At 32.6% G+C, this 64,037-nt stretch overlaps 2 protein-coding genes across 5 annotated transcripts; one reads left to right on the plus strand and one right to left on the minus strand.

The window, feature by feature from the left end:
- Positions 1–30,114: 30,114 nt before the first annotated feature.
- LOC117925474 (protein MAIN-LIKE 2-like) lies at positions 30,115–34,248 on the plus strand. Of its 4 annotated transcripts, XM_034844490.1 has the most exons (7): positions 30,115–30,264; positions 31,454–31,568; positions 31,682–32,326; positions 32,616–32,783; positions 32,872–33,261; positions 33,346–33,610; positions 33,710–34,248. In XM_034844490.1, exons 2-7 carry the CDS (start codon positions 31,476–31,478, stop codon positions 33,940–33,942), a joined length of 1,794 nt encoding a protein of 597 aa, XP_034700381.1. In that variant the 5' UTR covers positions 30,115–30,264; positions 31,454–31,475; the 3' UTR covers positions 33,943–34,248. The 4 variants fall into 4 exon arrangements, with proteins under 4 accessions (XP_034700381.1, XP_034700377.1, XP_034700379.1 ...); XM_034844486.1 differs by having other exon boundaries at positions 33,346–34,248; XM_034844488.1 differs by having other exon boundaries at positions 31,459–31,568; positions 33,346–34,248.
- Positions 34,249–34,849: 601 nt separating this feature from the next.
- On the minus strand, positions 34,850–59,205 carry LOC117925053 (RNA polymerase II C-terminal domain phosphatase-like 4). Its single transcript, XM_034843872.1, has 9 exons — positions 59,016–59,205; positions 58,324–58,487; positions 58,140–58,225; positions 51,351–51,466; positions 50,747–50,927; positions 39,209–39,498; positions 36,040–36,228; positions 35,915–35,953; positions 34,850–35,389 (listed from the first exon to the last, which is right to left on the minus strand). The coding sequence occupies exons 2-9, from the start codon at positions 58,485–58,487 to the stop codon at positions 35,078–35,080; spliced, it is 1,377 nt and encodes a 458-aa protein (XP_034699763.1). The 5' UTR covers positions 59,016–59,205; the 3' UTR covers positions 34,850–35,077.
- Positions 59,206–64,037: the final 4,832 nt, after the last annotated feature.

A 64,037-nucleotide genomic window follows, 5' to 3' on the forward strand; every position in this document is an offset into this window, starting at 1 on the left:
TCATTGCTTTATTTCCTAGCCACCCATACATACAATACATTATACATGCAGCACATTCATGGATCCTGCTCCTCTCCTTTTCCCTTTCATCTTCATCCCCTCCAAATTGCTTCTACCAAAAAAAAAAAAAGGGGGGGTTGGAGCCCACCTCCTCCATTCCATCAATTGCTTTTTATAGGGCACCGTATCTCCATATATTATATGCATATTATTGGAAGCTAAAGACCTAACTGTGGGCTCCCTAGATTCATTTATACATCATAAAAAACCTTAATTATTGGAAGCATAAGGCCAACCAGTGGGGTCCCCAGATATTGTTGATATAACTTCTGTAATTATTGGCCCAAAATATAATTGCCATTGTTGTGTTGCCTTTTTCTGTTTGACACTAAGAACACTTGAGTGATGTCATATTCCCATAAACAAAAGTTATCATTGTTATTATTATTTTTGAATCAGAGCACAAGGGGTTGGTGGATGGTCAGTGACTGTTGGGTTTTATCGACAGACAGGAGCATACCAAGTGGAAGAAGAAAATATAGGAAGCCAAATGCATGTGCCAAAATACCTAATTAATATACTAGAAGTACTCTTGCTTGTCAAATCTAATGGTATATTCAATTATGATATCCCTTTTGTTCATGTAATTAGTGAAAAGAAAAAAAAAAGAAAAAAAAAAGGGCGATAATGATGATGGCCAGTCTGTCAAATAGAATCCAAAATGGGAATGGCTTGTTTTTGCAAACAATCTCCAGTTTCAGCAGGGTCCCTTGGATCATGGGTGGAGGGGTTGCAAGGCTGAAAAGTGAGACTTGTTTTTGTAGTTTCCTCAAAGGCCAAAAAAGGATAACGGAAACAACACTCACTGTATCTTCCACAGCCTAGCTAGTTTTGAAAACTACTTAAAAAATATATATATTTTTAGAAAATATCAAAGATATCATTTGTGTATTGGGGATGGCATGATTAAAGATAGATATTGGAACATCACCCACAGACAAATGAAATAAGACATTAGCTACTTAATTGACAGGTGAATAAGTAACCATATTGCATATATACTCTTGCAAAAATGGCATTAGGGACTGAATCCATGAATGCAAATATTGGAGATAGCATGAGGATTCACCATGTGAAGAGATTCTTAAAGCTTTTGATGATACTCAGTGTGCCCCATGTTTCATGGCTACCAGCTTCACTGTACTCATCCAATATATATGTATATGTATGTATGTATACACACATCAGTTGCTATATGATCATATATGTTGGAGTTATTCTCTACTTTCGTCAGTCACTATGATCCACCCATGTGCCCATAGAAGAGTCTCTTTCCACAATAATGCTTTAAGAGTAGGTCTTCACTTGCATGCATGTGAACCCAAATGGGACCAGACTAACATGCATGCTCAGTTCTCTCCATGCAACATCTAGGTTATACGTCTAAACATGGTTTATTGGGGCACTAAAGTGTCACTCACTGCAAAAGTTTCCCTATAATAATTTTTATGATCTTGTTGTGTACTTCTATAAATAGAAAGAATAATCAGACCCTAGGTCAACAATGCTAGCTTATCTGGAGTACTGATGTGTGAGAAAGATCTTAATGAAATTAGTAGTATCTTCTTCCTACAATCTTTCTAATTTAGTACATTACGTATGACTTAATTTTATGAAAGAAAAATTAATAACTTAATGAAACATATGTACCTTGAAAAATTATCATTTTCCTATTTGTCTCTAGAATTAAGTTCTAACCTTGATAGTCATACCAACTCTTGCTTATGGCCTGAACAAAGTAGCAATTAGTTAAGAGTGGGGATATGGGTTGGTCATGCACAAGTCAGTTATAGGACACCAAGGGGTTCAAATAGATAAAAGAAGGAATCAGTAATAATGCAATTTCTTACTCTGACCTATATATATCCCTAGGTGGCACTTTTAATTTATTATCCGATGACTTCGTTTAATTACATGCAACGGTGAAAATATCGATAATCATGTATATATCAAATATATCGATAAATATTTTGACATAAAATATCGATAACATAAAAAATTTAAAAATATTAAGAAAAATTCTAAAAAATTATATAAGAAGTAAAAATAGACATTTTAAAGTTATTTTTTTAAAATATATATATAATTTGTTATATTTGATAATAATATCTTCTATGTCGATAATTATAAATATACGTTTATTATTAAGTTTTATTATATATTATTTTACAATAATATCACGATAACATGTTTAATTTTATAATATATTTAATATTAAAATTATGGTTAATTTTAATTTAAATATATTCAACGATATCAAATAAATAATAATATATGTATAATTTTTTTTAATAATATTTATATTTTTTATATTTAATAAATATATAGATTATATTAAAAAGACCTATTAATTTATATTTTTGGTAATAAATTAAATCAAATGTAAAAATAAAATAATTAGAATTAATTTATTTAATAATAAAAAAATCGATGAAATATCTCTGGAAATATAAATTGAAATGTGAAAAAATCGATAAAATATCATTAAAATATCTGAAAATATCAATTGATGGATATATCTTTCCGAATTTCATATCGGAATCCATGGATATTGAAAATATGAAAGATATATTGGCATTATATCTTGACATTTTAAACCTGGGTTACACTAGTTACTAAGTAGTCTATGCTATTTTGTAGCTAATTGATTGTCAAATCTCGTCCTTGATTATTGAGTCGTGGGATGATTATTCTATAACTAATGATCATGGTTGTTCAATGACCAAAATTCTATGATATATCAAGATACTAAGCCTTAAATATTATGCAACTCTGATTAAGAAAATAAATCAAAGAAATTAAGAATCATTACAACTTTTATAATACTTTAGATATTGTCCACAAGGAATGACTTATAAAAAGAGTCAAAATTAGGTGAAAATAATTTGCTTGTTATCTAATTGTCTAAGTTAAAATGTTTAAATTAAATTGATTTAAATGAATTAGGATTAACTTAAATAAACCAAATTAAATTGTAGAAGAATTATGGATTTTTAATTCAAATGACTCAGGATTAAAATCCAACATTGGGTAAAAGGCTTAGGACTAAACAAGGGTATCAATTTTAGTTGATCTTAGAATATTCAGAATGTAAGGTTAAATGAGATAAATCTAAGTTTCATAACTCAAAGTTCCATCTATACATATCCTTACTTTCAATATTTAATTGTATAATTGAAATACCATATGATGAATAGATTTAAAATTTAGCATTGAAAAGTGACACTAATTGTAACATATCATGTATACAATTTGGTTTCATTATCTTTTACTTTATTTATGTCTTATTTATTTATTTATACCTTGATCTTACTATTTGTATTTGATCATATTTATATCGTTGTACAATATCATCTAATAATTGGGATTATAAATTTGATAAGTATCGAATCTTATCCCAACATTTTTTGGTGATTATATTGTGGGCATGCAGTCTTGTTTGACCATTTAGAATTCATGGGTCTTGATGTCAAACTTCAATTAGGGACAAGTGCATGCACCGCCAACTTTGGATGGTCATGTGATCTTTTATCTTTTGTGGCAAACTTTTAATAATGATCTTCCATTACAATGATGTTTTTGGTTAATATATGACTATTCTAGATCTGGAGTTTGGACGATCTTTGGAAGTGTTGCAGTAAAGGCACATGAAAATTGGTCCATGTCTCATAATAATACATTTGAATGGAAAAAAAAAAAATGAATTTAGAGAATGTGATGACACATTTTATAATGAAAATTCTTTCATCAAATTATTTTTATACCTTTGGAATATGAAACAAGAATCATTTCTATATATTTATTTGTATTAAATATTTATAAAATATATATATATTTGACTCAGAATTCTTAAAGCTCTTCTTTCAAAGTTGTCATCAACAATATTTCACATGCAATTGAAAAAATGTCTTTATTTAAGAAAAATTTTAATCTCAAATTTTATTTATTTTAAAATGTTTTACTATATCATAAGTATAATATAAACAAAGTATATATTTAGTAAAACTTAATACTTATTTCTTAATTGCTTAAATTGATTTTAAGTTAAATTATTCTCAAATTATTAATTTAAAATTTATTATAGATGTGATTATAGTTGACTATACATTCCAACAAATGTACACACTTGCTTGGTTTTAGGCTCTTTAAAGAGTCGGTAAAACAGTGAAAAGCCAAACCACAAGTATTAAGGTTATTGATAAAATTAACTTAAGATTTATTTTAAGTTATCAAATTTATATATTTACGCTTATTATTTGTAATTAATGTTGATCATTATTAATTTTAATTCATCTTAAACAATAAATCTATTTTAATAAGCATCCTATTTAAAGTATTGTAGATATATAAGCTAACCTAAAAATGTTTATTATAAAAAATGAATCATATATGTGAAGTCATGATTCTTAAATATATTTTTGTGCATAAATAAGATAAAAAAAATTTAAATTAGGAATAAGTTAACTATTTTGACTTAATCTTAAAGTCATTTTTAACTTTAACTTATAATATTAAGTTATTTTATTAAAATAACTTAATTTACTTAATAATTTAAATTAAATTATCAAATTACTTTAAATCATTAAAGTCAAGCCAAGTTAAATTCCGAGCAATGCAAGGCATGAATCGTTTTCATTGTCCCATGAAGAAATGTTTATTACAATGTGGGACCCTTAAGAAAAGTTGAATTAAAAGATGCTAAAAATGAGAAAATAGTAGCCACATGGTTGTCATCAAGAAGATTAAATGCACCCACCAATACTTCTCAAATGTCACCCTCTTAGCCTCTTGTATAGTTGAGGCAAATATTTTTTCAATTATTTTAAACATTTTCTTTTTGTTTTCTTTTTGGGGTTTTTTTAGTTTAAAATGAAAGTTAAAATGGTTATCATTCCATGAAGAAATGTTTAGTATATCGTGGGACCGTTATGAATAGTTGAATCGAAGACAAGAATATGGTGGCCACATATATGGTTGTGATCAAGAGGATTAAATGCACCCACCAATATTTCTCAATCTCTCTTGGCCTTTTGTAGATGAGACAAACTTTTTAATTAGTTCAAACATTTTCTTTTTGTTTCTTTGGAGGGTTTTTTTTTTTTTTTTTTTTTTTTTTTTGTGAAATGAATCTCACCCTTTCCATCGATCTTGTATGATGTATTGCATGATCTAAATTCAATCTATTTAATGTGGTGGTGGATGACCACCACATTAAAGATATTTTAAGGATTTTCATTACTAATTTTGTTAAATACTAATATTAAATGGAAGCTTATTAATATTTTTTAATGGGCCTTCCCATCCTTCGTATGAAACACATCTTTCAAAACAATTTTTTTTTTTTTTTAACATTTCAAAACAATTTTCTAAACCTTAATTTAGGGTTATTAACCTAGATTAAATTTTACATATTTTTATTAATGTTTATTTTCTTCATCTAAATCATATATAAACAAAAGCTATAGACAAATATTTTTATTTTTATTTTTACCAAAATCAGATGTTATGTATGAGTATCATTTAATTTTGTAGTAAACAATTGTTATTTGTAAACTATTATATAATAAAAAAACTATGTGAGTAAATTATTTTTATAACTAGAAGTTATTTGCAAATTATTTATAGTGCTATTGTAACTAGAAGTATATGAAAATTATTTTAAATTTTCTTATGTAAAAAAGTTATATAAAAGTAATTTTATATTTGATTATATAAAAGTAACCTAGAAATGATGCAAAATTTAATGTATATTGAAAACTGAATTTTTATTCATTTTTGTTTGTTACATGTAACTAATCATGATTTTTTTTTCATTTTAAATTTGTCATTAATTCTAATAATATTATTTTGTCAAACATGAAAAATTATCTAACAATGTCGAATCTTACAAAACTTTAGTTTGTATCACTTAACACTATAAGAAATAATTGTTTATCTTGGATTCTTGATGTTAAAATACACATTGATACAATGAAGGAAATTAAGGGTTTATTTGGTTGTGTTTTTTAAAATTTGTTTTTAAGAGAACAAACAATAACTTTTTACTATTTTATGAAAACAAGATTGTTTGACCAATTGTTTTTTGAAAACAAAAATAACAAATAACTTGTTTGGATAAAAGAATTGAATGTATTTTTAAAAAACAATTTTATATAAAATCACATTCAATTTAAATCTCATTAAAAATGGATAAATGAATTTTGAATTATATATAAATTAAAGATAAATAATTGTTTGAATTATTAAATATTTTTTTATTCTAATGAAACAAAAATTACTATAAAATTGAAAGTTATTTTAATATCATTTTTTAATGATAGTTAAATAAGTAGTTGGATTGATTTTTTTAATAGGAAAAAAAATATTATAAATTAAAAGTGCCTAGAAAAAATAATTGCAAACCAAGTACATACAAAGTAGTTCTAGTCAACTATAATAGTTAAACAATTTTCATACTTCATATCTTTACTCCAATATTAATGCAACTATTTAACGTTTACAAACTATTAATATAAATATTCCACATCTGTTGTGAAATATGATCTCGATAAGCTATCATAGCTGTTATTACTTCATTTGATAAATTCATTACATGACTTGTTTCAGTTATAGTGTTGTCCTTATCTTCAAATTTAAGCTCTTCTTCTTCCCATTGTCTAAACATAACATTATTGCGAGTCCACTTACAATGAAATTATGAAGAGTAAACCAAGGTATGACTATTAATGGTTGTTTACTTGGTTTGTAAGATAGCATCATTTTTAAAATAGGAAAACATACTTTCAATGCACCAAAATAACGTTCAATTATATTTCTAAGTGGTGAATGTCTATAATTGAATAATTCTTTATAAGTCTTTGGTTGACAACCTGTACCATGATAATCTTGCAAATGATAACTTTCATCTCAATATAGAGAAACAAAACCCAATAGGATCAAGGTATCCAAAATCAGCAACATAGTATTCACTTGTTATAAAAATAATAATCATACGATTATGCAAGTAATAAAATAGTAATTTAAATGAATTTGTCATTTACCTTATTTTGACCATGGAAATTCATTTTCAAGCCTTGTAGTGTCTTCCCAACCCACATAAACAAATATAAACATCATATTAAAATTGCCTACACATAAACATTTCAAGTTACTATAACATTTTTTCCTTTGTAGGTAACTTGTTTTTCATTAGGAACCAATGCACTTCTATCTGTGCATCAATTGCACCAATGTATTTTTGTTAGCAATGGAACACAATGACTTTAGTTTTAAAAGTGTGATATAATGTAATTAAAATATTTAAAAATTATATTATTTACATTGTCTTACCTAGGACCATGGATAATACTTTGAGTTATTGACAACATGAGAAGGTAATGGAGAGTTAGTATGAAAAATTAAATTGTTTGCAATTTTACATATTGCCCTCAAAGTTAAAGTGAAATATTTATCCATAGTCTCAAGGAAATGCTAAAAACAGTCCACTATAACCCTCATTCTCACATTATGATCGACAATTATAATAAACATAGCAAGTGTTTTTTTAATCACGACTTCTCTAGTTTCGTTTAAATACACCTTTTTTTTTTCCAAAGAAGCACAAAGGAGAAGAAATGTTGTTTTATCCATTCGAAACAATTCATAACATGTCTTTTCATGACCATTCAATAACTCCATCACAAAATCTTCACCTCTCAAACTAAATGTCCATTGAGACATCTTGTCCAAAAATATCTCATCATATTCACATACATGAAGTAGCACTATAAAATCTTTAAAGTCATTACTACTTGAAGAAGATGAGGAAGACGAATTAATAACACAACGTGAGTTATCCTCCATCTATAAAATTATTATTTTTATCCTTCATATATTATATATTACCAAACATATTATCAATAACAACATAATAATAATCAATTATTAAGATTAAACCTAACAAGTTAAAATCCAAGTGCATCCAACTAATAAAAGTATCAAATGTGTTATATTAAGTAAATCTATTCAACCACTTAAAATCCCAATGCATCAAAACAAATAAAGAAACTAAAAAAAAAAAGTACTAAATATGACATTTTATAGCTAAATATGTGAAATACTATAGTCTAGCTAACCAAGCTTTATTTCTATCAATGGACATATTAATAAAATCTCCAATCTCAATCATTAATCTTTTCCATTGTTTTCATATAAGTATCATCATCAACTTGTTTAATATCTTCAAGGAGGCGCACACATTTAGCAAAGGAGAAATCTAAGTCAACAATAAAATTGTCTTCCTCCAAACTTTTAACTTTTTTTGTATCTTTTTGCTTTGGATAAAGAAGCTTTTGTTTTTATCTTTGTTGTTTCAACCCATGCTTGAAGTGCATCACTCATCTACTATGATCTATTATCTTTTCTAATTCTATACTTTGTACTTGTTGTAGTTTACTTTCTATTATCACTATAGGTAGTGCTATTAACATCCAAGTCCACAAGGGTGCTTGAATGTAGAAATTGATTTTCCAATTTTATCTTGTCATTTGTATCAGGTGGTCTTAAGTGGATGCATGGTGAAACACTCTAATCGTAGTTGGCTTATTAAATATAAGTCTTAGTAACTTATAATGCTCACATCCTCTCTTTTGAAATTGTGAAGCCTTTGGTGTACCTAACAATATAATCAATTAAGGTACATTATGGGTGTATATATATGCTTCAAAGTTTTAGAATATTTACCCTTAAATAGTTTTGCCATGTTTCCTCTATAGCATTCACAATATTTGTTTCAACATCCCAACCAAATCTTATTTGTTTTAATAGCTCACTAAACTCATGATGCTTGATGCGAAACCTATTGAATTTCTGCTTAACTTGTTTCATGAAGTAGTTTCTATTGCTTTTTCTTTTCAGATCTCCATGGATTTTAGTCCATATTTTTTGTGAAAATATTCCACCTCTCATGTTTTCATTATTTACTTCCTCTACCATGATATCTATAAAAAAAATTCTATGATAGGACTCCAAAAAGTTGTATCATCAATATCCATTAATTCACTAAATGTTGCTAGTATAAATTGAGTCATTAGATATTGTCGCATAAGAAAGAAAACCAATGATGCATATAAGTACAATTCATGTACAAACTATAAGGACTCTAATTGCATCTTTAAAGCATTTGAAAAATAAACATTACTATAACCATGTCATATGTAGTAATAAATAACCTTGATATGGCATAATAGCAAAAGTTCATAGTGATTTAGCTGTAACCATGTTCTATGTAGTGATGAATAGGCTTATACATGATCATAGACTATAGTTAAAGACAATTACTCAAATGTTGAAATTATATGTACATAGCTACTACGGATATACACAACAAAAACAGTTGCTTAGAGCACCAAACTTTTATCAATTTGTAAATAATGGGCTTGAATTATATCAAACCCTCCCAAAAGAAAAATTAAAGGCTATCTTTTCAGTTAATTTTCTCCATGTATATCCTAGAATAAAAAAGTTGTGCAATTGTGTGTTTGGTGCTTAAGCCAATATTATGGTTGTCATTGTATCCTTACACTGATGTATCCATGTAGGGACAGTGGCAGCAGTGCATGGATTATAAAAATCTGATAGAAATCCATCCCATTGGTACACATTTAAAGTAAACAAGAAAAATGCCAAGCCATGCCAGCTTTCTCTTAGGGTCTAGATTGGTTTCTCTGATTTTCTAGATGATAAGAATCTAAGGAAGAGAAGGTCAAGGAATATATATAATTAGGGCTGTAAATTGTAGCCTTTATCTATCTTTGAAAAAAAATTATTATTTTGCTTTTGGAAAAAGAATGTGAATTGGAGGATAAAAGAGATTATGGGTTTTAATTGGTAACTCAAAATACTTGGAATTTAATTAGATGGGAGAAAACCCAAACAGACCCTATACAGGAAGTTAAAAATCCCTTGTAGTAGTAGAGCAAATCAGATAGTGATTTTCTATTTCACCACATGAAGGAATAAATGTTGAGCAAATATTACACTTTTTTCTCAAAGTGAAAAAAAAGTTACCTTTCTTCTTTGCATGAAGTTGTGTGTGGCAAATTTAGAAGATGAATTCTTTGTCTTATAATTTGACAGACAGAAATAGAGTGTGCAAAAGGCTTAGAGCTTTCCTATTATGCTGACCTGTCAACTAGACTTTTTTTCCACTCGAAAGAAAAATTGAATTCCCTTGAATGCCTCTAATCCTCTCAATTACTTCTTTTTCCTTTTTTTCCCCTTTATTGAAATTCACTTTTAGGAACTCAATTCTTAGGTCTTGGTGGGTGTCAATGATCATTGCATTATTGAATTGTATGCAAAAAGGTCTTAGCAATCACATTCTATCCAGGTTCTTTTTTTTCTTTCACTCATTCACATGAACACAAGTCAACCAGGAGGAATGGAAAATTACCATTTTTTTAAAAAAAGTTTTATGAAGTGATGGATGATACAATAAGGTGAATCCAAAAAATATACATAATGATTAATTGTCTAAGCAAAAGTTTGAGCAGCTTTGACATGTTAATAAAGCAAGTAAGTTCCTCACAAGCATTTTTCATAATATATACTAAAACCAAACAAGAGAAAAGAGAAATAAAAATCATAGCTACTCCTCTATGAATCACATCCATTATTGATAAGGTAAACATGAAGTGGTCCCACCTTGAAAAGAGCAGAAGTTCCTTCTTCTCTTTATGATAGTCCTAACACTCTAAAAAATCCCTAAACCCTTGCAAGATTATTTCTTCATGTATTAAAAAGCATAAAAGAAGTATAAAAATTAAGAGAGAGAGAGAGAGAAATATTTTTAATTATTGTTTATAACATTTTTTTAAAATAAAACTAAAAATATCTCAAATTTATTCTAAAATATAACTATTTTTCAAAATAAATTGTCCAAAAACTACTTTTTATAAATAAAAAAATTTACTTGAAGAGTTTTAAATCAAAAAACTATTTTCTATCCCTCAAAACACTTTGTTAATAAGAATTTCCAATTGATTGTACAGTATCTTGATGAATTTAATCAATATTGGAATTGGGTGAGTACTCAACTTAGGTTAACCCAACTCAATCCAACCAAATAGAATATAAGGGAAAGCAGTTTCTGGAAGTTGTAACCATATAAACTGTACAGGAACCACCCTAATAAATAAATTAAAAAAAAAAAAGAGATCTCTCTCATTTTTACTTTTCCGTGGAAAAAGAAAGATCCAGAGAATTTGGAAAAAAAAAATCTTAAAAAAGGGTAAAAGACTTTTATTCTATGAAATGAAGTGGTTCTTATGGTTTCATTCATTCATGACTTTCGACCAAAAATTGAATAATGAAATAATTATTGTTTTAGATTTTGTACATTTCAAAAAGATAATATGAAGTTTTCTTACTGTTAAAATTAAACCACCCCTCCTTTAATATTTTTATCTTTGGGTACCATTATAATTCCCTTGTGTAAATAATGAGGGCATGGAATAAAGAATAGAAAAGGTGATAACGTAAAATCAAATTTATACAATTTAATATCTACTCAAATATCAGAAAATGGGAAGAAAGCCAAGTTGGAGATTGAGATATAAACAATCCAATGGTCCCACTGGTGAGACCAAGTTGGCTATGGCAGGATGACTTTTATCCTTTGAGGCCCCACATGAAAGAAAGGAGTGCATGGAATTCTAGATATGGATTATTTTGATTCTGCTGCTGCCAAGGAACGAGGTTGCACTATTTCCATTTAACATCAACTAAGATTTGGAAGCCTTTCTAGATTTATCGATATATTCATTTCCAGTGAGACTCACAAATAGAAACAACATAACCAATCGGCTTGGGGGATGTTGGTGAACCAGGGAAATAACTGAATTAATTTGCTACCACATCATTATATCTTTTCCAAGCTTGATTTGGTATTAGTTTGCTTGATGAGAAAAAAATTAATGTAAATATCCTATATCCTATATCAATTTGTTTGGCCAGAAAAATAACTCATTAAGGAACATTAATGCTCCATCTTTGCTCCCTTTCTTCCTAAATGCTAGACTAGAACTGCTCTCCATATTGCTTTCAGCTGGCTCTCAACCACCATTGCATCCTTCCAAGCCAACCTGATGATAACTCCATGGTCTAGGATAGCATTTCCAATAAGGACTATTAAGTCAACTAGAGTATAATATTTGTTTATGAAATTTTTTAAACATGAATTAAGTATACAAAGTGTATTATTTGATTTTATTGGCCTTAATTTTTCAAAGAAAGCAAATTTAATTAAATTAAACGAGCTCATTACTGAATGAATTTTATAAGGATGTGTTATCTTTTAGAATTTAATTATGTATTATACTTAATCCTCCTTATTAAATTATTTTTTTTCCTTATTAAGTTGTCGAACTCTTCCTTCTCTATTATTCCACTTTTTCAAGTTCAAGTGTTATCTTAGAAGGATCAAGATAAGAAAAAATGTTTATATTATAAGCAACTTTAGAATTGATTTTCTTTTTTGGATTGTTTACTTAACACCAAATTCGGTTATAATTTCTAGAATTTTTATTTTAAGTGTTTAAGAGAATCATTAAATTTATTATTGAAATATTTTAAATAGTTTTGGATTTATAGATTTATGACCTTCTAATTTTGCTCCAATTATTGTTTTGAATCAATTTGAGGTAGTTGACCGTTAAACCATATGATGAATTTGTTAGTCAAGGTCATTCATGTGTTAGAATTCTCGAATTTGAGGTATATATATTGTAAGAGGAAGAAGAATAACTTTGTTAATGTGGATGCAAAATTTGTGATTCTAAGTACAATTATCTGAAACCAGTTCAACTCACAAAGGACATGAAAAGAAAGAAATGTAATCAAAGAAGCCATTTCTATCTAATGTGACACATAATATGATCTTTTTCATAGGAAAAGGATGAGACCCACAAGAATAAATAAGGAAAAAGTTGTAGTCTCACATTACCTGCGATTCAGGGTAGTGTCTTTATGGCGATAGTGAAGTCTAATTTTCAAAGGATGCATTAGGGTTTTATGCTTTAAATATGAAACCCAACTGCAGCTAGGCAGGTGTGGAAGAAAAGAAAAAACAAAGAAAAAGGTATCTTTGCATACATTCATTTGAAAAAACAATGCATTGGGTTGTACGTGGGAATGGCCTCTCCTACATCTCTCTATTAATTCTATGACTACGACTACACTTTTCTCAAGCCAATTATTGCATTTTAGGTACCAACTTGTCGTCCCACGAGCTGGCTCCTTTCTGCACAGCACTGGAACATCCATATCAGTCTCTATTAATTCATGGAAATTAAGCGCACTAGCTGCTGAACAAGTAACAGTTTGTTCAGTTACCTTGTCTCACTTTTCCTTCACTTTTTCCTGAGTTGGACAACACGGGTTTGGTTCACAGAAGTTGGGTTCTACAACTGAGAGAAGTATTCTAAACAAAGGTTGAAGCCAAGGAAATATTCTCTTTCAAAAGCACAATTCATTTGGTCCATGTTCATGCCACAACATTAATTCAAGAAAACAAATCATAGCTATTTGCAACAAGTATTATCATCATCATGTTGGTTGTTTTGTTCGTAATCACAGGCACGCCTGCACTTCTCTACATTTATGCCTCCTTTACCCTCTTGAAATATAGGGTCTTTAAGCTCTTTCTCTAGCTCTTTTTCTCCTTGGTTTGAGGCTAAAATGTATTGGTCCTCACTCCTCAAGAGTCTCAGACACAGCCTCAGGTCACCAGAAGTTGGATGGTCCCAAAAGTAGGAGAAGTTTTCGTTACTGATGATCATGAAGTGACACCAGAGAAATTTGCTTCAAGAAAATTTCCCAGCTGACAGGTGGTTCTGAGAGAGAAAAGTGAAGTAACCTCCTCCATATACCTTATCTTATTCTTTAAGATAAGCTATCAATTGACCACTCAAATCAACCCCCGGCCCCATTCAACAATGTATGCTCAATAATTCAACTTAAGAAGGTTATTGAATTGATTGGCATACGTCACCTCAATTAACCACATAACCAACTATGATTACCTAGACTGATTATCACTAAAGCATCCACGTAGCCGAAACGGATTTTGACATGTAGCGGCTAAACAGATGTGTGTGTACACATGTATGAACAAGGTGGTCGACACTAGACAGATGGGCCTTCAATGTTAAGTTTGAATTAGTCTAAAAACTTGTCTGAACTTAAAAATGATCAAATGACAAGAGGATAGTTCTTATATTTCTTTCCAAGCTACTGATGCAAAGGTGGGCACTCGGGCTCCGGACAAAATAAGACGGATGCGTGTCAAGTTTTCATGGCCGGGTTTCAACTTTGAACTATGTGATTCACCATTTTTTATGGATCTTCTTCATGATATAAAATAATTTTGTCCAAATTAATCATACCAATATTGGAGCGATATGGTGATCTTTTTTAATATCATGTTCCGGAGAATTCTAAAGCATTTTTAAAGCCATGCCAAGTCTCCTTCCCAACAATTTATAAGCTATGAGACTGTTAGTTGAAAGTAGCAATCAAGGCATGCTGGGTAAGACTACCGAGCAGTACTCATCTTGGCCACTTAAGAAGGCGCACGTTTCCCTTTTTAACTCAATCATGTTTTGTCTTCTAACTAAACTGCATTATAAATTAGGCCCCACAATATATATATATATATATATTAGGATTGTTTGGAGTTCATTCATGCGCGTGCTGAATGATGTATCCATTTGATTGTAAGGGGCAGGTGTTTGAATCTAAATTAACTTAGGGGAAGAGGCGACAATCTACAAACCCTGAAAGCATTTACCTAGTAAAATCATTGTCAAACAATAGGCATAGTCTACAAAACTTCTCACACGACTCAATGTGAATGTCGATCATATTTTTCATTTGCGTTTTCAGTCGATGGAAACTCACGTTCATTTGAAGAATTTCTTTTAGTTTTTTTTTTTTTTTTTTTATGAAGATTTTAAAGTTGTCACTTAATTTACTTTAGCTTTTTTAGATGGAAAAATAAAATAAAAAAATTATAATTTTGTAAACTCCAATAAAAATAAAATAGAATAAGATAACAACTATAAATTTAATCAAATTTGAGGATCAGATGACTTATTGGGAATATTTAAAGACACCTTAATTCAACTCGATCTCTATTGGGAAAACAAACTAATGTTCAATGACAAACTAATGGATCCACCGTAAATAAATGATAAAATATGGTATATACATCATAGGTCATGATAGATAGCATTTGAATGATGATAAAGATACCAAAAGTATGTACACATCAATTAGCATGGATGAGTGGCCAACAAATGGCAAAAACTTCTTCATTTCAAATATTAAATCGAGCATTTTTTGAATTGGGTTATATGATACATTCAAATCAAGTCACAAAGTCATGATGATCCTTTCTCAATATTGAAGAGGATTTTTCCAAGTTGCCATTAAAAATAAAAGATTTGAAGCAACCCATACTTGATTACAATCAATTCAAACTTTTAGCAAAATTCATTGTAAGAGGACTACAAATTCAATCACTAGACAAACATGAGTAGCATCAAGCATGTTTTGAACAACAATTCATACTCAACAAGTCCTAAAAATCAGTCCACATTCTCATTCAAATCAGTTTGTATTTTAATTTAAAGTCAATCTAAATTTAAAGCCTAAAACAAAAGTTGGATTTTAAAGTTCAAAACCGTCCAGATTATCAAAGCCAAAACAGCCCCGTTGTTCACCCAAAATTAGCCCGAGTTTTAGGGACTGTACAGGCCATATTTTTAATAAAAAATTAGCCCAAATTTCCAAGCCCAAAACAGTCAGGATTTTTACTCGAAAGTGGCCCAAAATTTTAGAACCAAAACAGCCCACATATTCCTTCCAATTCAGTCCACGTTTTAATCTAAAATCAGTCCATATTTAAGGCCAAAATCGAAGTCAGCCCAGATTTTGAGGCCAAAACAGTCCGGGCTTTCACCAAAAATCAGTCCACATTTCAGATTTTCACTCAAAAATTAGTAAAAGTTTTCAAGCCCAAAACAGCCCGAATTTTCAGTCAAAAAGGGCCCAAATTTCAGGGTAAATGCAATCCAGATTCAGTTTAAATTTCGGAACTAAAAGCAGTCTAAATTTACATCCAAATTTTAGGACTAGATTTGCAGTCCAAATTTTAGCTGAATTAAATCAGATTTCTCAACCATACACGACTTGAATCTCATCGATGAAAATCAAAGTATTCAAGTCCAATGCATCTCATCGTTCATCCAAATACAAACTGAATTTAATATGAAAACAGAGAATAAAACAAAAACAAAAACAAATAAAAGTAAAACAAGTGAAGGAAGATTATAAAAAAATATCTATCTTTTCTTTTAAATTTTGGTTTTCTCTTTTTTTTTTTTTTTTTTAGTCCCAATTAAAAGCACACATTCCTTCTCTTCCTCTCTTTTTTCACACGTGATTCCTTATTCCAAATTCATATCTTTTCTTCACTTCAAAACCAACCATCCAAAATTTGAAAATTAAAACCAAAAGTAAAATAAAAGAAGTAAAAACAAACATAGAAATCAAATTAAAATTAATAAAAATGAACGAGTGAGTGAGTTTATCTTACTTATTCAAAGTGAATAGGCTTACCTTGGGCCAAGAGTGAATGGGTTGTCTACAATGAACAAAGAATAGGCAGTTTAAAAATGAATTATATTTTTCTCCACATATAATTTCTTTGTTGTAAACTTCATTATGGGAAAAGTATTGTGAAAATGATCAAATAAATGGGTTGGTGGTGATAATTAGCGACCAAACTTTTGAGAAAACTATCTTACCCTTTTTTATTACCTTTTTTCTATTCCTCTACCTATATATTAATAAAGAAAGAAAAATATATGAGATAGGTTTTTATTAGGAGAGAAAGAGAGAGTTGTAGGAGGAAAGAGGAAAGACAGTCCAAGACGTGGAGTGTTAGGCATAGAGGTCAAGCTTAAGATGAGAATGAAGGATTGTGGAATGAGCAAAATTACAATTGACTTCTACAAAGAAGTTCAATCTATACTGTGAGAGTGTCCTCTTTTTATTTTTTTCATCAACTTCTTAATATACCATCAAGAATGAACCCCCTTTGCTATTTTTCTTTTTCTTTGAGAACCTTATATGAATTTGTACAAGGGTAAAGTCTGATGAGACCTCAAACTTAGCAATTTAATAGGGTCAATTTAACCTATTTTGATGAGTAAAAAGTCTGAAAACTGATCCCTAGTTAAAGTTTGATGTTAAGAGCCTATTTTTACTCATCAAAATAGTTTCAACTATTTTCCTGGATATATATATAAAGAAAAATAGTTGAATCATTGAAGGAAAACACCTAAAGCCCTCTAGATTGTTCATTAAGACAAGGGGTTAGCTCCAAAATAAAGGCACTGATGGATCATTGGCTTTATTTTTTATCAACAGGAGAGCTCTCTCAAAGGTCATGACTACGAACTGTTCATGATATTTCAAAGAAAGTGGAGGTTTTTACGGAACTTCATCTTAATCAAACAAAATTCAAATTCAATCAATAAAATACAAAAAAAATGAGGGGAGATGACTTGTATATAGCTTTGTATAACTTTCTCTACTAGTACCCTTTTCTCTTGTTCAATTCATACCTGTTTATTATTGCTCCTGCAGAATCCCATGTTCTATAATGACAAAAATCTATCAACACTAAACATGGAGCATAAATAATTTTATGGAGAACAATACAACATTACTTTGAATAGGTTAATGTCATTCCCAAAGGACACTAGCATAGTCCCCAATTTCAGCCAGGAATAGGAGCCCATCTATTTTTTGATTCATGCTATCACGAGGCAAATGAAACAAATGCCCATGATCTTTAGAAAAAAGTCGATGGAGTGAATGTTTGAATAACAAACCATTAGGAATAAATTTTCTTCTTTTCTTTTATCTATTTTTTTTCTTTTTCTTTTTTTTTTCTTTTTGAAGAAAATAGTCATTGTTGAAAAAAATAACTAACTAATGGATACAACAACAAAGAATAAAAATGCATTGCAAATATATCAACATACCATGGTAGGATACATAAGTATGAGAATAAAGTTACATGTGTTCTGCAGGAATGAGATTTAAATGTCCATGATATATTTATTTTTATTTCAACTAAAGGATTCAAAGTTTCCACTCATATAGCGATTACCAAGTGAATTGGTCGAGTTGCTTTGGTAGCCTTTATGGCCATGATGAGTGTTTGAGCCTTGAATTATGCAGTCAAAGTTTCCATCCTTGAAGTGTACAGTTATTGGCAGAATACCCTTTTTCGCTTCTTCACGCTTTAGATAGGCCTCATGGTCTAGAAGTTTTTCATGCAACTCTTCAAAGGAAATAGGCAAGTCATGAGCTCGAATAGCAACATCTAATTCTTTATATTCATACTCAAGACCATTGAGAGTGTGGATCACTATTTCACCATCATTAAGTGGATGGCCCATCAAGTCAAGATCATTAATTATGGTCTTGATGCCATGCATATATTCAACAACAGATTTTCCTTCCTTGTTGAATTTCATCAGGGTGTCGAGGAGACCAAACATACATATATTGGATTTGTTCGCATATGTGGCCTCAAAGTTTTAACCATGCTTCAGCAGCAATATTACATCTTGACACAAATGTGGAGATATTGGCAGAAACTAATGTTTTAAGAGCATGTAAGAGAAGGTGGTCTTGTCGCAACCAAAGTTTATAAGTTGGGTTGGCAGTCAACGTCGTAGCTCCTACAACCTCAATGAACTCAGGTGGACATGGAAGGGATACATCCAGATACCCCATGAGGTGATAGCCGAACAACAGATTTGCAAACTGAGAATGCCAAGCAGCATAGTTGCTGCTCTTCGTTAGTTTGAACGGAATCTAAGTGGCTGTATTTATAGAGATAATGACTGGTTTGTGATGGTATTACCTGACGCAATAGCAACAAGTGTTTGATTAGTTTTAGCAGAGGATGGGGTTTCAGACATGGTTTCACTTGTTCAAGAGAAGAAGAAAGAGAGTATGTTGGGAGATGGGGGTCGGATCAAACGAGCTTGCTTAGAGCAAGTTGAGCTCTGATACCATAACAAAAATTGGTTTTGGAGAAGAAATATTCACCATTTTCCATTACTGTTGTACATAATATTTATTCAGAGTACAAATTGAGAAGTTTATTCTACTAATCCTAAAATTAAGTCATGATACAAGGAAAGTATGTGAGAGGTACAGTTGACTATCAGTCTATCATATCCTAAACTTAAGCCTAAGTTACATTCTATCAATATAGATAGAAAATACGTTCAAAAGAGGTAAAGTATAATCATCAAGAATTTTCAAGATTAATCTAAATGCATAGAGCATAAAAGTATGAATGAATATAAGGTGAAATCCAAATCCAATCAAGTATGCTAGGATGACTAAACCCAAAGGCCTTCATCTCCAAAATTTATCAAAATCCTCAACCATATAAATCAAGCTTCTATGCCCTAACGTCACAAGTCTAACAAGGAGATTATGACCCAGAGTAAAATGAACGACTATGCGTTAGTATAAAAGAATAGATATAACCTAGAGTAAAATAGCTGAATAATCCTCATATCACTTGCCATGTCCAATGTATGTAAATTTGATCAACTTCAGGAGATGACTACTATGCTCTAATATAACAGTGTCTCATGGCACCTAATCCAATACATGAATGAATCTATAGTGTGGCTATGCCCCCATGTGGGGAATCAAGCAAAATAGTTATGCCCTAGTATAAATCTACCCAATAACTCTTAATCCTTACATTAGACTTCACAAGGAATCCTCATAATCTCTAAGCCTCCAAGGGACAAATTTGATAATTTTCGTACTCCAAATAATCTAAAATACTACCCATGCGGGGTTACAAAACATAATATATGACATCATGGTTGTAAAGCAGTCTCAAGACTCAAGACAAAATGTCAGCTAGGTAATAGGTAAAGGAATTGAAAGGAAAATAGGCTTAAGAACCCAATGACAAATCTTCATGCCTCTAGTATACAAAAATGTAAAACGATAAGGAGAAATAATGTAGGTTTGCATAATCGTCTTCTTCGAATAAATAAATAAAAAATGTGTCAGGTGCAAAAAGGAATAAAGATCATCACAACAACACTTTGGTCAAGCATTTTTACCCTAACATAGCACTTCACTGAAGCAGACAAGAAAAAACCTATTACACATACTTGGTAATAGTAGAACACTTACGCAAAATCTATTCAGACATGTAATCGAACCGTAACTTAATAAGCAACAATGCTTTATACTGATGAACACACAACCTTGGAGTTTTGTACATGCAGTAAAGAGAAGAAGCCAAATGTTCAAGAGAACAACCCAAGATGTATAAGCAATTACTTCAAGCTAAGTGCAAAGTGATCACTGGAAAGCTCAACTAAGCATACATGTACTTCAGACTTCTCAAGTGACTTTACACCCAGAAAAAAAATAATCACTAAATACTTGAAGAACAATCAAGCAAACCTATAGAACCTTAGTCATTTTCCACCTCAAGTGCTCTCACATGAAGATCCCATTCTATTGTAGCCTCTATTTGTAGCAACTAAGCATTGCCAAGTGAGGAACTCAGTTATGGGTTGCTTCAAATTCAAATGAAATAGATAGATAGATCTATTGAGATATTTGGGAAATTTTCAAAAATTGAAAGATTCTCATCAGGTGGGATCCGTTTTAAAAGTAGTTTAGATCCTCTTCATATATAGCAGGATTCAATTCAACCAATTTTACTCCTGGTCATTTTAAAAGTAGGCCATCTACTCTCAAAAGTTGGGAATTCTATGTAACTGTTGTAAATTCTATGTAACTGTTGTAACAACAGTATGTTTACTTTTCTACAACTAGGAGTAGACTTGATATGGTTTTTTATTTTACAGTAGTGTTTCATCGCATTGTTATTTTCCTAGTTTTTATTTCAATTTTAATTTTCAACACTGCATTTCAATTTATTTATCTAATTTTTGTTATTACTTCAATTTCTAGTTTTTTTTTTGTAATCTATAGTTTCCGATTTTAAATATATTTCTCTTTAATCTTTTAATCTTGTCTAGTTATGTTTCTAAGCACCACAAAGGTGAGTGAAATTGAGGTTCATCCATATCTTACTCTAGTCCTCCAATATTCTCAATGATCTACAACGTTTAAGACTAGGCCATAGAAAATATATGCTATAGGGGTATAAGGGCCAAAAGTCAAGTACCCTTGGGAGCATCCTAGTGCATAACTTGGATGGCTTCATCTTTGATTGAGCATGATTGGTTTGGTGTAGATTCAAGAATGATCTATAGGCCAAAAACAACTGGATCATTGCTTGATGTCTCTCTTAACATTAGGCCAAAAGCAACTAGTTAAGGAGGAGGTTTGAATTCAGAGTGGCGATCTAGTATTAGTACTTGCTCCCATTTTTTGTTTTCATCATATTAGACTATTTTTATTTACTAAGTTAACCAATTTCAAACCACTCAATATTATCAACACTACCCTAACTCTCCTACCTCCCTATCAATAATTTGGTTGATTCATTGATCTACCAATACATTTCAATGGAATTTGATGGTATGATTCATGTTGCAACTTGAAACATTAATCCCACATCATCATCATCGTATTTAACTGATAATTATATATAAATAATGATCTCACTCTTAATTTATAGAATAATTGAATGATTATAACGTACTTATTTCTAATTGGTATGAGAATTAGATGTCGAAATATGATAGATAACTTAGTCTGTGTAAGATCAATCAACATGACATGACATGACATAACTTTTCCTCCAAAACATTAAATTTTATCATATTGCTCGATAAAATACTTTTTTTAGAAGACAATTATGACATTTTTAACCATTCTTATAAGTTTATAACACACTATTGTAATAAAACTATTCATTTTTATACCTAAAAATAATTAAATAAAAAATATATGAGATTAAAGTAATAATTTATGAGATAATGTTGTTGGTGCATGTTGCTATACTAAAAAAGATAAACATCTATTCCCTCTCAAAACTTGTAAAATAATCAATAGTAATTTGCAGATATGGATGATAAATAAGCATAACGATCATAGGAGAAAGAAATAACCAGTAAGAAAATTCTTACTTGAGAGTCACCAGATGGAACAAATGGAATGAGTATACCTTATTAAAATGTCACAGCTAAAACAATTCCACCTTATAAAACTTTAAAAATACCACCCAAAAATGTATTAGTTAAAAGTCCCTAGTGTCTATTAGTATATAGATCTAAAACAAATATTTAAGAGATGAAATGTCATAGTTAAAATGTAAAAATTTTCTTTTTTTACCCCATTTACCAAGGAATGAAATTTTACATTACAAAAGTTAAATAGGCTTGGTTGATTTTAATCATCTTTCAATATTTAGTTCCATGCATGGACAAATATATCGCGATTTATCGTGGAAATATCATTGATAAATCATGTATGGGGGGTGTTGATATAAATTTTGGATGGATATATCAATGGCCCAATTTTTTCATTTTTTGTTTTTATATTTATCGCCGATATATCAATGATACACCGATATTTTCGAATTGTTCACCCATTTTTTTGGCTTGTTTCGATTTAGTCAGTATGGGCTACTGTTGGTCAAAGATGGTCAAATCTCCTCAAAAATCAATATATGCTATTATTGAGGTCGCAACCACCAGAGCAAGTTGCTCCGTGATAAGACATATGCACCAAAATGTATATACAAGATACTAAGGATTATTTTATTAAATAAATTAATTCTAATTATTTTATTTTTATATTTGATTTAATTTATTACCAAAAATATAAAAACATGATTTTTTATTTTTTTATATAATCTATTTATTTGTTAAATATAAAAATATATAAATATTAAAAAAATTATACATATTTTATTTATTTTTTTATATCATCGAATACATTTAAATTAAAATGGATCATAATTTTAACGTTAAATATATTTTAAAATTAAACATGTTATCATAATATTATTGTAAAATAATATAGTGCAACTTAATAATAAATGTACATTTATAAAATTTATATTTTTAAAAAATAACTTTAAAATGTCTATTTTTACTTCTTATATAATTTTTTTTAGAGTTTTTCTAATATTTTTAGAATTTTTATTAATTTTTATATCACCAATATTTTATGTCAAAATATTCATCCATATATCCCCAATATATTTGTAAAATCAAAGTATTAACATATATGTGATTACCGGTATTTTTATCATTGTTTCATATTATCTAAAATAGAAAAATGAAAGTATAAACTAAAATAAAATTAAAATATATATATATATTTTAGTACATAGTAAATAATTATTTGATAGTTTACAAAGATTTTATTTTAAAGATCAACTTCATAAAGGACATTTTTATTTTTATTTTATTGTTTAATCATCAGTCCACCTAGCTACTTCATTAAGTCAGATGTGTATCTATATAACTTGGTTTCACATACTCATGTAATTTTAGGTTGTAAAGTAGGCCATCCATCTATAATTTTTCTTTATTGCCACAATGACAAAAACGTTAGTAACTACCATGAGGAATGTTAGTAACCAAATTCTATCAAAATTTAAATTTTCTCAAGATTGGTTTCCTTTAAGCCATGAGAAAATATTTTTTTTTCATATTTTTTTTGTATTAAAAAATAAATAAATTGTATTGAATCAATGTCACATTCAAGATTACCCTAACAAGGAATATCAATAGCAAATTCAAACTGAATTTGGTGATTGTCACCACTTCAACCATCAATGAATTCATTAATATCAAAGAACTCTTACAGAATTTATTCAAAATTTTGGAAGTCAAAATCTTGTGCAGTTGGTAGAAGGGTCACAATACCAACTTCAGTCCAATTTCAAAGGGGAGTTTAATTAACAATGCTCACTATTTTCAATAATAGAAGAAAAGGTGTTCATCTTAGGCTTAATTTCTGCCAAAACTTGAGTTACTTGGCAAGTGGACTTGGTTTTGGCACAAGGGACTTCCATCCCAACATAGATTGCATCTAATGTAGTTGTTGCTATTGGGCGATCTAATACCCATATGGGCATTGGATTGCATGCATCTTAAATCCTAGGCATTAATGAAGAAATTGAAAAAACAAAAAAATAAAAATAAAAAAACAACCAAAATCTCTAGCTCCATAAGGGGCATTGGAAATCATACTTAGGGTTTGATTATTCTCAAACCCAAATCCTTTCACAAAAGAGTTCTCAAAAGCTAGCGATCTTCCACTTGATAACTCTTTTGGTCCTAGGCACATGTGTTGAGTGGCTATGCACCTCGAGAAGAGAGAAATGAGGAGGGTAGATATCTTAGAAGACTAATAGACTAGTTAGGCTTTAGTCACTTAATCAATCTCACTAAGCCCTAATTAATTAAATAACCTAATAAATACTAATTAATTAATTATCCAAATCCAAAAAAATAAAAATAATTAATCATAAAATCATATGTAACCTTTTGTTTTTATCAAAACACCCTTATATACACATAAATAATTAATTCTCCATAAATCCTCAAAAACCTTTTTCCAACAAAGCATATGAACTCGAGTAAGGACCATTATTACTTATAGAAAAATATAGGTTCCCTTATAATCTAATTCTAAAAGTAACTCAACTTTCCACTAAAAAGACTCAATTACATTTCAATATCTTATGTCATTATATTGAGATAAGAATTGATTAAATGCAATTACACTCCAATATCTTATGTCATTATATTGAGATAAGAATTGATTAAATCCACTTTAATTAATTCTTCTGGTCTTTGATCTATTATCCATTACATGCAAACTTTCCATGAATTAGTATTTGTAATCTAACAAGATAGATTCTATCAACATCTCAAGATTACCACTACAATCCTTAAGTCTTAGATTTTCATATTATATGATCAACTAGCATACTCTATCTCACCAAGTGCATATGTCAAATTTTAATACAAAAAAATTACTACAACGTCATAGATTTCATTATCGCAAGTCCTTAAGATGGTTCATGAGAACATACTGTTTCAAATCTATAAGATATCATGGTGTTTATCTTGAAAATACCTATTATCACTTATCTTAATTATTAATAGTTTAATCCCTAAAGAATATATGACCACCTTAATGTCTCATTCATAGGTCAAGCCACTAAAGACCTCAATACTAGCTTAGTATTCTCTCAAGGTTGAGAATTAATGCAACATAGTAGCTTGGTGAAATCATAACTACCTAATAGTCAATGTCATGATTCACGATATATTTTATCTAATGTGTAACCACACACACTAGTACACTCACTATGGGAAACTCACTCCGATGATTAAGACAGGTCATTCTTTCAATTAAAAGGTAGTATACTATAGCCTTAAATAGATTATACAAGCTTATGAACTGATTATGAACAACTTATCAACTTGTAAGGAGCTTATGACTTAGATATTTAGTTTAATTTTTAATACACCTAAGTCTTGTACAATGTAAGTGATGCATACCTGAATGCTTAAATAAATCTTAATTGCAATTAATGGATAGAATAATAAAAACTCAAGTCAAACGTTGTTACATTGTGTCTTATTTTTAAGGACTCTATCTCAAGAGTTGCATCTAATAAGCTTTACATACAACTATTATACTCAACCTCCATGAATTGTTGATTATTTGGAACCCTTGTATAATTTACAGATGATAATGCAATAGAAGAAGGTTAAAAGCAATGGTGTAGCCAAAAAATGGTTGGAGGGGGTAGCAAATCTAGCTATTAATTTCAAGGGGCAGGAAAAAGTGAATAAAATGTATGTGTAGTCTAGTGGTAACAAAGGGTTTTCAACATATTCACGGGAAGGGATTCAAACCTTTCAATGTTAATTTAAAAAATAAAAAAATAAAAATCAGGAAGGACATATGCCTCCTAGGCATGCATCGGATCTGCCCCTAGTTAAAAGTCTTCCTTTTAACTAGAGTTAACATTATTCTTTGAAAAATCGTAGTGCTCTTCCTTACTAAGGCCATGATGTAATTTATGTGATGCAATATACTTACTTTCATAGCCTCAATTGGTTCCATATCAACAAAACTCCCTCCACACATCATGTTGAAAACTTGGCAAGTTTAAGTAAAAGTTGAAATCTATGTGGGAAGAGTTTCATCAATTAATACCTTTCCCAACATTGGTCAATGTTTTCTTTTTCAATTTGTTTAAAATAAGTTAATGTTTTCAATGGAAAGGGAAGCCAATGTGAGGAAATATATCTTGAGTTAGAAGAAAACCATGCATACTAAATTCAACAACTAAATTAGATTGAAGTTGGAGATTACATGAAGACTTAGCACAATAAGATGAAGGAGTAAATGGAGGATTAAAATATTTTCTCATTGATTTGAAACTTGTGCAAATGTGTGACTGAATTCGGTGAGATAATCCTTCATTGATTTACAATCTAGGGAGAATCATAAATACAAGTAGTCTATTATGGATTTGTGCTCTAGTATATGTTTGGATGATGCTCCATCACAATGCCCTATTGCAACCCTTAATCTCATAACTTCAACAAGTTAACTTTAAAAAAATTTCAACACCAAAATAAGTGAAATCCAATAAAAGAAAATAATAAACAAAAAAAAAAGTAAAAATAAAAACCTAACTACCTAACCCTACAACAACACGTAATGAATTCAACAAAGAAAAATAACATCAAGACAACACTAAATCATCATAAATGATGCCAATTTTTTATGTGAATTAGGTTTTAATGTTTTTAATAAAAACTTGAATTTGGTGACCCATCATAGGCTTTTGTTTTTGAAACCAAAAACTATATATATAAAAAAAAATAATAAAAAATAAACATCTATAAATATAATGGTTTGGTCGATCCCATAGAGATTCAGGGCTTTGATAATTCAATTTCTTATGCTAAACCAATTAATGATAGAATAAATATGAACCTGCATTATATTAACCATTGTTCAGGATTTAGCTATCCATATATATACGATTTCTATTTGATCGAGAGTATGAGCCACCTATGTGTAGAGTCCAACGTCATCGCGGGCCTTAAATGATGGGCCTAAGACTCGTGAGGCCCAATAGCCAAAGGGTATGGTCCCTAAGGCAGGAGGGTATAAATCCAAAGGCTAAGTGTCTGTTCATTTTGATCACATCATTTGAAATAAGAACAAACCTGTTTCTCTCTCGCTCCCATTATCAGAGAGAATTCAATAAGAGGTGGTGCCCTCCACAGCCTTAAAATATTCATACCTTGTTCAAAACAAAAAGCAAAAATGGACTCAAGTTCGTTCATTCCCTATCCACAGATCAAATATCAAAGGAATGTTTTGAATGATTGATATACATATATCATGTTTTTGTGTCTTGGGTGATAATGGAAAATAAAGAAATCTAACAATTAATTCATACTAAAACCTAACAAAATAAAAACTAAAACTAATTTAATGATAGAGAATATAACAAAAGACTAGACATCCAGAGATAGGTATGTTCCTAAGTTTAGATCTCAATTGGAATAAAATATTATTTTTCTAAAAATGTGACTCACACTTTTTTGTATTCAATTCTCAAAAACTATGAAAACCCTAATTCATCTCAAGATCTAGTTGAGGGGTTTGCATATAAATGATCAAATCAGTCACCACTAAATCAAACCCTTATGATAAGTATTCAATAAGCCAATAGGCATCAAACATGCCTTATTTTGGGAGACTAGCATAGAATTTTTTTGTTATTAAAAACATTGAAAATCTCAATCTAGGAATAGGGACAAAACTACATAACCTAATGATGCACTTGTTCATTGAAAATCTTCCCTTAGGATACAATCCCCCCTCTAGATTAAAAGAACTCGATCAACATGGGGGAGAATATCTCCTCACAGCTCATAATTGGCTGATGAGAAAATTAAATAGAAATTGAAGGAAAAATCAAAACTTTATGAAATTTGAAAATGAGAACAAATGAAGGTGTTACCTCCTTCATCATCTTTCTCCTCCATCAATCCATATCTAGCTCAATGCTAAAAACAAAAGATCTATACATGAGTTCTTTCTAAAACCTAATTAGAAAACCCTAAAATTACGTAAAACTTAAAGAGAATCTCATAAAATCTATTCTTGAAAAGATCCAAGTGAAAACAGCTCAATATTGTGTTGAATTGAATACTATAGAGACTCGGTGTTGGAATTTTGATATTGAAATGACCTTATTATCGAAAATTTGATAATCAATGTACTACTCTAGGTGGTGTCAAAATGTTGCCTCCTTAATTTATTGAAAATGGTATCAGAATTGAGTCCTTTGGTATCGACATTATTCTTTCAAAATCTAAAAATTTTAGTTACTTTGGCCTTGGGCAAGTCCCAAATTGCATGTTCTTCAATTCCAAACCAAGTTCTTCATCAATCTAAGCTCAAAAAGCATTTTTTGCAACGTTTTCTTGAAATCTAGAGCTAGTATTGGATGTGCATGTGTTGGGATTGATTCGATAAAGGCATCTCAAATCTCGAACTCACTGACATAAATTAATACTTAGGACCAATTGTCGAGTTTAGTATCAAAATTTCCATACTAAGCTTTGGTATTATCGATTTGCATATCTAAATGACTTCGATACCTGAATGTAAGCTTGATTCTCCTTTTTATGCGTTGCATCAGATTTTCAATACTACAATCACTTATCATAAAAGGTTCCCCTTGCATATTGCAGACACCCAATATGTGCCCATTATAACTCCTCTTATTGTCCCTGTAACCTCTCCACATAGTCCCTCAATATAAAGTGGAAAAAGAATGAGAAGGGAATAAGAATACTGAATATTAACAATAGCAACATTAGGGCAATGATTGAGTGCGAGAAGCTGAGAATCAGGTCTGCAAGAAATACGCTCACAAAGGAATGAAGGGTTGTGGAAGACTAACAACTTTGTGGAGGATGATACAGAACAGCAGCACTCATTAACAGTGAAGAGGAAGCAACATGCAGAAGTAGAAATTGTTTAGGGCTAGCAAGGGTTATAAAATGCAAAATGCAAAACTTATGATAATAAATATTCAACTAAAAATAAGCAAGTAAAACCATGGATTGAAATTTCGGTTTTTAACGGTGATATTTCAATTTTTATCGACAATATTTTGCTGATATATTGAATATCGGATGGCCCCAAAATAATTTTGAGCACCCATTATCGAATGGGAGAAATATCGAAAAAATATCAAGAAGATATATCGGTCTGAAATTGATAAATCGGCGATAAAACCCAGAGCAAGGAAGAACGAAAAAAATCATTCTATAAAGGAATAATTTTTTATAGAAATTCTTTTGATAGTTTAAGAAACTTTTTTTTTTTTTTAATATAAAGGCATTATAAAAAGTAAAAAAAATTGTAAGATAAAGAGTGAAAAAAAGGCAACAAGTATCCAAAATACCCATTTCCTAAAAAGGGGAATCAATCTCTTGCTGTTCCTCCATTCAATTCCGAGTGTGAACTAAACGCTTCAAATCTCCTAAAGGAAATGTCTCATTTTCCTCTCATTCTTGTGGAATTGAAATAGACCAGTTATTAGAAAGTCCAATGGCGCCAACAAATATATTGCTTGGCCTTAAAGCACAGTAAAGGCCCAATTTTTATTTTTTTTTATTTTTTAATCTAAATTAAATGCTTCTTTTCAAGCCCATGAAAAAGTTTAATAATGGGAAAATGCAAAAATTGTCACAAATAAGGACCTAAAATGAAATTATGGTAAGGCTCAAAAGTCACTTGGACCAAACTATACGAATGCTTAAGGCTCGGCCCATCGATGCCACTGAAAAATTGAGCCCAGCCCAAATTAGGGATATAAAATTTTCTTCGACTTCTGGTAAGATATAAAAGTAGGAAAAGAAAAACATAAATAATTTAAAAATGAATAAAAGCTAGCTTCGCCCTCGGTTACTACCTCCGCAGCATTATTAGAGCGAGAGGTAAAAAACAAAACCCAGCCCCAAAAATTCGAAACAAAAAAAGGGGAAAAATCAAACCCTAGGTGCCGGATCGGAGGGAGAGAAGAGGGTACGTTCTCACCTGTAACTGGAATTCCCCAAGGCAAGTTTCTCCACCATAAAACGGCCTCGTTTCATTAAAACGACGTCGTAGCTCTAAAACAGCGGCGTTCTACCAAAACGACGTCGTTCTTCTCCCTAGACGGCGTCGTTTTCCTGCTGCAACGTCGGTTTTTTTTTTTTTTTTGACTCTTTTTTTCTCTCAAATTTTTAATTAATTTTAGATCTCGTCCCCCCTTTGCTTTGTTTCGAATTCAATGTTCGAAGAAAATTCGTGATTTTTTTTTAATTGATTGTACGATTTGTGGAAGAAGATGATAGAATCGAGTTATGTGAAGAAGGCTATGGCATTTGAAAAGGAAATGAGGAGTTTTGCTTGCTCTTCCATTTGTGTTTGTGTGGGTGTCTTCTCATAGAAAAAAATATATATATATGTATAATTCATGGATTTTTCTGGGAAATTTTTCAAGGGTTTCTACGTTGTGGATGGAATAGTGGATGAAATTGTGTATGAAGACCTTGCATTGCTTTGATTAATTTTCAATTCGTCATCTGATGAATACAATTTAGATGGTAATTTGTATGAACTTAGAACCCTAAACAGGCTACAGTCGTAACAATCTGGTCTGGGGTTGACACATGGGTTAAATGTGCTAAACTTTACATATTTACTAAATGTGGCACTCAGTGGGGGTGTCATTGTCCTTCCTGTTGAAGGACCTTATTAAACAGGTTAACTAAATTTTCATAATACTCTTACTTTTATAGGACTAGGAATTTTCAATTTCTTAGAAATCTAACGTTTGATTTTTTTTATTTTTTACTTTTTAAATCTGTCTCTCATCCTATATATTTAAATGGGTTGCAATTTTTTTGTCTTCTTTTCGATGCAATTAATTTGTCTATTTTTATATTAAAAATTCTCTCTTAATTCATCTTTATCATTGTAGATATGAAAATGGAATGAAGTATAAGACTATTCTGTTATTGCTCATTTTGTTCTTGTTTGTCAATACATACTTGTGTGATCTGGATTCAAAGGAGAAAACCCAAATCTTCTGTTTTGTTCAATGTTTTTTATTTTGCATTTTGTTCCAATTCATTCACCTATATAATTTTGCTCTAGCCAGTTGTTTCAACTGACTTCTCGGTATTTGGCAAAATGAATTTTGTTTGCATTAGCTTAAAGTTGCTCAAGTTGATGTGTTGGGTTTAATGTTTCTTGTTTGTAGTTTAGAGAACTTCATCAGTAAAATGGACCTCTATGTGACCAGTCCTGGGCCAATTGACCAATCTGTACTTTATGATCAAGATAAGCACGTGTCATCAGCAGTGTGGGAGGGGCAGGTACAAACTGTATTTCTGCTATACATGTTTCATTTTGTTTTATTTTTTCTTCCCTGCTTATTTAAACTTTACAGTCAATATCCTTTTGAAGAATTTCATTAACATGTGTACAGGAGCGTGGTGCCCTTAGATGTCATGAACACACTTCAAAACTTGATCAATGGGCACTCACTCAAAAACAGCTGGAGCTAGTACATAAGGCTGGATTTGGGTACTTAAGATTGATCCCTGCTATTAGTTTGGACAATCCACTCATCTCTGCACTAGTTGAGAGGTGGAGGAGAGAAACTAATACATTTCACTTGAATGTTGGAGAAATGACGGTAACCCTTGAAGATGTTGCATACTTGCTTGGACTAGCAATTGATGGAGAACCTGTTATGGGTGTAACCTATACCATGTGTGACACAATATGTGAAAAACTTTTAGGAAAAGCACCAGACTCTGGTTCTACTAGTGGGGGAATGGTGAAGTTAAGTTGGTTAAAAGAGTCCTTTTCTCAGTGTCCTGAAGATGCACCAATGGAAGAGATAGAGCGCCGTACACGGGCTTACCTGCTTTATCTTGTTGGTAGTACGATTTTTTCCACGACCACTGGCAATAAAGTCCCTGTCATGTACCTTCCATTGTTTGAGAATTTTGACCAAGCTAGTAATTATGCCTGGGGTGCAGCAGCATTGTCATTCTTGTATAGAGCACTTGGCAATGCCTCTCTGAAATCTCAAAGTACTGTTAGCGGCTGTTTAACACTACTACAGGTTACATATTGTTGTTTATCTCTTGTTTCTCTCTATTTCATGTGGTGTGTAACTTTAGTTGCATGAGAAGAAAGAAAGAAATATTAAGAAGGGGGGATTCTTTTTTTCTTTTTTTTTCTTTTTTTGGTCCCTTTTTTTTCAGGAGTTGTTGGGTTTGATTGGAAAGAAGCAGGGAAAGGGAGTGGGTCTGATAGGTGGATGATATAAGGCAGTGTTAACTTCTTTTCTTTTTTGTTTTTGTAATTTTAGTTTTAAATATTAGCTATGTTGACTTATTTTTATTTTGTAGTGTTGGAGTTACTATCATCTGGATATTGGTCGGCCAAGGCTCAATCAAGATTCAATCCATGTTTCTTTTCCACTTGTACTTAAATGGAAAGGAAAACAAAGTGGTCCAACGGCAAACCGTGATTTAATCTTCTATCGCAAGGCATTGGACTCCCTCAAGTCAAGTGATGTAAGTTTTTTAATATATCTTATGCAATTTAATGCTAACACTTTGTCTAGAAAGTGACATTGCAATTTCTATGGCTTTTATGTACCAGGTTGAGTGGCTTCCTTTTATGAACATCGACAGTAGAATTATACCAGAAGATATCAAGAGTAGTTTGATTGTAGGGAGATCAAAAACAATGTTGATATGTTTTGACAAGGCAGAAAGACACCTCCCTGATCGTTGCTTAAGGCAATATGGCTTGCGCCAGTCAATCCCAGAAGAAGTGCAGCGGTGGGAAAGAAAGAGTCGTGGAGTTGATGGTGGGGTAGACTTGTCAGGGAAAATGGAACTAGAGCTTAATGAATGGTTGGACCGTCAACTCAATATTGTGGAAGATGATGGGGGTGTAGAAGAAAGTGAATACATGCAGTGGTACATGAAAATTACGCGTAGATTTGTAGGAAGGCTTATACCTTTATCATCAGAATTTCAGAGAATGGTAAGGCTCTGTTTGATTGACTAATGATATTATTTGTATTACCAAATAACTTGCCATTATTGATTGCCTTCAATTTTTTTGTAGCATGCTGCATTGAGGGATATTGCACACTTGGCTGATACAGTCTCCACACAAGGGATGGATTCTCAGCAAACAGAATCAGTGACGAGGATCAGGTACATTGTGCATGAATGTCTAAGGGATCAAGTTGGAACTTCAATGCTAGCGCCGAGCATCCCACAGGTTGAACATGGGAAAAGGATAAGGGGAAAGGAAATGATAAGAAGGAAGAGTAATGGGAAACGTAGGCGGAAGGATGATCCAGTTCAGTGTCATGCAGCTAGCGAAGGTGATCAATCACAGCTGTGTAGTGCAGCTGGTGAGATTGATTATTCCCAGCTATGTCTCACAGATGCTGAGGTTGATGATTTGCAGCTATGTCATGCAGGTGGTGATGGTGTTGATGCACAGCTGCACACAACTATTGAGGTTGATGGCACTCTGCTCTGTCATCCAACTGATGAGATTGATGATACGGAGACTTGTATTGCAGTTACTGGGGTTGATGACTCTCAGGTTTGTCATGCCATTATCAAGGGTGAAGCACAAGCTGTTCCACAGTCATCTCTTAGAACTAGTGAGGATGTTGGGCAACATAATGACTGTAGCATTGTAGTTTAAGAATATTTAGCATGTGGCCACTGGGGTTACATTATTTCACAATCACTCAGCGAGGCGCTTATATTATTCTATTTTTAGTCTCTGCATTTGTGTTGTAGGCCTTGCACTGCCATACAGAGCTATTGATTTTAAATTCTTCCTTGTTTTTTTCTTGATTTTTTAGCTTTGAAATGCAGCCCGGCATCACCTGTGCGTGCTCTGTGGCTGAAACAACCAGGATTTGAATTAGAACAGATCAAGTCTTGTTCTCTAGTTTATTGTGTAATCATGTACTGTTTGATGCTACAGAAGGATTTGGTCTCCTAATTTCATTTGACTTATCAAATTGGCGCTAACCACTTAGACAAAGTCGCAGAACATATACTATAGATTGTTTCTTTTTTTTACCTCAAGTTGGTTTGATTGGAATAATAAAACACAAATATCTCATTACTCCTTGTCCTTTTGGCTCTGGAATGAGAAAAGAAGAGGGGTGCATTTTCGGTTTTGGTCTGAATGCATATCTAAGTTTTATCCAAAAGGGAATTTTCATAGCACCTAGAAGATATGTGTGCCCCTATTTACCTTAATAAATGGAAAAAAGAATGAACCTTGAAAGCAAAAGTTGTATATTCGTAACAAAATAAAATAAAAAACTTAAGGACAATCGCGGGGCAAAGTGGAGAACTCATAGAGAATTTAGAGCTTTTTAATTTACTTCCTGTCCAACACTTCATTCGTTTAGACGAATGTTCTAGGCTCCTGTTAACACTTGTCATACATTAACAAACTGCCCATCGATTTAAACCAAACGAATGCTGCAAAACTAATTCTGAACCGATCAATTTTCTCATGAATGTCGCCGAATTCATCTTTCACATCAAATTTTAAAGGCTTGCGATCTCTGAATAGAAATAGTTTCAGCAGGTTGGAGAAAAAAGCTAACACTAATCATAAAACATTCTTTACCAAAGATTGAGCTGAAACTAAAATGCTGACTAGCATCCAATCTGGATAATTTCTGGCATTAACTTTGATATATTTAGTGTCAATGTAAGTACTGGAATTTACTAGAATTAACTTTGTTGGAAAGACTCAAAGCCCTCCAGATTGTTAGTTACGAGAAAGGGTTAACTCCAAAAGAGGAAGGCAAAGATTATTGGTTCTTCTTTTGGTTGATGGGAAAGTTCTCTTCAGGTTGCTTTTGCCAAAAATAGTTTGAAGCTTCAATCCAGCCAGGATGGACCAGAAACTTCTTCTCCTGCAGTGCCCAACGTGACTTCTCCGTTCCCGCATCTGTTGAGACCACGTGTGTGACTGATGGATCAAGTTCTGTTGCACATGTGGCTCCCAACTGCTCTGCCATCCTCCAGAGATGGTGATTCTCAGCCTGGAATCTGGTGGGAAAAACCCGACTGAATACTATTTTACACCCCTTCAAAACTTCCTTCCGAACTCTTTTCACCTCCTGATCAGGAAAGATAGTTTAATACTATTAAGTTTCATTTCTGGGACAGTTAATTTGTGGCTTCACTACCGAAATCAACAAATTTTATTCATAAAGCTTATTTTGGCACACTAGGACAAAGAGAAACCCAAACTGCAAACAATTTTAGTGCTCAAATAAATGACACAAATTACAGCGTTCAGGTCACTCCAGCATTGAACTCTGATTTGGAGCCACCAATAGTCTTAAGACCAGAAAAAGACTTAATGACATATAAAAATAGATGTTTTTAACATACAAAAATAAATAGATTTAACACTTGACAGTATTCAAACATTAATAAAAACAAACAACAGTTAACAGCATTTGGACACTAATAAAAAAACAAACTTAAACACTTAATGACATTCAGCTCCATTAAGATTTAAGCCAAATTCAGGTTTATTCAGATTTTAGACAAAAAACAAAGACCACCTTAGTTTCAAAAATAATAAAAAAGAAAGGGTCAGCATAAGAGTTAGTTCAGTTGCTGTAAGAATTTCTTACCTGTCTCACATCTCTGCCAGAAAAGTCATCCCCAAGTTCCTATAAGAAGGTTCCCAAATAACTAAGCAAGCAAACAAAACAAGTACTAAAAATTGAATCAGTAAAGATTCAGGACCAAGACCCACCGGATCAAAGAACATACTGTGTATCCGCTGGAGAACTTTAAGAACGGTTGCAAGCGCCCCATCAGGCTCACTTTCGTCACTCTTCAACTCAGAAAGAGATTTACAATTGAAGCCAAATTGACGACAACTTGAAGCAAAGAAATGGTATCTTTCCATCAGTATCAAGTTGTCTTTGTGCTTCTGCCATACCTAGAATAACAGAAAGTAACAAATGTAGCTGGCTTTATTAATTACCACAACAATGTGACAGCTTATGCATTCCCTGATTAAGTAATTTGCAGGTTCAAATATCGTGTATACAGCATATGGAGTCGTAGTATAATTTACAAATATGAGATATAAAAAAACAGATATTAGATAAACATATGCTCCAGAGTCTAGACATTAATAACAAACATATCTAGCTTTTCTTTTTCCTTTCCCTTTTTTTTGTAGGCAAGCATGAATCACATAATCCTACTAAGAAGCGCATAGCAAAAAGTTGGAGCAGCTCTAGTACAGAAGAAGTATACAAAAAGCAAGTATATCTAGTTTTATGGATGTTAAAAATTGATGCCACAGCCCTGAAACACTCAAGAGTTTTACATCTCTTTTAACCCCACATGTTGCTATCCATGTGTTTCTATCACACCATAAAAAGGGGTACAAACAACTTCCACTTGTTTTCTTTTCAAACAAAACTCTCTTCAAGATCAACAGAAAATAACATAATTCGGAAAAGAAGATTCTGATGGAACAAAAATGAAAGAAGTTTCAGGCATTATGATTCTACCCAAAACAAATAATAGCAATTTTTAAATGGAAATAAGTGCCAAACAACTTTGCTGATTTGCATAATATCCACCTACACCATTGGGAAGCTGTATTATACAAATTAGTGGAAATATTTGGTGAAACCATAAGCGTTCCTGAATCTCCTTGTCATGGTGTGGTCAAATTTTTTAAGTCAAATTAAAATTTAGAAGCAAAAATGTAGGTTTCTCACCTAGCTTCTCTATTTCATTCCTAAAAGAACTCCAAATTAGAGATATTAAATGCACCTGCAGGAATTTCTGTAGTTCCTTATCAGATTTGTGAAGCCACAATATTCTTGGATGCAAAATATGGAGCTTCTTCATGTAGTTACTTTGTTCCATATCCAATCTTAAAAAGAACTCCAAAATTGAATTGTATAATCTAAGAGGATGTGAATGAAGCCCTTAATCAGACAAAACAAATTCTAGTTCTCTATCATGATTGTAGAAAGTGCAAACAAATAACCAAAGTGCAAGTTACTAAAACGCAAAAACCTAGAATATACGCATCCAAGTTTAACAAGGTGATATCTCTCTGATGTTGAGTGACTACAAATGGAATATCTATCTTTACCAATAACATGATCTTTGACTATTACAGTTCCGAACATCTGAAATGACCCTTGAAAACAGATCACATATAGCTGGTATAACTATTTGAGTTTAAAGCCAAGCAACATCTTCTCTTTTCCAAAATTTCAAGAATTCCCTTCAGGGTCCAGCTCAACCTATTTGAACTTCACGGTCCATAAGTTTAAATGTTAATTCTCCAAGAAATGCCACATGTCCTTCCAGAAGACATGTCGAGTAATAAATGCTACTGACTTTAGAGAGCGCAAACTGCTTGCATCTTTGCAAGTAGAATATTAACTTCTTACTAAGGCTTGTATCCCAGTGCATTAGCCTTCACTACCAACTTCACAAATATTGTAAGATCAAATTTGAAATTAAAAGAGGCTGGACCAGAAGCATGGGCAAGAAAAACATCTGCTTCAGAAATGAAAAGTGGCATGCAGTGAGTGAGTGACCAAGGCCAGCTGGCCATAAACTCAAAAAGTTAATTTGATAGGAAAATCTCAGCAAAAAACTGCTAAAACGCTCCTCAATTTCAAAAAGGGAAGTTCTATTCCCTAAAGATTAAGATTTATCTCCACTTCTTGTGTAGCTTTAGTGACTATCATCCAACTAGGGTTATGATCCCTTCTCAGCACCCCCCTCTATCTATATCATATTACTCTTTTCCTATTAAAGAAAATCCTCTTTTATCCTTATTTTCTGTCTAATTTGATAAATTTATAATTAACATAATTCTGGACGAACAATTCAACTTTTCATCTGTTGAATAATTCAAGCATCGACCAAGAGTTGTATGCACCCATCATTTTGAAGAGTACAATTAAACATTGAAAAATAGATACAGAATATTATTTCCATCTAATAGATTTTACTTTGAAATTCACTTGACATTGTAAACTTCTACAGCATGTGTCCAGTAGGTTCTACGTACAGAGGAGCTCAGTCATATGCATGGTGAGTTGTCTAAGATTCTAGTCTCAGGAGAAAGTGGAAGAGCTTCAGAGGAGATAGGGTGGATTTGGAGAATCTAACAGTGATCGAAGAAGAATCTTGGAAGGAGCTTGAGATTTAATCTCTAATGACTTCTCAATTATGCAAATGAAGAAAGGACTCTCTTTTGTAGAAACTCAAAGTGTACTTGCTGTTGTCTTTACAGAAACATTAAATCCACTAGCATTGACATGTACACCATGAAAACCAGAAGGCTGCTCTTTATTAGCCTCTCTTGATGAGAGAGGATAACTGAAGCAAAGGATCCCCTCCAACTTTAACCTCCTAGAATCTATGTCCCAAAGTCATCCTAGTCAACTCAGAGGAGTGATGTGAATGTATCCTTTATTCAACATCCATCCTAGTTTCCATGTCTCAAGGGCAACTGAGAACCTTGAGTCCTCACCAAAGAGGTGGGCATCTAAAGCCCCCACACCACCTCCTCATGGTGTAAGATGAAGATGAAAACATGGAGATGTAGGACAAAGTCTCATATGTCATAATTCCATCAATCTCAAGATGATAGAGCTCAGTAACTCATGATTAATCCATGTGTTTAGGACTTAATGCCATGCTAGTTGATAAGGATATATTAGTTGATGTGGGGAGGCAAAATGAGAAGAAGCCAACAAGGTTAAACACAAAGGCTTCAACAAAAAAAAAGGTGATGAAAAATAAAGAATGACATTTTACACAAGGAAAAAGGAGACTTTCATTTTAAAATAACAATTAGTATCATATAGATGTAAACCATATAGAGCATCAGCAAAAGAAAGATATTAGGGTCAGAGGACCGCAGATGTACTAACCGATTCTGTATCATCAAGGATCAAAACAGCACTTTCTTGCCCCAACACCACATCAAGACCCTTTTGATGTCTTTGGGTACAATCAGCTTGTGAAATCACTCTAGAACTGAAGTACACTCTCTCAGGGTCGAGCAGCTTTGCCATTTCCAAAGCATAGGAGCGTTCACCCATCGTATAAATGTACATCTCAAACATTTTACTTGCCTCTTTCAGAAAAGTGTGTACATAGGGCCTCAACTTTGTCAGCATGTGCATGGTATTCAACATGAATAGGTTGCCTTTCAAACCACCTTTTCATGTCAAGATTTAGTACCCCATAAAGGATAAAAAGTACATAAAGTCAATAAAATATACAGCACATCGAAGAAAATTAAATAATGCAAACAAACTTAAGGGATTATAAGTGACAGCAACAACATGACCAAGGAAGACAAAAGATTACACATTTTCCACATCAAGATGAAATCTAAAACATGTTTGGTGGCTAATCAATTTGATGAGGGCCTTTAACAGATACATAGGATTCAATGAAACAAAGAAACTATCCAAAGAACTATGTAAAGAAGCATGAAGAATCAAGAGAATCAAATTGAACTACAGTAAACAGAAAAAAATAAAAATAAAAGAAGAAGGGGGGAGGTTGCAACAGAATACAGTGGCATCAGGGCATAATATGTAAATGATATGATTTCATTTCATTTTTTATTTTATTAATTGTTTATTTTAATTAGCACTAGAAACCATTGATCAGTTTCTTTATAGCATTTGAAGTGAGTTTGACATAGTTGGTAGTTTAAGGTAAACTTTTGTTATAGACAATTTTTCCAAATTTTGTCCTTCCTCAAGACTCAAACCTGAAATCTCCACATCCTTGCACCGACCCCTTGCCACTAGAGTCAGGCCACAAGTTTGTATGTATAGAAATAAGCATTTGACTTCTAAAGTACAAAAGTGAACCCAGGGAAGGATGAGATATCCTTGAGAAGCTTTTTAAATTTTCCTGAAAGAAAGTAAAAGTAAGATGTATGAATCTATTAAGGATGAAAAGTCCTTCAAAAAGGATAATTCACATAAGCATATAAACAACAGGAATACAGAACAGAAATCAGTTGCCAACGCTAAGGTTAACTGCACCAAAAGTGAAGAGGGCATAAGATCCTCAATAAAGTCAACGAATGAAGAAGCCTCTCTCTTGGCCTGCTAATCTGGTTACTAATTTGTCAGTATAGACTTTCATGAGAAGAAGCAACCAGCCACCCTAGTGAGGACCACAATATTATGCATACAATGATCATATATTCATGATTCTCTCCAACCACAGGCCACCTAAGATACCCCTGTCACCACATCCTCCTCCACCGAGATATTGGAGACACCAAACCCTTTTGCAATTGTTAAACCCTCAAGTAAAGCAAATATCTCTTTTTCAAAAGATGGTCCAATACTGGCTCCTTTGATCATAGTGCATAGTGTTGTCTATGCAAATTCATAGAGGAATTAGCCAATCACATTCTAATCCATTGCATGAAGGTAGTTATAGCTTGTGGAGCCTCTTTCCCATGTTTGACATTTCTGGAGTCCTCCAATAGATGATGAAGGATTTAATGCTTGAATAACATGGAGGTTTCATGGGCAAGAGCCACTGGAATGTTGTACAATATGGAAAGGTTGGAATTGAAGAACTTTCTAAGGCTGAGAGAAATTAAGAGTTGGCAGAAAAGAACATTTCCCTTAAAACTTGGTATTCTGGCCTGTGATCCTAAATGAGTTTGAAGACATAGAGTTTTGAAGTATCAGCAAGTGGAAAAGCGAACTTGGCTTGTACATCCACCACCAATTTCCAATCCTACAAATAATGTTATAATGAACACCCAGAGATTCTTTGGCAACTAACATCCAGAAGAGATGTGAGAGTGGATTTTTTTCCCACAATTAAATTATCAATCTAAACAATCCACAAGATCACTAGTAGATGCAACTTCCCCCACCCGCCAATAGGGCCCTCCATTTGGGACTCCTACAACAATTGCAAAAAGAAATTAGTAGCATATCCAACTCCACTTTTGGAAACACCTTTTTTTTTTCCTTTTTTTTTTCTTTTTTTTTTTAGAGACAAGTAGAATATTATAAAAGCACCTAAAAAAATGGGCCACCCACATACACAAGGAATATGCAAAGTGCACCAGAGTGGTATATAAAACAGAAATAAACAATGTCATAATTCAGCCTAGCTCATATCCAAACAATAAATGAAATCCAAAAAGGAGGAATGAGAATCCTCCCTCCCATCTCAGTTGGCAAAGAAAAAGGTTTACGGAAGTGGTCTTTGAATGGTAACTTCAAATGCTCGATGCCTTCATAAGTCCTATTCCTCTCTTTCTATATACATCAAAATAAGCATAAAAGAACCATCCTCCACTTCTTTCTGCGTCTCTTTCCCACATAACTACCAAGATACCCAAGCAAGAGATCCACAACTGCTTTAGGGAGAAGTGAGAACGCACCTCAAATAGAATAGAGAGAGAGAACAATAAGACCACAATGTACTTTCCCACTTAGAATGAATGAGGATGTGATTGGTTGTTTCCTCTTTCTGTTTGGACATACATTCACTAGAGAATGCCCCCTTAGTCATAAGTTGATTAATAGTAAGAATTTTCCCCCATGTAACCTCTCACCCAAAGAAACACACTTTAGAAGGAGTTGAAACCTAAATTTCATTGAAGGGGAAAGAAATAGAGTTTCCCAAGCATAGAGAAATATAAAAGGAATTCATAGAGAAAATACCCTTCTTGGCTGCTATCCTTCAAATCATTCTCAAGGGACCTAATACTCAAACTTAGGAGCCTCAAAATCCATGGGAATCATTGGATCATCCTCCTTCTCCCTTACTGACAAAAGGAGGAGAAGGAGAAGAGGCCATCCCCAGCCAAAATTGAAGAGTTATCAAAAACAACCATACATATGATACACTAACAGCCACTACTGCTGTCTGCAAACTTTCATTTTGAAACACCACAGACACTTCCTTCACTGTAGTGATCTCCTTCCCCAAGGTTCCATATTTCACCAATGGTGAATTTCGTTTTATTATGTCGGTCAATTAAACGAGTTGAAATTTTATGCCATATCAGCCTTAGGGTAGAAAATTTCTTAGGATTTTAGAAATTGAAATTTTCCGGAAAATTAAAAAAAAAAAAATTAATTAGAATTAATTAAGAAAAATTAAATTAAATTGATGAATAATAAAATTGAGAAAAATTAGTTTTAGATTGGTGTTAATAAATAAATTGTGTGTTAAAAAAAATGAAAAAAAAATGAATTGGAAATCAAATAAAACAATTAGAATAAAGAAAAGAAAAGAAATAAAATAAAAATATTCATTGGGCTTTGAATATTGGTCGTTTAAGGTAATGGGTTGTAAAAGAAAAAAATAATAATAATAATGGAGTTGGGCTTTTGGTTTTGGGCTTAAGTGGGTGATGTCTTAAAAAAAAAAAAAAAATATGAAATGAATTGGGCTTAGATATGGGCTGGTGGTAGGAAGCCTTTGTTGTTAAAAAAAAAAAAAAAAAAAAGGAAAAGGGGGAGAATTGGAAAACTGGCAGCACGCGGGGAGAGAGAGAGAGAGGCTACTACAGAAAATTTGGTCACTCGCCGGATCTTTGACCGGCCGTTTGGACAGCCAAACGACCTCCGTTTCAGCCCAAATTCGGAGGAAGTGCTCTATTCGACTAGAGGAACAAGTCTACGGCGGCTGATTTCATTTTTAACAGTCAACTTCTCAAATTTGTGGTAAGGGAAAACTAACCCTAAAACTCAAATTTAATGTATTTTTCATTGGAAAAAAATTATAAATCTGATAATTATGAGTTAATTAGGAAATTTTGATGTTGTGTGAATTTTCTGGAATGATTTGGGATTTTTTCTGGATTTTTTTGTAATTTCCGGAATTCTTTGTAATTAATAAATAATTATTTTAGGTTGTTAAAAATTGCTAGAAATGTAGGAAAATTCCGGAATTAGGGCAAGATTTCAAATCTAGTGACTTATGAATTTTTGAAAATTGATTGGAATATTTGCGGTAATTTTATTGTAAAAAATTAGTTATTTTCAAATATTGGGAATTATTAGAGTTTTTGAAAAATTATGAAATTGTGATATAAATTCAAGTATATTGATGTTTGAATTTCCGAAAATTTGTTGGTATATTTTCGAGAATTTTAATGTGAAAATTTTATTTTATTGGGTTATTGAGAATGTTGAAATTATTGGAATTGTAGAAATTATTAAGGAATTTGTGGCATTCATTTGCATCATGGTTGTATGAAGAAATGAAAAAAAAAAAAATTGTGAAAAGTGTATGAAATGGAAAAAAATAAAATAGTGATGAAAAGTGAAAGCCCGTGTGAGGCGAACTAAGAAAGGAGAGAGATCCCTAGGGTGAAAGACCCAAAAGTTTACCCTGGGTTGACTCCAAATAGAGAGTATATTTGGGTGCGGACGCGTATCCTTCGGTGAAAGCCCGAAAACGATAATGCATTGTATGACTGTGTGTCACACATTCATATGCATTCATTAAATGATTGGATGTTGTGGGATTGAGTATAATGTTATATGTTAAATTGTGTGACTTGATTTATATTGGTAAACTGTTGTGTTTGGGTTATTGAAATATAGTAATCCCTCATTAACCCTTTGGGTGTTAGGCACCCTACTGAGCAATGTGGAAATGCTCACCCCTTCATTTTTATATCTTTCTAGATGCAGATATCACTCCTGAGGATCCACAAGTGGGACAGGGAGGACTTCAGGATGCCCTTGGAGCGGTTTAGTGGAAAGGTTTTATTTTTTTTTATTGTGTTGTGGTATTGAGACCTTGTATAAGAAAATTATGGATAATGTAATAAGACCTTAGTTTGATTAAGGGGATTTTTATGAAATTTTATTTTGGGATGCAATGATGTTTATTAAATCTTGATGTGTTTAAGTAAGGTTTAAAATATTATTAGTTGGTGAGAACCCTAGTGGGACTTATATGAAAAAAAAAAAAACTTTTCCACTAAACCGCTCCAGGGGCATCCTGAAGTCCTCCCTGTCCCACTTGTGGATCCTCAGGAGTGATATCTGCATCTAAAAAGATATAAAAAGGAAGGGATGAGCATTTCCACATTACTCAGTAGGGTGCCTAACACCCAAAGGGTTAATGGGGGATTACTATATTTCAATAACCCAAACACAACAGTTTACCAATATAAATCAAGTCACACAATTTAACATATAACATTATATTCAATCCCACAACATCCAATCATTTAATGAATGCATATGAATGTGTGACACGCAGTCATACAATGCATTATCGTTCTCGGGCTTTCACCGAAGGATACGCGTCCGCACCCAAATATACTCCCCATTTGGAGTCTTCCGGGGATAAACTTTTGGGTCTTTCACCCTAGGGATCTCTCTCCCTTCTTAGTTTGCCTCACACGGGTTTTCACTTTTCATCACTATTTTATTTTTTTCCATTTCATACACTTTTCACAATTTTTTTTTTTTTTCATTTCTTCATACAACCATGATGCAAATGAATGCCACAAATTCCAAAATTCCTTAATAATTTCTACAATTCCAATAATTTCAACATTCTCAATAACCCAATAAAATAAAATTTTCACATTAAAATTCCCGAAAATATACCAACAAATTTTTGGAAATTCAAACATCAATATACTTGAATTTATATCACAATTTCAGAATTTTTCAAAAACTCTAATAATTCCCAATATTTGAAAATAACTAATTTTTCACAATAAAATTACCACAAATATTCCAATCAATTTTCAAAAATTCATAAGTCACTAGATTTGAAATCTTGCCCTAATTCTGGAATTTTCCTACATTTCTAGCAATTTTTAACAACCTAAAATAATTATTTATTAATTACAAAGAATTCCGGAAATTACAAAAAAAATCCAGAAAAAATCCTAAATCATTCCAGAAAATCCACACAACATCAAAATTTCCTAATTAACTCATAATTATCAGATTTATAATTTTTTTCCAATGAAAAATACATTAAATTTGAGTTTTAGGGTTAGTTTTCCCCTACCACAAATCTGAGAAGTTGACCGCTAAAAATGAAATCAGCCGATGTAGACTTGTTCCTCTAGTCGAATAGAGCACTTCCTCCGAATTTGGGCTGAAATGGAGGTCGTTTGGCCGTCCAAACGGCCGATCAAAGATCCGACGAGTAACCAAATTTTCTGTAGTAGCCCCTCTCTCTCTCTCTCTCTCTCTCTCTCCCTCCCCGCGTGCTGCCAGTTTTCCAATTCTCCCCCTTTTCCTTTTTTTTTTTTTTAACAACAAAGGCTTCCTACCACCAGCCCATATCTAAGCCCAATCCATATCTAAGCCCAATGCATTTCATATCTTTTTTTTTTTTTTTAAGACATCACCCACTTAAGCCCAAAACCAAAAGCCCAACTCCATTATTATTATTTTTTTTTTTTCTTTTACAACCCATTACCTTAAACGGCCAATATTCAAAACCCAATGAATATTTTTATTTTATTTCTTTTTTTTCTTTATTCTAATTGTTTTATTTGATTTCTAATTCATTTTTTTTTTCATTTTTTTTTAACACACAATTTATTTATTAACACCAACCTAAAACTAATTTTTCTCAATTTTATTATTTATCAATTTAATTTAATTTTTCTTAATTAATTCTAATTAATTTTTTTTTTTTTTAATTTTCTGGAAAATTTCAATTTCTAAAATCCTAAGAAACTTTCTACCCTAAGGCTGACATGGCATAAAATTTCAACTCGTTTAATTGACCGACACAATAAAACGAAATTCACCAATCCGAAATTGACACGTGTTCTCCAAACACTTTTCTTTTTTGACTTTTCAACCATCACACAAAATAAGACTTTTCAAACTAAAAATGCTAACGTGGCATAAAATACCCGGTCATTACAGCAATACAAGAGGTTGTGGAGGAGAGGGATGAAGCGGGTGATCCTAGCTAGTATTCCAATTGCTTGGCTAAGTTTAGTCACTGCTTAGGAATGCCAACAGAGGGATTCGAAGGGGAGATTTTGATATTGCTGAAAATGATGAAAGAGAGGAAAGATCAGAAGGGGAAGTTGGATGGTAGGAAAAGGAAAAAATTGGAGTCATCAAAGTTTGAAAGGGAGTTGAGAAAGTTGGAATGTACTGTGAATTATTTTGGAGAAGGAGGAGAAGGGAGGGGTAGTTTTTGCAGGTCTGGATGAAGATTCGTTTGTTTTCCTGGAATGTAAGAGGGGCTAATAACAGTGATAAGAGGAAGGTGATCAAAGCCTTGATAAAGAAGAATAAGGTAGATTTGGTTTGCTTGCAGGAAACCAAGATCCAGGAAATGTCAAGGGGTCTTGTTCATAGTTTAAGAGTGGGGAGATTTTTAGAATGGGGAGCTATGGACTCAAGGGGTGCTGTTAGAGGTATAGTGGTTTCCTGGGATAATAGTGGTTTCCTGGGATAGTGGTTTCCTGGGATAATAGGGTGTTGGAGTTGGTCGACTTAGAAAATGGAGTGTTCTCAATCTCTTGTCATTTTAAGAATTGCGAGGATGGCTTCATTTGGACTTTTACACGAGTTTGTGGCCCGACCCTAAGGAAGGATAGGGAGTGTTTCTGGGGTGAGTTGGGGGCAATAAAAGGTTTTTGGAATGGGCCTTGGTGTGTTGCTGGGGATTTTAATTCCATTTTAAGCCCTCAAAAGCGCAACAGGTGAGGGAGTTTGAATTCAGACATGAGAAGGTTCTCAGAGGTAATAGAAGACTTAGAGTTAAAGGACTTGCCGCTACTTGGGGGTCATTTTACCTGGAGTGGAGGGGTGAACAATCAGTCATTGTCAAGGTTAGATCGTTTTTTGGTAAATGAGGAGTGGGATTGTCATTTTAGCGGGTCGAGGCAGTGTGTTCTTCCGAGACCTGTGTCTAACCATTTCCCGATTCTTTTAGATGGACGGGGTCTGAGAAGAGGCCCCTCCCTTTTTAGATTTGAGAATATGTGGCTAAAAGTTGAGGGTTTTAAGGATCTTATGAAGTCTTGGTGGGAGGGGGACAGTTTTAGTGGCTCTTCAAGTTTTATTTTGACATAAAAATTAAAGGTCTTGAAGTCTAAATTGAAGGAGTGGAACAAAGATATTTTTGGCAGGGTTGAATTCAAGAAGGATTTGGCCCTAAATCAGGTGGAATTTTGGGATGATAAGGAGAAGACTAGCAGACTGTCTTTGGAGGAGTTGGAAGTTAGAAAAGAAGCGAGGGAAGAATATAAAAAATGGGTTTTGCTAGAAGAGATAACTTGGAGCCAAAAATCTAGGGAAGTGTGGTTGAAAGAGGGTGACAGAAATACGAGTTTCTTTCACAAGATGGTCAATGCTCACAGAAGAAGAAATAATGTGGACGGAATTAGGATTAATGGTGTTTGACTTTCGGAGGAGAATGAAATCAAGGAAGGGGTGGTGGTCAATGCTTTTCGGTCTTTGCTGTCCAATTCAAGGGACTGGCGTCCTTCTTTATCCGGGCTGCAGTGTGAGACTTTGGAGAATCTGGATGCTTTTGCTTTGGAGGCGTCATTCACGGAAGAGGAGGTGCTTGGTGTGCTGCTGGGATGTAATGGGGACAAAGCTCCGAGGCCTGATGGCTTCTCTATGGCTTTCTGGCAATTTGCTTGGGACTTTGTGAAGGATGATGTGATAAGTTTTTTCAGAGAATTCTATGAACACGGTAAATTTGTTAAAAGTCTAAGTGCAACTTTTCTAGTTTTAATCCCAAAAAAAGCGGGGGCTGAAGATTTAAGGGATTTTAAGCCTATAAGTTTGTTGGAAAGTCTGTACAAGTGGCTGGCCAAGGTTTTAGCCAATAGGCTAAAAAAAAAGTGATTGGAAAGGTGGTCTCTAAGGCTCAAAGGGCTTTTGTGGAGAGAAGACAAATCTTAGATGCAATGCTAATAGCTAATGAAGCCATTAATTCGGTCCTAAAGATTAATGAGAATGGTATTTTGTACAAACTTGACATAGAGAAGGCATACGACAATGTGGACTGGTCTTTTCTTCTCGGTTATGCAAAAAATGGGTTTTGGGGAGAAATGGATTGGGTGGATCAAGTGGTGCATTTCCACTGCAAGCTTCTCTGTGTTGGTTAATGGCACCTCTACGGGTTTCTTTCAAAGCTCAAGGAGATTGAGGTAGGACGATCCACTTTCGCCTTATTTATTCGTGATTGCTATGAAGGTGTTTAGTTGTTTTCTTAAAAGGGTTGTGGATGGAGGTTTTTTGTCGAGTTGTAGGGTGAAGGGTAGGAGTGAAGAAGGGGTTCAGATTTCCCATTTGTTGTTTGCTGATGATACCTTGGTGTTCTGCCAAGCTTCTCAAGATCATTTGACCTATCTTAGTTGGTTACTTATGTGGTTTGAGGCTGTGTCGGGGTTGAGAATAAACTTGGAAAAGAGTGAACTAATTCCAGTAGGTAGGGTGGAGAATATTGATAATCTTGCTTTGGATTTTGGTTGTAGAGTGGGTAGTTTACCGTCCACTTATTTGAGCCTTTCTTTGGGTGCTCCGTTTAAGTCGGTGACAGTGTGGGATGGAATGGAAGAGCGATTCCGTAGAAGGTTGGCTATGTGGAAAAGACAATGCATATCCAAGGGAGGGAGGGCGACTCTAATTCGAAGCACTTTGTCGAATTTACCCATTTATTTTATGTCCTTGTTGCGCTTGCCAAACTCAGTTAGATAGAGACTAGAGCAAATTCAAAAGGATTTCCTTTGGGGAGATGGTAATTTGGAGCGAAAGCCACATTTAGTAAGATGGGAGTTGGTGTGCTTAAGTAAGGAGAAAGGGGGTTTGGGGGTCAAATGTCTATCCAATCTCAACAAGGCTCTTCTTTGTAAATGGAATTGGCGTTTTGCAAATGAGAGAGAGGCCTTGTGGAATCAAGTGATTAGAGGGAAGTATGGGAAAGAAAGAGGGGGATGGTGCTCTCAGGAAGTGAGAGAGGCGTATGGTGTGGGGGCTTTGGAAAGGAATAAGGATGGACTAGGATTTTGTGGGCTCTAGGATTTTATTCCTTGTAGGTAATGGGCGGAGGGTGAGATTTTGGAAGGATAGATGGTGCGGGGATTCCCCTTTGTGTGTGTCATTCCCTTCTTTGTTTGCTTTATCTGTCGATAAGGAAGCGTGGGTAGCGGATATTTGGGACCCCTTGGCTAAGGGGGATTGGGGGGGTTGGAATCCCTGTTTTTCAAGAGCCTTCAATGATTAGGAGGTGGAGGAGGCGAAAAGATTCTTAGAGTGGCTTCATGGGAAGAGAGTGCATGGAGATGTGGATGATATGGTGCTTTGGACCGAAACAAAGAGTGGAAATTTCTCGATCAAGTCCCTCTACCTTGTTCTAGAAGCAGGTTGGCCTTCTTTGTTTCCTTCTAGCTGCATTTGGAATGTGTGGGTGCAGCCCAAGATTAGCTTTTTTGCGTGGGAGGCTACGTGGGGCAAAGCCTTAACCCTAGATCTTATTCAGAAAAGAGGATGGGCCTTGGCAAATAGATGTTTTATGTGCCTTAAGAAAGAGGAGACCATAGACCATCTTCTTCTACATTGTATAAAAACAAGAGTCCTATGGGATCTGCTCTTTAATTTGTTTGGGGCATCATGGGTGTTGCCTTCATCAGTTAGAGAGACTCTCCTTAGTTGGCATGGTTCTTTTGTGGGCAAAAAGCGCAAGAAGGCGTGTAGAGCAGCTCCTCTTTTCATTTTTTGAACAGTTTGGAAGGCGAGAAATAGATTGGCCTTCAAGGATGATGTGTTGTCAATCCAGTGACTCAAATACTCTTCTGTTCTTTCTCTTTGGTCAAAGGCCAAGTTGTTTATAGTTGATTGTCCTCTAACTATAGTTAATTTTATTGATTGGTTGGGTTCTAACTAAGGTTGTTTGTTGGGCCAGCTGGGTGTTTTTCTTCTTTTTTGGCCATTTTGGCGGTGGGTGTATAGGTATTGTATACCTTGAGTCGCTTTTTTGGCGCCTCTTTTTATATTAGATTTTTTCTTACCTATCAAAAAAAAAAATTATACATTATAACTGTATATGATATGGTCTCTACAAGCATAAGTAACAAATTTCAACTTCCCCACAACAGATATATCCTAAATTTGATAGAGCATGCAATATGCCATCAACAAATCCTAAGCATTTCCTTATAACCTCAAAAGAAAAATAAGGAATAAAAAGAAAAAATTGGAATCTTATCTATCGAACATCTCCCAAAGATATGAAACTATAACGAGGCAGTTGGGCTTTACTCATGCTACAAAAGTTCTAGTTGCTCTACAAAGATTTTTTTTGTTAGCTCCCTTCCACATATAGAATTAAGTTATGGGCCCCATGGCATGAACAAGAAATGGTAGACTTCAAAGAAACATAAACAATTGAAATTGGAAAATTGGTTATTCTATGAGGCATAATGACATAAACTGGTAAACAGATCATACCTTGCAAAGGATCCGTTTGGTTCTTTAAATACAGCTCCTCTGGTGTTATATCTAAAAGCCGAGTTGAGTTAAGAAGTGTGTGATCTAAATCAAGAACCAAGTAAAGCTTTTTATGGCGTAACAAATTCTTCAAGTCTGTGTCACGTAATCGAGCAATTTCATCACTTCCAAGCCTCAAATCCTGAAAACAAAGATTAGTCTCCACACATTACCAATTCAATAAAAACAAAGTAGAGAACCAACTATATACAAGATTTTGTGAATAGAAGCGACAGCAAAAGTTCTTACAAATTCTTCATATATCTCAATGGATGCCATAGAATTTCCAAAATGGTTCATATCTCTCATCTACCACAAGGAATATTGACAGTTTTTTCTCCATGTGTGTGTGTGTGTAGCCAGAAAATCTAAGTTCAGTATTTTATTTAAGGTAGATTCAACAGAAATGAAATATTGCCACAAAATACTGATTCCCTCTCTCTCTTGCTCATTTTAAGAAAATATCTGATCGCTCCTTTCAGATATTAGGGGAAGAAAATAAATATGGACAATGAACTCAAATTCCCACTTCCACTGTTTCAAAATAGTTCAGAGAAAAATATACCTTATGTATGTACCCAAATGCTACACCAGAACCACCTTCCATCTTCTGCCCACAACGTATACACAATTCTCTAAAAACGCCAGGATGTGTGCATGTATCCTTTGTGATGGTTACTTCTGCACGTAATGTAAGTTAAGACACAACTGATTCCATCCAAAGTACAAAAAACCTTAGTTAAAAGATCTGCAGTGGTGGACAGTACAGATGTTAGATTAACACCCTAGTTATTGCTTTAGAAGATTTAAAATTGGTTTGTACTTGAGATGACACAGGAATATTTTGTGTTTTCTAGTATGCAGAAAAAAGTGCACGCCTACCATTTAGGAAATAAACAAAAAAATGTGTGTATTGATAAGTAAAAGTGTGTGCATGTGTCTGAACACATGTCCTTTTCTCTATGTTTTCATCTACTTGACACATTATTATTTTCTTTTATTAGAGACTTAACACATTATTTTGCAAGTAATAAATTAATTTTTATCAAGAAAATCTAACTATGTTAAGATTAAATCCTTTTATCACTATATAGATCTGACTATTATACAAGATGCCTACAGAAAATCTTTAAATCAAGAAAAATTCCCAAACCATCTGAAATGTTTGTGCAAGCATTTGGACTCAAGGAGAACAAGAGATCTAGATACAGAATTAATCAGGAAAACTGATTCCATGAAGGATTTGTGCATTATTCAGCTTAGCCTCCATTTCTTTGGGTGTAAATTGAAGCCCAAAAATTCAATCGAGTATAATATTATACTCCATTCAAGTTGGGTTATGATGGAAAATTGCTTAGTGTGGCTTTGCCTCAACTATGAATTAATTGGGAGAAAAGGCTTTCCCTGCTTGCCCTAAGTCATTTTTTGTTGATTCTTCACAGGCTGGCCATAAAGGCTAATGCAGCCAGCACTTTCTCTATCATTATTTGTTTCCTTCATTCAACCTACTTACCACCCAAGCAGATCAAACCAACAGCCAAAACCAACATCACCATTTTTCTACACGAATCACCACTATCTCCACTTTATCACCATTACCACCAGCATCACCATCAACTTCTACTTCATCACCCTCAGCACCAAATCTAACCAATAAGCACCCACCAGATCAAATTCGATGCCACCTCTAAAATCATAATTAACTAGGCAGCTGGGAAAAGGAAAAGAAGAAAGATTTTATTTTCTAGAAGGTCCTATCCTTGTCTAAGAAGCAAGAACAGGACAAGAAGATGCATGTGATTTGCTAGAAGGTGGTGCACTCGCCTAAAAAGCAAGAGGCACAGGTATTAGAAGCTTGGTATTTGGGTGGAGAGTAATGCTGCGGAAGTTCAACAAGATGTAAGGGGTGGTATTTAGGTGAGGCAAGGGGGCTCTTTGGATGGGGAATCATAGGAAGCTATTAGGAGGGAATGGGATGTTTTTGCCAAAGTAAACCCTTGAGGCCTAGTGCAAGTAGTAAACGATTGGGTTGGCTTATGGGAGGTTCTAGGTTCAAGTTCTAATTGGGACAATAAAATTGAAAAAAAAAATAATAATAATAATAATAATAATACCTATCAAAAAGAAATGTTTTCACTAAGTACAATAGCTATTATCAAGAGGATGGTAAGACAATGAAGTTTTGACATGATGCATAGTGGTAGCGATCAAATGGTTGAGAATTCACTTCATAGAGTTGTTTCCCAAATGATAGAGAGGGCATGGAACCTCAATTGATAGATGTTGTTGGAAGTGGCTATAATTGGTTTAAAAATATTGTAATTAATTTGTATGGTTGAATATTTTATTTCTTTCCTCCATTTCCTCACTAGAAATCTGCCTATAATTGGGATCCTTATCTAGTCCTAAAATAGCTATAACCTAGTCAACCGTGTATCTACATAATTTGTACTCACCCCTTTTGGGAATTAGTACAGTGAGAAATTATTCATTCCTTTATGGTATCAAAGCAAGTAATAATTCCACTCTATGTCATCATCTTTTAGGCCTTCATTACCATTCTTTTTCTTTAGCCTTTTTTGCCAATTGTTGTATTTACCCTTCATTGTTGAGCCTTATATTAGTCTCATTTTCCTCCAGTTTGAATCCACCATCTTCTCTTCTCAAATCATAGAAATTCCCAACAATGATTAGATATCTCCAAAACTATGTATTGGAAACTTTCATGGAAAGCCCCAATATGGGAACAAAGGAATCAATACAAGAGGAGGAAATCAAGCAACAAAAACTAGACAAGCACATCATAGCACAGTTGTGGAAGAATCCCAAGAAATAGGTTTTCTTGGTAAGAGTGATGTAGAGAAACTAAAAAGAATGTTGAATTGCTTGAAAATCACAATCCAAGTTCTACACCAACTTCAGATTGTTCCTCGAAGGCTCAATCAGGTAATATTCATAAAATCAATGTCTTTGATTGTTTTTCCAACACCTGAATCAGATTATTTTCCACTTGCTCCACATGTTTTGAAGAACAAAAAATAAAGATTTGTCGATGAATCTTTTTCCTCTATAGCCGATCAAGGCACAATCAAAATCAACCCCACATTGTCTCTAAAATCTGTGTTGCATGTTCCCCATCTTTCCTATAACCTTTTGTCTATAGGAAAAATTACTAAAGCTTTGAATTTTTCCGTCACATTCACTTCTTCTAGTTGTAATTTCAAGACTCTATAACAGAAAGGACAATTGGACATGTTAAAGAAAACATAGATTATACCACATTGATGCTAATTAGAAGATTGGTGTTTTAAGAGCTCAAGACTTGATCTCTACCCCTTCTCCAAAAGTTGATTAGGTTTTGTTTTGGCATAAACATCTAGGACATCCTCCATTTCCATGGTTGAAAAAGGAGTTTCCGTCTTTGTTTGAAAAAATGATTGTCTTGATTTTCATGGTGGAGCGTGTGTTCTTGCTAAGCACCATCAAGTCTCATTTCCAATAAAAAAAATCCTAAATGCCTTTCTATATTTAATTTGATTCATTCAAATGTTAGGGATCCTTCTCGTGTTCCAAATAATTCAGGTTCTGATCCACTTAGGTTTATCTCTTGAAATCAAAATCTTAGACCTTATTTGGCAACTATTTTTGGAAACAATTTTTTGTTCTCCAAAATAAAAAAATAAAAAACCATGTTTGACAACTACAAAACATAAAACAATTTTTTGCTCTTAAAAATAGAAAACAAGATGTTTTCAAATAACAAATTTTAGTTGTTTTCAATTGCTTTCACTTATTCTTTGAGAGTTATTTAAAAATAATAATTATACAAATATAGAGAATGATTAAAGATAAAGCACTACAAATAAAAGTTACTTTTAAAACATAAAAAACAAGTCAAGAATATTTCAAGTTCCCAAACAGACTTTTATTCTACAAAACATAAGAGAATAGTTATCAAAAGTTATTTTTTACAACTATTTTTGAAAATGCTTCCCAAGAAGAGCCTTAGGTCTCCACTATCTTTCCTATCTTTCATAAACACATTTGTACGCAATTTGAAGTCAATATACAAACACTCAATTCCAACAACGGGAAAGAATAATTTAATAATGACTTGATCGCATATCTTCAAAATGAAGACCTTGTTCATCAATCATCATGTGTTGATACTCCTCAACAAAATGGAATTGTTAAGAGGAACAAATAGGCATTTAGTAGAGGTTGTTAGGTCCATTCTATTCCAAATGAAAGTTCCAAAAATCTATTGGGGCGAAGCCATCCTAACAACCACCTAGTTGATAAATTCCAAGTTTTCAAGGCATTGGTTCTCTTCCCCCAAAAATCTTTGGGTATGTTTCCTTTGTTCATGTTTTTTTATAGGTAAACAAAGCAAATATATTAAAAGCGCTTGGAAAAGGCGCATAGAGGTTTCCTTTGTTCACTTTCATAACCACTTAAGAAGCAAACTTGATCCAAAGGCCTTCAAATGCATTTGCTTAGGGTATTCTCACACACAAAAGGGATATGAATGTTACCATCCTCCCACCAAAAAGAAATACATCACAATGGATGTTACCTTCATTGAAAACAAGCCTTATTTCTCTAAAACCGATCTTTAGGAGGAAAGTAACAAGATTATGGAAGATAGATGATGAGATTCTAATCATGTTTTAGAGGAGTATTCTGATTCTAGTTAGGTTCTAGAGCAGGATTTTAGTCACATTTTAGATCAAGTTTTACCTATTACCATTTATTATCATTTCTCTAACCTTCCTAATCATTCTCCCTCTCATCCTACTCCTTTTGAGAATGAACCAATCCAAAAAAAGAAAAATCAACCTAAAATTTTGTCCATTGAAACTGAATAGAGCCCAAGTTCCTCAAGTCCTGACAAAAGCATGAATTCCTCAAAACCCACATTGCAGATTCAATCACTTAAGACTGAGTGCAAGAGACTTTAAGCACCTAATTTCAATGTGTATTTCAAGAGTAAAAAACCCGCAATACCCACATATGTTCCAATCTATAAAGCTGTGACAAGTAATGGAAATGTTAACCCTAGTCTTGATACTAATAGTGATTTATATTTGCCTATTGCTCTAAGGAAAGGAATTAGAACATGCACCCAACATCCTATCTCAAATTTTGTGTCCTTAAAAAGACTTTTATCGAAATACCGTGCCTTTGTTACTCATTTGTCCTCTAATGAAACTCCCAAAACAATCCAAGAGACCTTAAATAGTAAACCATGGAAAGATGCTATGAGTGAAGAACTACAAGCTTGGAAAAAAATAAAACTTAGGAAGTTGTGGAATTGCCTAAAGGGAAGGAAACAATAGATGTAGGTGGATCTATAACTTCAAATACAAGGCTGATGGAACCACATAGAGGTACAAAGCAAAGCTAGTTGCTAAAGGCTACACTCAAACATATGATATGGATTACCAAGAAACCTTCGCACTAATAGCAAAGATAAACACTATCATAATTTTATTATCTTTGGCTACTAACTTTGATTGGCCTCTGCAACAATTTGATGTAAAGAATGTCTTGCTCCATGGAGATCTAGAGGAGGAGACATGGATGTTCCCCCTGGATTCATACACAAATCTTGGACTAGCAAAGTGTGTAGACTTGAAAATGGGCCCCAACAATCCCCAAGAACTTAGTATGAAAGATTCGCGAAGTCAATGGTATCGAGGGGTTATTGTCAAAGTGAAGGTCATCACACACTATTCTTCAAAACATTCCTCTCTTGATATCATTGTTACCGATAATAATTTGGAACAGATTGGAGAATCAAAGTCACATTTGGCAAAGGAATTCGAGATAAAGACTTGGGTAGTCTAAAGTACCATTTGGAAATCGAAGTTGCTAGATCAAAAAAGGGAACTTTTATTTCTCAACAAAAGTATATGCAAGATCTACTCAAAGAAACTAGCACACTGAGGTGCAAATTGCTAATACCCCAATCAAACCATAAGTCAGGGGAAAAGAATGAAGAACCTAGGGTTGACCAAGGCATTTACCAAAGAATGCTAGGAAAACTAATTTATTTATCACACACTAGACCTAATATAGCAAATATTGCAAGTGTGGTGAGTCAATTTATGCATTCTCTACTTAAGTCTCATATGGAGGCTATGTATAGAATTGTCAGGTATTTGAAGAGAACCTAGGCAGCATAATAAAGTTTCAAAAGAATGATGATTTCAAGTTGGAGACCTATATCAATGCAGATTGGCCAGATTGAACAGTGGATAGAAGATCAACTACAGGGCATTGCACATTTCTAAGAGGAACTTTAGTCACTTAGAGAAGCAAAAAACAACCTGTTGTGACCAAATCTAGTGTAGAAGTTGAGTTTAGAGTTATGGCTCAACATATTTGTGAGCAACCATGGCTGAACATTACACTCACAGATCTTAAGATGGAGATAAAAGGGTCGATAATGATGTATTGTGACAAGAAGGTAGATATATATATATAGCTTATAACCTAGTCCATCATGATCCACCAAACATGTGGAAGTGGATTAACAATTCATAAAAGAGAAAGTGGATGTGAGACAAATTTATATACCATAAGTCTCCCTAACTAGACAGCTAGCAAACATCCTCACCAAAGGTTTACCAAATCTGGTTTTCCATCAAATCTTAAAAAAGCTAGGAATGCATGACATCTTTGCACCTACTTGAGGGGGAGTATTGGAAAATTGGACGAATTACGTCCATATCTTATTTGCACCTGTTTCATATGCTCTCATTCTCATATGAGAGGTCTTAGCTAAAGAAGAAACAAAAAATTATTAAAGAAAAAGGGCAAGGATGCAATGAATGATAGTTATCCTTGAGAAGAAAATAAAAAATAAAAAATAAAAAATAAAAAGGAAAACAAGACCCTAATTTTAAATGTACCTCAGCTAAAGTCCAACATAGCCAGCTACAAATCCACCACCCCTAATTAGGGCAAGCAGGCTGCCCTTCGTCCAAAGAGATGGAGGTATAGTGAATTCTTGCAAATTTATTGGTCACTATGAAGCTGAAGGGGTATTCACTTTCTTAGAAACCATCCTTTTTCTATGGGTACTTATCAGAAACCGTAGATAATGTTGTCAGTGTTGTAAACAAATAACATATTGTACTTCTAAGAAAATGTTGTACTAAAGCTTAAAAATGATGCACTCCACATATTACTACCAATTAGGGAAGGTTGTACAAGAAATAAATTATAAATTACTAAGTTTGAAAAGTACATAATAACCATCAGTAAGCTACTGTATTGCTTATGCTTTCTACATATAATCCTACAAGGAGAGGAGAAATCAAAGAAGGGACAAACAATAAAATTTCACCTAGATTTTGCTCTAGGGATCCATCTGAAGTTGACCCTGGATGCTCCTCTATGCTTTCAAACTCCTCTACCTTCTGCCTTTTAACCCTGCAAATTAATTCGCAATTTGAAGATCAAAAGCAACGATAATATCTCAAGTGAAACAATAATATTTTAATAACAGGTCTATACACCCAACACTGAACCTCTTGTACTCAGAATCAGATTCATCCTCAGCTTCCTGCTCGTCATCCTCAGCTTCCTGCTCCGGTGAAACGTCAGAAGAATCAGAATCTAGTTCTGCATCAAGATATGCAGCAAATCCATCGCTGCTTGATGAGTGTACAGGAGAATCAGTCACAAGACTCATCTGAAAAACAGGAAAGAACTAAAGACTCAATAATAGAGCACTTCTCATAAAAAATAGCATTACAATATAAAAATATATATATAATTTTACAGCAAAAGCACAATGATTTTCCATCCAACAAGAAACCCTCGTGACTACTTGAACCACTGAGGCAGTGAAGAAAAGAGCTCCGGTACAGGGTTCAAAGTATCGGCGAGTCTTGCTGCGACGAGTGCTATACCGATACGAACTTATGCACAAACTCGGCACTGAATAGGTGAAACTCGGTTGAATGGCCGAGATTCCGACTTAACTCGGTCGACCCGATTAAGTTTCAGAAAATTTTCGACTCAATACGGAGATTCCCTCTTTCTTTCCGATCACAACAAAAAATCAGAAAATTTTCAGAAAAATCAGAGATTCCCCTTCAAAAGCAAACACATTTCAACCCATCAATCCCATCATATCTAACCCAACCCGTGACCCTTTTGGAAGTCTATATGAGGAGAAACCACCAAAGGACGAGGGCACGATTTAGGGTTTACTTACCTCATCACAAATCGAGCATCGCCGGAATGTAGGAGCTTTGGTGCCGAGGTGGTGACTCGTCAAGTGGACAGATTCCTTCACCGGCGACGTCAGCAACCCCCGCAGTTGGATTGCTCTCCCTCCCCGGCGTATGTCTTGCACAGTTGGAACCGCAGGTGATGTCGTGGGCGCGGGTGGGACCGTGGGAACTCAAATTGGTAAGGTATAAAATTGCATTTATATGGATTTATAGGGATGGTATGAGATGGGATTTAATTTCCTATATTATGTAATTTTTTTTATTTTATAATATTGAATTGGTTTACAGTAAAATAATAATTTTATATGTAGCATAAGATTTAATGGTAATAATATGAATAATCTAAACTATATTTATATGGTATATTTTATAATATGAATAAAATTATAGCATTAGAAAATCAATAATTATTTAAAATAAAACACTTTTTATAAAAAAGAATCGTAATTTTAAAAGTAATAATTTGATGACATGATTATATTAAGAGATCAATAATTATGTTTGTATGATATAGAGATTATTCTTATATTGAATTATTTTTAATTTATTATGTCATGGTATGTTTTTATCTTATAATATTATAGAATTAAATTACATTAAAAAATCAATAATTAATTAAATAAAAATCAATAATTATTTAAAACAAACTTTTTTGAAGAATGATAATTATAAAAGTAATGATTTAATAACATATTTAAGAGTTGAATAACTGATTTAATTAAGTGGAATTGCAATTCTCCATGATAATTGTGATAATTTGTGGGATTTAATATATGGTATAAATTAACTATTTAATAACATATTTAGGCATTGAATAAATTATTAAGAAAGTGGAATTGTGATTGTATATGATTGGTAATATATGAAATTTAATAATACGGTCCGATTTAAAAATACAAATTTATGATTTAATAATATGTTTAGAAATTGAATAATTGATTTATTAAAATTGATATGAATTTATTTTTTATTAGGGTGGTCATTTTTATTGCTTTTTAGTGAAATTTATTTTTATATGTTAACAATATGGATTTAATGGTATTCATTTATATGATAAAATAAATTATATTTGCATTTGAATCACTTTTACTATATTACATATATTTTTTATCTTATAATATTCTAAAATTAAATTATATTAAAAAATCAATAATTAGTAAAACAAAAATTTTTAAAGAATCATAATTATAAAAATATTTATTTATTTAACTATCGTTAAACATATAAATGAATGAAAAAATGAAATATTATAATTCTTATATAAATATGTTTACATATATAATTAAATTGAAAAGTAAATTGTTTTACTTTTATATATATTCAAGTTAAAGTTTCAAAATAGCTTCAAAACATGGTATTAGTTGGGAGGTTACAGAAGTTGTTGGTGGTAATAGAAGAACCATCAAGTGTAAGTATTGTGGTATGATTATACATGAAGGTATAATAAAATTAAAACAACACATTATATATCAAAATAAGTTTTAAAAAAATGTTCATGTGAATCAGCATAAATGTTACAAAGTATTGAATTATCTATATTTGATACTTCAAAAGAAAAAATTCAATTAAAAAAACGAAAGAACTTCTGAGCTATTTAAATGAAGAAAATTTTTATGAGGTTGACTCTAATGATGAAGGACTATAAAAAATTGTTTACTCCATCATCAATTTCATAAAAAATTTCTTCATTTAAAGAATTTAAAAGTTGTTCATTCTTTTTCTTTGATTGAGTTTTTTCTTTTGAACCATCAAACATAGGTAATTCAGTAACACTTCTGTCAGTACACGTGAACATCCTTTCACTTGTTTTGATATATATGCGATGCGTTGTTTTAATCTTATTCTACCTCTATGTATAACTTTGTCATAATATTTATAGTTAATCGTTCTCCTACTACCATAAATAGATTCTACATGCTCCCAACTAATATCATGTTTTGAAGTCATATTGAAATTTTAATCGAACTATATATAAAGGTAAAATAATTTACTTTTCAAATTAATTGTATATCTAAACACATTTATACAATAATCATATGATTCGATTTTCCACTCATTTACATGGTTTTTTTAATTAAATTAAACAATAGTTAAATAAATGAATATTTTTTATAATTATGATTCTTTTAAAAAAGTTTGTTTTAATAATTATTGATTTTCTAATGTAATTTAATTCAATAATATTATAAGATAAAAAACATAAATTTAAAATGCAATCTTTATATTATATAAAAATATACCACATGAAGTTTATTGTATAAATGTAATTTATACAATTCATATTATTACCATTAAATCTCATGTTACATATAAAATTATTATTGTACTTTACCAATTCGGTGAACCAATTCAATATTATAAAATAAAAACTTACATTTTCATTTGCAATTTAAGAGACTTTGAGATCATTTGATTGACTGTTGAAGGTTTAAATACCATCAAGTTTACTCCAATTGGTCCAATTTCAAAATGTATTTATTTATTTTATCTACAACTTTAAAATTAAAGTAACTTTTTTTTTTAATATATTGTTATAATTTAAATTGGAAATCTTGTTTTATTCAAAATAAAATCTAAAAGGATTTGATTACAGAAGGATTAATATGGCAAGTCTCTAAATAGCCACTCCTTATTCTTTACATTTCTCCTATAAATCATTTAACAAAACCTTTCTCAAGCCTTCACATCTTTTGAAGTAGAGTCTCTTTAAATTTGGTTCATTCTTTTAAGTCATTTTTCAGTTTTGTTTTCTATAAGCATGATTTATTTATTTTGCATTTACTTCATGTTTGGTTGGTTAGATATAATAAGGAATAGGATATCTATTGGGAATTCCAGATTACTTTGCTTTTTGTGTTGTGTTTGAACCCCTAAAAACAAGACATGATGTAACAAAGTTATACTCAATTGTCCTCTTATTATCTTTTAGTGTATTAACATTGATTTGAGCATTTAACTTATGTTTCTTACATTGTATATAATTTTGGTGTATTAAGAGTTGTATGAAAGATACAAGTCATGGGCTCCTTATAAGTAGATAAGTTGTCCATAATTGGTTCATGAATTTGGACAATTTAGTATAGACTATAATGTATCGCCTTCTAATTTGAGTGATTGCTTATCTTGGCCGTCGAGATATGTTTCTCATGGTGAGTACACTGATGTATGTGACACACACTAAACAAAACTACAGTGAATCATGATGTAAAGCTATCAAGTGTCATGATTCACCAAGGTATTATATTGCATGAACTTTCAATCTTGAGAGGATATTGAGTATGTGCTGAGATTAATAGGAGGCTTTGACCTATGGGTAAAACTTTAAAATTGTCATATATCCCTATGAATTTGGTCACTATTGATGGAGGCTGGTGACAACAAGTATTCTCAATAGAGACACCATAATATCTCTTGTGGTTGAGATAGTATGTCCCCTTGGATGATTCAAAGGACATGTGATCATGAAATTTGTGGTTATAATAATTCATTTACTAGAATTTGACATATGCTTCTTGGAACTAGAGTATGTTATTTGATCACATATTAAGTAAGATTTATAACTTAAGGATTTGAGAGATAATTTTGATGAGTAATAACACTACCTTGTAGATTACAAACACCAGTTCATGGGGAGTCTGCATGCAATGGATAGGTCATGGACCCAAGCTTTTTCTCGTTGTTATTTACATAAGGTATTAGAATGTAATCGATTCTCTTTAGTGGAATATTGAATCAACTTCAAAATTGGATTTTAAGGGAGTCAATACTCTTATGGGTCTCAATGGTCTCTATTCTGAGCTCATATACCATAATGACAGTTTATGAGGGTTGGAATGACTCTAGGTTCATTATTATGTATAAGGGTGTTTTGGTAATTATGTAAGGTTGCACGGGGGATAATAAATAAGGTATTTGGATTGAACTAATTGATTAATTAGATGATTCTATGTGGTTAATTAATCAACTAGAATATGTTTTGGGTTATATTAATTGACTCAAACCTTTGTGAGTTTAAGTCACTTAAACCTATTGAGTAACACTATAAATATTTTCTTATGGGTTAGGGTTTCTTAATGACTTTTAGTTAGTCATCTTCTACTTCTAGAAGGAGAGAAAGAGTCAAAGTTTCCTCATTTTCATTGTCCACACTTTGGAGTGCCAAGATCATGGTTCGAGTCATCAAACGAAAGATTTTAGGTGTACGAGACCTTTGGACTCTTTAGGCTTCTTCATCGAATGGATTTTGATCTAGGAACATCCAGATCATAGGTATGAATATTGTATCTCTAGATTTGTAGTTAATAATGGTTTTTATAGGCACTTGTTTCCACTACGATAGATTTAGAGATTACAGTGAGTAAATGCATCATTGTTCACCTTGAAAGATTAAGTTGGTCATAAAAGATTCTTCTAGATCAACTAGAATATAAAATATCATTTATATGAAAGCATGTGTTGCTACTGACATGGTATAAACTCTTTTAAAGCTTTTAATAAGGTTTTCATTACATAATATGGTAATAACATCAATTATTACAAGTATTGTATAATGAATAAGGCAAACATCTTTTAATATATTTATCAAGCAATTCATATTATGTGCAAATAAAAATGCATAAACATATGCATATATTATAAATCATAACATGCATTATGTTAAATAAAAGGCTATAACATAAGAAAGTAAACATTTTCATTGTTGATCAATTGATCAATTTTACCATTAAAGTTTCAAAGAAAATTGGAATAATTTAGGGAGTTATATCAACCATTATTACCATAGGTAAAATCCATATTTGCCTTCCATCCATTTACTTTTAATAGTGTTTGGTCAAGGCCAAAAAAAAAATGCTTGATTACATGATTAGTATGCATCAAGCGTCCTTACCTAGTACACCTTTAACAATCATTTTTATGAATATTGGTGGGTTTATTTTACAAATTTTCCATCTTTCTTTATCATTTACTACTTCATGAGGTAAGGTGCAATCTTCTTTTTATGA

Source organism: Vitis riparia, chromosome 11 (assembly GCF_004353265.1).
Source record: "Vitis riparia cultivar Riparia Gloire de Montpellier isolate 1030 chromosome 11, EGFV_Vit.rip_1.0, whole genome shotgun sequence".
Classification (NCBI taxonomy): Eukaryota; Viridiplantae; Streptophyta; class Magnoliopsida; order Vitales; family Vitaceae; genus Vitis; species Vitis riparia.

Coding starts and splice junctions, on each gene's coding strand:
- LOC117925474 (XM_034844486.1), top strand. CDS start 31,476: ATGGACCTCTATGTGACCAGTCCTGGGCCAATTGACCAATCTGTACTT. Junction 31,569..31,681: donor CAGCAGTGTGGGAGGGGCAG/GTACAAACTGTA, acceptor ACATGTGTACAG/GAGCGTGGTGCCCTTAGATG. Junction 32,784..32,871: donor ACTCCCTCAAGTCAAGTGAT/GTAAGTTTTTTA, acceptor TTTATGTACCAG/GTTGAGTGGCTTCCTTTTAT.
- LOC117925053 (XM_034843872.1), bottom strand. CDS start 58,487: ATGAGTCTTGTGACTGATTCTCCTGTACACTCATCAAGCAGCGATGGA. Junction 39,499..50,746: donor CCAAACGGATCCTTTGCAAG/GTATGATCTGTT, acceptor TGACATGAAAAG/GTGGTTTGAAAGGCAACCTA. Junction 36,229..39,208: donor TCCTTGATGATACAGAATCG/GTTAGTACATCT, acceptor CTGTTATTCTAG/GTATGGCAGAAGCACAAAGA.